Source organism: Thermobia domestica, chromosome 18, assembly GCF_964235325.1.
Source record: "Thermobia domestica chromosome 18, izTheDome1.hap1.1, whole genome shotgun sequence".
NCBI classification, from domain to species: domain Eukaryota; kingdom Metazoa; phylum Arthropoda; class Insecta; order Zygentoma; family Lepismatidae; genus Thermobia; species Thermobia domestica.
Window position 1 is genome coordinate 165659786 of NC_137471.1, and position 72089 is coordinate 165731874.

General features: G+C 36.1%; 3 protein-coding genes across 3 annotated transcripts; 1 reads left to right on the plus strand and 2 right to left on the minus strand.

The window, feature by feature from the left end:
• Positions 1–14459: 14459 nt before the first annotated feature.
• On the plus strand, positions 14460–21593 carry LOC145675360 (uncharacterized). Its single transcript, XM_081745761.1, has 2 exons — positions 14460–14924; positions 21513–21593. Exons 1-2 carry the CDS (start codon positions 14460–14462, stop codon positions 21591–21593), a joined length of 546 nt encoding a protein of 181 aa, XP_081601887.1.
• Positions 21594–22781: 1188 nt separating this feature from the next.
• On the minus strand, positions 22782–32158 carry LOC145674865 (uncharacterized). Its single transcript, XM_081745102.1, has 2 exons — positions 29456–32158; positions 22782–23210 (listed from the first exon to the last, which is right to left on the minus strand). The coding sequence occupies exons 1-2, from the start codon at positions 29686–29688 to the stop codon at positions 22895–22897; spliced, it is 549 nt and encodes a 182-aa protein (XP_081601228.1). The 5' UTR covers positions 29689–32158; the 3' UTR covers positions 22782–22894.
• A 14866-nt stretch (positions 32159–47024) lies between these two features.
• LOC145675984 (uncharacterized) lies at positions 47025–58061 on the minus strand. The gene is made up of 2 exons (XM_081746813.1): positions 57306–58061; positions 47025–48635 (listed from the first exon to the last, which is right to left on the minus strand). The coding sequence occupies exons 1-2, from the start codon at positions 57668–57670 to the stop codon at positions 48155–48157; spliced, it is 846 nt and encodes a 281-aa protein (XP_081602939.1). The 5' UTR covers positions 57671–58061; the 3' UTR covers positions 47025–48154.
• Positions 58062–72089: the final 14028 nt, after the last annotated feature.

A 72089-nucleotide genomic window follows, 5' to 3' on the forward strand; every position in this document is an offset into this window, starting at 1 on the left:
ATAGAAACTTCTTCTATTTCCTCCAAGTGAGGATCCAAATAAAAACAGCAGAAAATTTCAACATGACCTAAGGGCAAGTTACCTCTCACACGATCGTTAAGTAAGGTCGTGAGTTTTTGATCGTGAAATGCAGATTTACTTCAGTCCCGTCTGAGACAGGCATTAGGTTTTCTTTTCTCGACGTCATTACAGTCATAATCAATGCACTTTATATTTAGTGTTGGCTCATCGTTGTACTTTTTAAACTTTTGATGCGCTAAGCATTGTAATTGAGTGCATTACGTATGTAACATAGTTCACTATATGTAACTAGTATGTAACACTGTTGTTCGTCTAAGTCTTTGATTTAGACACTGCGTGGTTACATGCTATTATCACGCCAGAAACAATCGTCAGACTGACTTGTTTTTTCCCCTCCTCTCCGTGCTTCTACCCAACGGAGAGGCTCAGAATGAAACTTGATGGTTAAAGCGACGTTCACCTGAACGATTCGTTTATAAGTGGCGTGTCCTTAACGGTGACGGAACTGTTGAAAACAAATGTCGGTCTAACAGCAAAATGTCTTTCTTTTTGATCCCAAACACTTAATTTACTTTTGCCGATATTAGCGCCATATTATGCATTGACGGAAAAGTGTTGATGAAACCTTACATAACTTGGGCCGCAGAATCCAAATCTGCAATCAAAAATTGGGGTTTCTATTTGAATTTCAAAGTTGACCCCACCCCAGCTCCCAGGGGATGGGTCTAGAGGGGCGAGTTTGGTTTCTTCAGATTTTTTCTAAATATTACTAAACGAGTGTTTTTTTTTGTTTTGCGATTCGAGGTTAAGTTCTCGAGTTATTCCAACGTTTCTAGACTTTTGATTCACTCTGTATATATATATATACACTAACAGCGTTTTAAGTTGAAGTACTCTGAAAATAACAAATAAAACACAGTTCTGACTAAAGCAGAATGAAATTATTAAAAACTATACTTACAATGTGTTACAGTTTCAAGGACCTAACGTCCTCTTCATCAGGCATCTTCTTCTGTATCTGATGAAGAGGACGTTAGGTCCTTGAAACTGTAGCACATTGTAAGTATAGTTTTTAATATATTTCAGTCTGCTTTGGTCAGAACTGTGTTTTATTTGTTACTCTACTTATCCAGAGCCATGCAGTTTTTTATTACTCTGAAAATATTGAATTATTTTAGGCACTACCCCAATTGTCTCGTTCCTGTAGACTCTAGAGAGGAATGGGACAGACTGAAATGATATTCAGAAATAAAGCAAAGTGGCGAGAAATACAGTATATTATATTGTTATACTGAAAGTGATTAAACAACATTGTGCACTACGCTATCATCCTTCTAAATATTTCAGTTTGAGAATAAGAATAATAGTTCTGCCAATAGAGGTAAGCAGGCATCTTACCACTTTCCTGTGTGACAATAATTTTGCTTTTTTTTATTAAATCCAAAAATAGGGTTAAAGCCGATAATTAGAATTAAAAAGAAAAGAAAATACGCCAACAAAGCAGTGCACACGTTATTGTAGTCGAGTTCGACTTTTCTGGGACAGTATACAGCGAATATGAAAATAAATTGAATTACAACAAGACACGAATCTCTATTCTAGAGATTACTGTTTAATGGATGTTATATGCAGAGAGGTTAAGCCAAAACGAATACGAAGACTGCACACGTACTGTTACCTTACCCATGACAGGATAGGTTAATTTCAGAACTATATTTTGAAGCTCAACCGAACTAGTATCTTGCTGTTTACGAGAAACAAATTTAGAACATCCGACTTTCTTACGCATTTTTTTCACTTCGCATCCACTGCTCTAAACATTTTAGACAATTCCTACATAATACACTACACACTTTTTGATGTAAAATTCAAGAAATATAATATTACAGTTTTCAACATTCACATTAATGTTTTCCCATCCTATTTCGTTCATTGATAGATCTACATCACTAACAAAATTACTAAAGGATATATCAACACAGTGTTCTCGAGAGAAAATACTGTCTTCGATTGAGGACTCTGAATTTGTATCAACCTTCCTATTACTTGTTGTAAATGAATTCTAATACCGACATCTCTTTCGCTTTAGCTTTGCAAAGCCTTCTTGTTTGGTTTCATCTTTTCTGCAGTTGCAGTTAGTATTCTTGTTCGACCACTACTATTTATCCCACGGTTGGTTTTATTAAGGGGGGTAGGCAGCCTTCGGATAAGGACGGATATTCTGAGTGGTTACTAACGTAGTGGAAGATATTGCTCCAAAATATAACAAATGTAGTTTCTTGGATAGCTAATGTAAGCGAGCTTTGAGGCAGAAGCTCTGATGAACCATGGTCCATATCCTTAGATGTGCCAGCAACATTCCGTGCGGTAAGGTTGTCTATAACTTTCGTTTGTGAGACGGTGCGTTTCTGTGCAACGACGGATTTGAACGGTCATTTACTGAAGATATCAGGTATTAGTCTTGTGTAAAAGGAACACTATTGAAAGGGTATTTTGCAGCCTTTTTAAATTCAGATACGATATTCTATTGTGTCGTAGCACAGGGGTATACCCGTCCTATAAACTCATCAATAGAACGGGGAGAAATAGTTTTTTCCTGGATTATTAATCAGCCAGTCATTGCACACCCAATTGTAATGGGTCTTCAGAGGTCCACAAACCGAAACTGCCAACAGTTGCAGTTTGTGACTGCAATTCGGAGAAAATGTTCATAACACGCCATTTTGTTAAGCATTCTCTTCTTCAACGATCTTCACGTGGTTTTGTGATGTTCGAGGAGCAGTATGATTGGATTTTCTTTCGAATATTTTGAAATTTGGTTAAAGTGTTCTAAACAAACACCAAATATCTCAGCAACCATCCATCCAGTAATCCTTGCTATGAGGTGGTATTTTCTTCAGGAAGAAATCCTTGTACCCTACTCTCGAATATAGAAAAACTGGAGGAATGCTATTCCTAACGGCATTGAAGGTACATAGGGCTGTCACTTGTACAGCACGTTTCGCTCAAGCTATCACACGTGGCGTTATGTGTACGGTACTAAATCCAGTTTGATCACAGTTAAAAGTACACTTCAGAGTGAAGTTACATTTCTTATATGCTAACTTCAAATTGTTCAAAAAGTCGTCCACGTTCTGCTTATTGAAACTGGTACTTTTTGATAAACTTTTGATTCCAGAGATCGCAGTGATAACTGAGGGGGGTGCTCCATAAAACCATTAAACCAGCCATATTCGCACTTTTGTGCACAGTTTAAGATTCCGGCATATTCTTCTTCAAGGCATTTTCGTATGCGTAAGTGAAAGTTCGTCCGCCCCTCGTTATAAGCACATAGTTCATCTTACTTGCACTAAGGAGAGTTTCCCACAAAATAGATTTTCTTGAAATATTACAGAATCTCTATTTGTGTCTTCCTTGTACTTTTTAATATGTCTAGCAAAGGCTGATTTCGATATGTTGTGTTCTCTTGCTACCACTTGTATACTTTTCTTTTTCTCTATTACTATCTTTACATCTTGCAGAATATCACTGTTTGGTGATTGTATTTAGTCTAGGTTTATCTTCTTCCACTTGCGTGGCGTTTTTCTGAAACAGATGTGAAAAATACTAAATAAATATAACGTTAGCCAAGCGGAAACACAGGAATTAAATTAAAGCTACCTAATGTTTTCACACTTGTGAGTAGAAAGGAGTGGAACAGTATCCCAATCCTCCTCAATTCATCATGCCATAATCCTCCCTGTATACCCACTTTTACTACCGTCACTATAAAGCCACGAACTCGGCTATTAGAATGATACAAAAATGTTCTAAATATACTTTCAATACCTACCTCTCTACTCTTATATTAAATTCTCTACTACCTCTTCATATTGTCAAATATTTTTATAATATACATCTCACATAATAGTTATCAGCGGTGAATGAAAATTTGTCTTTGCTTCTAAAACCTTGTGCACGTTCAGAACCTGGTAGCAATGCTCTTTAAATTTTGCCACCAGATCTGCTAGCAACCACTATGACTTAACACAAATCACCAGAGAGATATATCACTGTCCCACATCTCCAACTTTCCCAAACCTCACACTTTTCCATTATATTTTTGTTGGCTCCCTGATACGGAATTTCATAAAAATTTGATTATTTGAAAGTGCCAACAGGGTACATATTTGAGCAAAATTTTACTTCCGGCGTTGATTGAATCGGAAAGGAGTGGATGATGAGGACTGAGCATTCCAGACGTATTTGAGGCGAAGTTTTTCTACATGGAACCAAATGTATGGAAAAGTCACGCGAGCATAGAGCTCTGGAGCAGAGCTCGGGAGTTTGATGTGGTATAGAATTCTGAGTGTGTGATGTTCGAGAACCTTAAGTTTTTGATAAAAGCGGGTAGCTGCCGAAACCTAACGGTATGGCCGTAACTAAGCACAGGTCGAAGAATGACTATATAAGTGCTTAAGAGTAGCTTTGCAGAAATACTCAAGGTTCTGCGAGTAAGTCGTTTTAATAGATCTAGTCGATTATATGCCTTTTTGTTGATGTCCTGGACATAGTCTTCCATCTGAGGTATCTATCTATGGTGAGTCCAACGAAATGTATTAACTGTTTTGGAGATTCTAAGACGGTTGTCGTTAAAAGTGATGGAAGTAAGTGTGAATTATTGTGAAATCTGGAGAGTTTCTTAGGAGGCAGAAATACTGTAGTTTTGGTTTTAGCAGCATTGGATTTCAGTCGCCGTTCATTACACCACAGAACAAAAGTGTGTATTATTGGTTGTAAAGCGTTGTTTATTTAGTGAATAATACGGCAAATTGCAAGAAAAGTTGTATCATCAGCGTATGGAAATTACTGAATATTTTGTGGAGGAAGAGGCATATCAACAACATAAAGTAGATATAAAAAGGGTGAAAGTAAAGAGCCTTAGATATGCCTGAGTGCATAAATATGATTTGATATGACTGTTGATTAATGTATTCGTAAGTACGGTGGCCAAATAAGATATTGTAAATATAACGGATATATGCGATAAGAAGGCGAAAATGTAGCAGTTTTGAAAGCAAACCCTAAGGCTAGTTTTAGACGGAAGCATTTATCGTAGCATTTCTCGTAGCAAAAATCCTATCATCGACATCCTACCGTGTAAAGTAGCAATTGCTATAGCATTTCCCATGCCATGGCATATCCTATGGCATTTCCTGTCGATAGAACGTGCTCTATTTTGTAGCATTTTCGCCAGCATTTCTGCTCCGATTGCAGCGCCGTGGTGTGTTAAAAGGAAGCGATATATTTTTGATTTTATGTCAAATATCCATGCTTTTTGTTTTGTGTGGGAAATTGAATTGTACCGGTTGTAACGAAAAATGAGTTGGAGTAGGGATACTATTATTATGTTGATTAAAAAATATGAGGAACATCCTATTTTGTTCAAAGTTAAAAGCGTGCAGTTGCACTTTACGGATCCACACAGAAATTCATTAAAAAAACTTTATCGTTTCATTTATTGTACCTTCAGCAATCATTTCTGAGGTGTGCTCTTGCATTCTCCGGTGCAGGTTCACTTTAACAGGTGGCAACGTGTAGTTTTACTATACGGATCCATAGTATAAGTAGTAGTAGTGGTAGTAGTAGTAGGAGGAGGAGGAGTAAGTAGTAGTAGGTGTATTAGTAGTTGCTGGAGTAAGTAATAGTAGTAGTAGTAGTAGTGGTGGTGGGACGGGTTAGAAGCCCCGAAGGGGTTTGTTGGGTTCTGTTCTCGATACAAAATGGGGAAATTACAGACTTTCCAAAATTTTATATCAGCTTATTGAAGATTACGTGCATTTCAGGTTCGAATTTAATTTCTATATTTCCATATAAATACGCATCTCAGATGTAAATGCACACCATATTTCCATTACTTATACACTACTCTATTAAAATATTAGAAATTTCTTCTGTAAAGTTTAAAATCTATGGATCTGTATAGTATAACTGCACCGTTAAAAGTCCTTTGTATCACAATAAGCATATGCGAAAAAGGGCTTTAGAAGACATAGTGACTGAAATATCTGTTTTTAGTTTTGGAGCCATAATTGCGCTGTTCTCCAGTGATTTGTTTGCTACGTCACAACAAAATGCTTTTCAAAATGCTACCGTGTAAAACCACAATATACTTTTGATGCCATAGAACATTATACGAGATTTTTGGCAGCACATCTGCTACGAGAAATGCTACGATAAATGCTTTCGTCTAAAACTGGCCTAACGCTACACGTCAATAAATGCCTTCTCTAAATTAAAGATTACCAGACAAAATGGTTTGGTGGTATTATACTGCCTATGGATGCACTTGAGGAGACGCAGAAGCTGATCGTTGATGCTAATTTGTGGGCGGGAGCCTGCTTGATGGTGTGGTAAAGATGGTAATGAGAAAGATAAATATGAAGTCATTTGAGGATATTTTTTTCCTAGGATTTTGGTTAAGATTCAGTTGAGCTGTATCGGACGGTATTCTTGATTTTAAAAAACAAGAGAAATTTGGATGATTTCTAAGATTGAGCAGTATTGGTATACTTTGTCTTACGTATCGATAGATGTTATTGATTTCAGGGTCATTATAACATTTATGATAGATGACATTAGTGATTTGCGTGGTAGAAATGAAGGTAGTGAGTGCTTTGTGAGTAGATATGTTGGGTTGAAGATGAATATGTGGTGAATTGAAGTTGAAATGGTCTACAGCATGATAATAAAAATGCTAAGTGAATGATAGAGGTGTGAAAATCTCCTATAATTAGGAAGCAAAGGTTTTAGCTTCTTCTTGGTCTCTGTGCAATTCCTGATCGTGATGTAAGAGAGGACAAGAGGTTTGGGTAAATTTACCAGCTAATGCGTTGAAACGCATCTAATATTGCGAAGGGTGTGATATGGCAGAAATTGTGTATCAAATTTTAATCCATTGTCGTAATTTATATACTTTAAGATAATTAAACACTGTTCGGTGGAGGGCTGTATGATGCTAAAGAGCTTCGCGGTTGCCAGTGCAAACATATTCTGTATAGATTTGACGTGAGTGTTTAACTAGACGAAAGTAGCGTGGAGGAATTTTAGGATGGTGAGGTGATATATATGCGGTTTGAGAGATGAACTGCTCAATTGCGAGTTGAATGATTGGTGGTAAAGATAAGAGTGGATTAACCCTTAGAATACCAAGCTTACAATGTTAGGTAAAGTGAGTTATTTTGACCCATTCCTGCTTCTTGTAAATAATATCAAGTTTCATTCAGGGAGTTAAAATTTCTACCGTACAATGAAAAGGGCAATGTACCTGATCGTTCTTTATATTACAGTACACTTTATACACTGTATACACTGTCAGTGGCGGCTGGTGATTCTTTCAAAGAATACTTGAATTATAGTACGGTAACATTAGAAATTTATACGTAGAAATACGCTGTCTTTGTTAGGAATAAATTCTGTCACACATTGTATTTTGATTACACCTGACAGTCCTTGCCAGTGTTGGGCAAATTTCAATTGAATTAACAATTAACAATTAATCTGTAAATTAATTGTTAATTGCAATTGACAATTGAAGTAAGTAGGTCTAATGGTTAGTTGTTAATTGCAGTTGGCCATTAATAATAGAGAATCAATTGCAATTAATCAATTGATTGAAAGTAATTGCAGTGAAAAGTAATTGCAATTGAATTCAGTCATTCAATTGCAATTGAAATCAATTGGCAATTAATTCAATTGCAATTGATTTCCACAGCAATTACTTTCAATTGATTGATCAATTGCAATTGATTTTCACTGATTAATTTTCAACACAGTAGTTCAGAGAGGGCGTGGGACAATGAAAACTTTGGCCACGACCAATTGACTCACCATCCATCGTGACCCATGACCCATCGTGACCCACTCTGACCCACCACCCACCATGAACCACTCTCACTCACTGTGACCCACAGACCCACCAAAACCTATTGTCATCAACTCTGACCAATGATTCACGCCCTCTTCTCTACTGACTAAAGAGTTTAAACTTGTAATAAAACAAGCCTATGAAATTATCACTCATCAGAGTTTGAATTTCAACAATCAATCGCTCAAGTACCGCTCTATTACAATAACGGCGGATCTGACCTTTCTAATATAAATAAAATAATGAGTTTGTTTGCGTCTATCTTTGTGTGGCCTGTGGACCAGATGAGTGGACCGAATCTTTTCAAAATTTGGTCACGGGTAGCTTGGTCTAGGCCCCAGATCAAGACGGAGAGTTTTTTTTTTAATTTCGAACTAAGGGGGTCTCAGGGGACGTTTTCCGGGAACGGCCTAGGGACCAGACAAGTTGACCGAGAGTAACCAAATTTTGGTCACGGGTACTTTGGCCCAGGTCCCACACCAAGGAAAAGCGTTTTTGACAAAATTCGAACCAGGGGGTATCAGGGGGGCGTTTAGAGAGACATGTAAAAGTAGTAGAAAATGACCGATATTAGTGTCGATTTTATAGTTTTCGCAGTCGCTGAAATCAATGGTGAAACTCCGATCGCATTAACTTCCAAATTCACCCTATTCGGCTGCGGGCCGGGGGTCAACGGGGAGGGGGGAGGGATACCGAAACGTAAAAGTAATCCGAAATGACCGATATTAGTGTCAAATCCATAGTTTTCACGGTCGCTGAGATCAATGGTGACACTACTATTAGCGATGACTTTCAAATTCTTCCACCGTTGTATGCGGGCCTTGGGTTACCAGAGGGGGGAATTCCGAGACATGTAAAAATAATCGAAAATGACCGATATTAATGTCAAATTCATAGTTTTCGGGGTCGCTGAGCTCAATGGTGAAACTCAAGACCACGTTTACTTTCACATTTAGCTCCCATTAGCTAAGAAACGGAAGTATTATAAAGGGGATCAAGAGACATGTAAAAATAACCCTTAATGACTGATGTGATATTAGTGTCAAATCCGTAGTTTTCGTGGTCGTTGAGATCAATGGTGATACTTTCATTTGCGATGATTTTCAAATTTAGCCACCATTGTATGCTGGCCGGGAGTCACCGGGGGTGGAGAATTGCGAGACATGTAAAAACAATTGGAAAATGACCGATATTAGTGTCAAATCCATAGTTTTCACTGTCGCTGAGATGAATGGTGATACTTCCACAGGCATTGACTTCTAAATGCAGCCCCATCGGCTGCGGGCCAAAGGCGTTGTTTTTTGAAAATTGGAACCAGAGGATCATAGGGGCTTTTACCGGGATATGTAAAAAGTAGTAGAAAATGACAGATGTTAGTATCACATTCATAGTTTTCGCGGTATCGGCTGGGGGCCAAAGGAGATTTTTTTCACAATTTGAACCAAGGGGTCTGAGGGGGCGCTCACCAGGACATGTAAAAGTTGTAGAAAATGACCAATATTTGTGTCGAATACATATTTATCGGGGTTGCTCAGATGTATAGTGATACCCTCGATAGTGTTTACGTTCAAATTCAGCCTCCATCGGCCTTCCCAATGAAAACACATGTACGTTGGTGGATATATATTCACACAAAATATATCCAATTTTAGAAAAGTTTCTTAATTGTTCTCCCGTTGTTCAGTTTGTTTGCATTGATATTTTATCTGATCCGTGCGAAGAACGGGCATAACAGCTAGTGCGAAATGGTAAAGTGTTTGTCATGGACCAAATTACAATGAATTCAATTATATAGCTAATTATTATAATTATCATTGATAATTATTTCCTTGCTACCGTTGTCTAAGCCTATTTCCACGTTTTGTGAATCAATGGTAGTGGGTCAAAATGGGCATTCAATGTGGGAAGAAAAATGACCCACTATTCCACCAGTATCCCACAGTCGTTTTTTTCGCATTGTTTAGTGCATGTTTTGTACCGTTTCTGCGCATATTTTCACGTTTTGTAGGCCACCGAAAGTGGGTCAAAGAGGACCTGCAAATATGGCAGAAAAAAATACATATTCATCCCACATTCAAGGACCATTTTGATCCAGTTCCATTGATGCACAATGCAACACAAATCATGCATAAAAAATGTGAAGGAAACGACATCGACATTCGATGGTGACGGAACAGCATTAAGTTATTCCGCTATACTTGTAGGCCATTTTGACCCATTTTTCTTGTCGCACTAAAGTGGAAATAGGAGCACAAAACGGCACAAAACAGGCACTGTACGATGCGAAAGAAACGACCTTTAAATTCGATAGTGACGGAACAATGGCTCTTTTTCCTCACACTTTGATGGACCATTTTGACGCATTTCTGGTGATGCTCAAAACATGGAAGTAGGCGAACAGAGCGGTACAAAATACACACTAAACGATGTGAAGGAATCCTCCTCCAAATTCGTTGGTGGCAGAACAGCATTAACCTGTTTCGTTATATTCATAGATCCATTTTGACCCACTTCCGGTGACACACAAAACGTACAAAACAGGCACTAAACGATGCGAAAGAAACGACCCCGAAATTCGATAGTGGCGGAACAGTGAGCCATTTAACTCCCACTTTAAAGGCCCGTTTAACTCACCTCAGGTGATGCAGAAGACGAGAAACAGATGCAGATTTTTTTAAAAAAAAAAAAAGATACTAAGCGATGCGAAAGAAACGATCTAGAAATTCGATAGTGTCGGAACAGTAGGTCATTTTCGTCACACCTTCGAGGCTAATCTTGACACACATCTGGTGACGCACAAAACGTGTAAATCGGGCACAAAATGGCACAAAACAGGCTTTAGTCAATGCGAAAGAAGGACCTCAAAATTCGGTAGTGGTGGAGCAGTGAGTCATTTAACTCCCACTTTGAAGGCCCGTTTAACTCACTTCCAGTGACTCACAAGACGAGGAAGTAGACACAGAAAACTTTTTAAAAAATAGTCACTAAACGATGCGAAAGAAACGACCTAGAAATTCGGTAGTGGCGGAAAAGTGGGTTATTTTCGTCCCACCTTCGAGGCCCATTTTGACCCTCTTCCAGTGAAGCACAAAACTTCGAAATAGGCGCACAAAAGAGTAAGCGATGTTGAAATTAACGACCTCGAAATTCGATAGTGGCGGAACTCTTAGTCATTTTCATCCCATCTTGGAAGCCCATTTTGACCCTCTTCCGGTGACGCACAAAACGTGGAAATAGGGGCACGAAACGGCACGAAAATTCACTAGTCGATGAGAAAGGAAGGACTTCGAAATTCGGTAGTGGCGATGCAGTGGTCATTTTCATCCCACCTTCGAGGTCCATTTCGACCCTCTTCAAGTGACGCACAAAACGTCGAAATAGGCGCACAAAAGGGTACGCGATGTGAAATTAACTACCTCGAAATTCAATAGTAACGGAACTCTCGGTCATTTTCGTCCCACCTTGGGGACCCATTATAACCCACTTCCCATTACGCATAAAACGTTGAAGTAGACACACAAAACGGCACAAAACGATGTGAAGGCAACGACCTGGAAATTCATTGGTGGCGGAACAGCAATAACTTGTTCCGCCATATTGATAGGCCAATTTTGACCCACTTCCGGTGACGCACAAAATGTAGGAATAGGCTCACAAAGCGACACAAACACGCACAAAAGATGTAAAACAAAATACCTCGAAATTCGTTGGTGGCGGAACAAGTTAATTACGCCGTGAGCACCAATATAAGTATACCATCAAGGCTGAGAACTGCACGGTCTAATTTTTTTTAGCCAAAGTAGAAGCCCAACCGGGATAGTGATGTCCGGCTCGACTCGGTTCAACTAAGCGAACAGCTTGAGCTGGCTTGGTTGAGATGACCCATCGACTGGGCTCTATTGAGCCAATGGCTTGAGCCGGCTCGGTAGGGACGAGTCATCGACTCTGCTCGATTGGAGCCAATGGCTCGAACCAGCTCCGTTGAAACGAGTCCATAGACTGGGTTCGAATCAGCTCAACTGAGCCGATGGCCCGAACCGGCTCGGTTGGGGTAAGCAATCAGGTCGGTTCGGTTCAGCTCGTGTGAGCAACCGGCTCGAGCTGGCTCGGTTGGATGAGCTGTTGGTTCGGCTCACTTCTCTGTTTGGCTCAATAAGTTAATGAGCTGTGAGAGAGCCGCTTGAGTCGTTAACAGCCGTAAACCCGGGTCGAGCAGTTTTGAACATGCTTGCCTGGAGTCCTATAACTTTTAACAATTTTTGGCTCGAGCCCGAGTACTTGCTCCTCCTGAACTCAAACCTAGAACCTCGTGACCGATGTAATTGCCTCCTGAAGATTTCTTGACGACCGAGATCGACAGTCAACTAATTATTATATTCAGTTACAAACCGTCTATATTCCATGTTCATACACGGTGTTATAATAATAATTAGTTATAGTAGTAGTAGTAGTATCATGAATAATTATATTGTCTATGTAGGATACTTGAAGAGAGTAGTACTTGGAACTACACAAAGGATTTAGCTCGAATTGGCTCGTTTTGGCTCGACTCGACTGGAAACTCGATCCGAATTGAGTCGAGTTGGGGGAAATTTTTCGAGCCGAGTTCTCGAGTCGAGCTCAAAGATGTCTGCTTCGAGTCGAGTCGAGTTTTAAACAAAACTCGCTCGAACTCGCTTGTGCTCATCCCTATTGTATACATGACGGACATATAGAGTTCTTTCGAGGGTGATAGAATCATAAACATAATATATTTAAAAAATGCTTAGTTTTACGGCTTTCTTCCCAGGAGGGACGAAGGGATGGTAGTTATCCAGAATTTCTTATAAGTACCTTTTTTTAAATATATGTAAAACAATAACAAGTGGACAACACAATATACACATATCTTCTTATATTCAGTTTTAATTGCTGATTTCAATTGCAATTAACAATTACAATTAACAATTACAAGTTTCAATTGTCAATTGCAATTAACAATTAAATGTTTCAATTGCACTCTTTCCGATTGACAATTAACAATTAAAAGTTTCAATTGCCTGGTGACCAATTAACAATTAACAATTGACAAAAAATTAATTGCAAATTTTATCATTGAATTCAATTGAAATTGAAATTAATTGTCAATTACAAATTGAAATCAATTGCAATTGAAATCAATTGCAATTGATTTTCAGAGCAATTACTTTCAATTGATAGATCAATTGCAATTGATTTCAATTGATTTTGCCCAACACTGGTCCTTGCAGAGCTGTTTGCTGGTGCAGTGCGCTTTGAAAGCTAGCATGTAACAGATTACATGCCTTTGAGGAGTAAAGAATCACGTGGCTTGCGGAATGGTTAATGGAGGAATACCTAAAACATTAGCCCACTACCTCTCTTTGATATTGTAGCATTTCTTTATAAAACATCATCTGTTTCAAATTGATCCAGTCTTGGTATTCGAAGGGTTAAATTCATTTTCAGTAAAAGGAGGATAGGTCGCTGACATTGTATGAGTTTAGTAAGTTTAGTAGCGATCTATATTCCAGAGGATCTAGAATGTAGATGAAAATACTGTGCACGAGAGATCATGTGATCACTATGTCAGGAGTAGTGTTAGATCAGGAACGGATTGGTTTTGGTAATGGGTGAATGAAGCCTGTAGTGGAGGCAGTGATACAATTGTTAAAAGCAATTTCTGTCTGAGCGGCTATGGATGTTAATATTGGAAGAGATCAGGTAATGTCGGAAATTATTAGAAATATATTGGAATGGGAGGGGAATAGGACGACCTGGTAGGACATACATGAATGTCATTGTGACACATAAAGATTTGTAATAAATAGTTATGATTAGATGTTCTGGAATATTAGATCGAGAGTCAATACTATACCATGTGTATACCAGTTAAAAAGTGACATTAGTGATAGTTTGTTGATATTTACTAGGGATATAGTTATGAAGAGACTCGAAGTGTGGGAAGAGAAATTTAATATGAAAGTGAAGAAAAGATTAATTGAAAAGGGAAGGCGGTTAGGGTGGAAGTCAAATCAGGAGGAGGACATTGACAAAAGTGGTAGTAATAGGTGATGTGACGTTGTCGGATGATGAGAAGAAAGTGTTAAGTTTAGGCTATAAGTTTAAAGTGAAAGAACAAAGATTGGACGCAGAAGAGGTTATATACTCGGTAGAGCAAGCCATTGTTCAAGTTCAGGACAAGGAGATAAGGGATAAGATAAGGAGAAACGCTAAGGTGATTGTGGAAAGGAACATAAAGAAGCCAAAGGGGCACCTTTCAAAACACGAGTACAGTGTGTTGAAGGATATAAAGAAACGAAAAGACATATGTGTGCAACAAGCGGACAAAGGTGGTGCCAATGTGGTGATGGAAAAACAATGATACAAAGAAACATTGAATGATATCTGTGATGATACTTACGAGGTGATAGGTGAAAGATCTGTGTGTGAGGAAATTAAAGAAAAAGTTTTAGTATCACTAACAAAAGCAGGTTTTGAAAGAGGTCTTAATAAAGAAAGTAGGATACCGGTAATGAAAGGTTTTCCAAAAGTTCATAAGGAGGATGTAAAACTGAGACCAGTATTAGATTGCCGAGGAAATATATTTGAACCATTGGAGGAGGAGTTAAAGAAGGTTGTGGAAATGTTAAGGAGCCAACAAGACAATAGCAGTGTGAAAAACTCGGTTGAGTTAAGAAGAAGGTTGCAGGAAGTAGGACAGAGCAAAGCTGAAAATATCATTTTCAGTGTCGATGTGAAGGCTATGTTTTCAAGTCTAAGAAGAAACAACATTGTTAAAGTCATCACTGAATTGATGAAGGATAGGAAGATCAATGGTTGGAGTGGAGAAGGACTGAAGGAGGCCCTGAAGACTATATGGAATAACAGTTATTGTGTTATAGGTGATAATTTATTGAAAATCAAGGAAGGACTAAGCATAGGTTCCAGGTTGAGTCCAGTGCTAGCAGAAATTACTATGAACGACTGGGAGAAGAAAGTAAGGATGAAAGGAAGTGACAGATTAGTGTTTTTTTCCTAGATATGTTGACGATTGCTTGGGGATTTGGAAAGGAACTGTAAGGCAATTGGAAAAGTTTGTAAAGAAATTGAGGATATAGAGAAAGGCATACAACTGGAGCTAGAAGTAGATAAGGAAGAGGCTATAGTTTTCCTGGATATGAGAATAAGGTGGAAACAAGGAGTGATATACACAGAATGGTATCAAAAAAAGTTGCGCGTCGGGAAACTATTGCCACGCCCGAAGTGATGTAGATTACTCGACCAAGAGGAATTTCATCATTAACATGGAGAATAGAATTAAGCAAATAACCAGTGAAGGAGACAAGGCGGAACAGAGTATACAGTCATTCCATAAGCAGGTGGAGAATTATGGATACGATAGAAAGAGGCTAAAATACAGAAGGAGATGGGAGAAGATAAACGAAGAAAGAGAAATAAGCCGAGAAGGAGAGCAAAGTGAAGGAGGAATGGAAGAAAGAAGAAAAATGTGGTGGGGGATAGAAAGTTTGGGAGAAGAAACAGAAATCATTAAAAGAATGCTTAAGAAGTTGGGGACATCTCAACTTACAGAAAAGGGAGTAAGAGGCTTCTGGATGTAATAAGGGAAAAAAGAAGGAAGAAGACAGAAGAAGAACAAGGGGTAATGATGGAGAAAAAAAGGACTGATTTTTAAAATTCAGTGCGGCGAGTGTGATATGTGTTATATTGGGGAAACTGGAAAGAGACTAAGAGAGCGAATAAGACAACATAAGGATGACGTTAGGCTAGAAAGGAACAAAAATGCGGTCTACAAACACGTAAGGGCACGGGACATTCAGTTAATTGGAATGAAGTAAAATTTTAGGCCAAGAAGAAAGAAGCATAGTTAGGAAATGGAAGGAGGCACGGTTTATAGAAATGGAGGGTAATAAAGCTACGAACTGGAACTCAGGACTGATCATCGACCAACAGTGTAATAGGTTGTTGAAAAAACTTAAAGTATAAGATATGAATACATATATCTATTATAATGTGGTATATATATTGATTGTCTCACACGTGTTTATGTATTTATTAGTCCATATTAGTTATCTCTATATACGTGTGTGTATATATATATGTATGTTATAGTATATATATTTATATATAGATACATATGTGGTTATATAGTATACGAGTATATACTAGGGAAAGGCAAAACCGATTTTTATAAAAACCGGAAACCGGCTTCTAAAAAAAACAGAAATTCGAAAAACCGACATTTCGGTTTTTCACCGGAACCGGTTTCGGTTTTTTTCCAAAACCGACATTTCGGTTTTTCACCGAAACCGGTTCCGGTTTTTCTCCAAAACCGGTTCGTTTTTTCGCCGAAACAAGTTTCGGTTTTCTTTAAAAACTCGGTTAGGTTTTCACCGGAACCGGTTCGTTTTTTGCCAAAACCGGTTCGGTGTTTTGCCGAAACCGGTTTCGTTTTTTTCGGGAATCTTTTTCGTTTTTTCCCAAAAACCGGTTCGGTCTGTTTCTCCAAGCCCGGTTTCTGTTTTCTCCAAAAGCGGTTCGGATTTCTAAAGAAAAACGGTTCGGATTTAAGCGAAACTGGTCTCAAGTTTCTTCAAACCCAGTTTCGTTTCTCACCAGAGTGGAGTTTCGTTGTTCACCGTGAACCGGATCCGTTTACAACAAAAGCAGTTTTTTTTAAAGATATTGGTTTTAAAGCTTTTTCTGTGTTCTTCAAGTTATGTTAAAAGGCCATGCTTTAAAAAGGCATGAAGTTTGAAATCAGTGTTACTACGAATATAATCCAACCCGCGGATAGAGATAGACGTTATGTATGCTAGCTTTAGCCTTCAGTTCACTGATCAGGAATATTAATTGCACTACCTAAAATAAATATACACTTAATATTCTATATATATATATATATATATATATATATATATATATATATATATATATATATATATATATATATATATATATTTATTTATTAGACAGTATATACATGAATATGTTACTTCAAGTTATCGGGTAAAGAGAAAGATAAAATGCAGTATATGTTGGTTTGAGTTGGCTTCCGCCAAGTAATTCATTTAAAAAAAAAAAATATATAAGAATGTTTTCAACTAAGAGTTGAAATGACGGAGGCAAGTACAGTTTGAAGGAAGTTTGACAGAGATATTTCCTTTCACCAACTTCTACAGGGTTTTCAAACCGACACCGACAACGTTTGGGAGATGAGACGAATAGTAGACCAACCTGGGTGCACAAATGCTTCCTTTCGGAGTTATAGGCTGCCGAAAACATGAAAAAATGAACTTTAGAGGTCCATAGCTCCTAAGCTATGGGACGTCCTGTAGTGGGGTCAAGACTTCACTTAGGAACTAATATGTAGCCTATCAAAATATCCATGTTTCAGAATCCTGGGGCATTTCCGCAACAATTTTTATAGAGGTAAATGGTGAGTACTTGAACTTATATGCTTGTAGCCAAACTCCCTCTATAAAAAATATTGGTTGAGTACCTTAGGATTCTGAAACGTGCATTTCTGCATAGGGCACATATTAGTGCCTAAGTAAAGTCTTGACCCGACAACGGTAAGTCCCATAGTTTAGGACCTATGGACCTTTAAAGTTCATTTTTTCATGTTTTCGGTAGCCTATAACTCCGAAAGGAAGCATTTGTGCACCCAGGTTGATCTATACTTTTCGTCTCATCTTTGTGTCAGGAATCACCTCCCAAACGTTATCGATGTTGTTTTGAAACACCCTATATATTTAGAAGAAACACCAAAAAAGTATTTCACCAAAGATGACATTTTAGTAGTAGCTAGTAGGCAGGAAAATTAATTATATTCGCTTTGCAGATGCCATGGCAAATAAAGTAGTGATGGTACCGAGACCAAGACTTTTATATACCGAGACGAGACAGAGACCGAGATAGGCCTCTATAAATCGAGACGAGACTTAGGTCAGTCTCGGAAAATCGGTCTCGTCTCGAATATTGATAGCTATTAAAATTGCTTTTACTTAAAATTTGTTTCGTTGCTGCTAGATAATATGGGAACAGTTGACTCATGTACAGTAGCGTATTTAGGAGTGGTTACCGGACTCAACCCCCTCCCGAAAAAAATTTGTGATAATTTCTTCGCATTACACTTACAACACAAATATTTTTACCCGTTCCTCAAGCCTCTCTCGAAACAAAATCCACTGCTGATGTAAATAGAATATTTTTTCTCTCTCTCTCTCTCTCTCTCTCTCTCTCTCTCTCTCTCTCTCTCTCTCTATATATATATATATATATATATATATATATATATATATATATATATTCTTTCCTAATGCAAGCGTTGCTTGCATTGTTTGTCAACAACATTTTGGCAAGTACATCGCTTTTTCTTGGAAATTTTTTGCCCAAGACTGACGCATGGTTGAGTGCTGGGAGAGGGATGAATTCTTGCCTTTCGCTGTTGTTCTATCAACACTAAAAAGGAGATTTCACTCACAGAGCTTATGAATAAATGGAGGGAGAGGAGGGAAGATCACCTATGAGATGATCAGTAATACTAGAGTTTTTGGACTGTGTTTGTTGTTCGTCTGGCAAGTCGGCAGCTGTACATTCAGAAAAGTTCGCTTTCTCCTAAGGAGACACCTATTTCTTGAATTCTGCCCCAGGCGACACATTTGCGCTTGTTCGTTGCACAGCACCATCTGGAAGGCAGAATTGAGGGGGGAAGGGGTTGTTTCGTTATTTCCCAGTTCTTTCAAAGTGATCTTTTATCATTAACATATAGATATTTGAAATTAAGTTAGCAAGTTTTCCATCCTTATGTTCTTCTTTCATGTAGTGGCGGATCGCGGACATAACCTCACCGAACATAAGTTCACCTATATTAATGCAAAAGCGGACAAAAGTTAACCGGACATAAGCTCACTGTAAATATTCCGGTACATCATCTCTATATTGATTTTAGAAAGGCTTACGACCCGGTTAGAAGAGAAGCATTGTACGACATTCTTACATAATTTGAAATACCGAAGAAGCTAATTAGATTAATTAAGATATGTTTAAATGAATAACAAAGTAAAGTCCGGGTAGGAAAATTTATATCCATGAGCTTTCACGTCGAGAATGGCCTGAAACAAGGAGATGCGTTGTCGCCATTATTATTCAACTTTGCAATATAGCAACCAGAGCATAGAGTTAAATGGAATTCACTAGGTTATGCCGTGTGATGATGTAAATTTAATAGGGGATGATAGGAAAACAGTAGAAGGAAATGCAGAGGTCCTATTAAACGCTTACAGGGTCATAAGTTTAGAAGTAAATGCAGAGAAAACTAAATACATGGAAGTTGGTCAGGATCGTAATACTGCAACATATGGATGCGTAAAAATATGGAGTAATACTTTTGATAAAGTGAATACTTTCAAATATCTGGGATCAATATTAACAGACGAAAACCATATTCACGAATAAATTAAATGTCGATTAAAAGCAGGGAATTCGTGTTATTATTCAAATCAATATATCTTGTCGTCGCGAATTCTGTATATATTACTTTGGGTAATGGGCAAATAGAGGCGCGAAAATTGAATTTGGAATAAACCTTATCGTTTACGGGAAAAGTACGCAAATATGCAAAAATTTACTTAAAAAAAACACTATGTGTGAGTTTTTATTATATTTTTCAATAGTATTTAGTAAGACCTTTAGAAGAAGCCTATACTCGCCTTGTGGAAATATACTATAAGCGAACTACGGGTAATCAAATTTGGACCAAGTTGATATTTTAAATATAAAAGCCTAATAAGAGGCTGCTTATCACATAAGACAGATGATCGAGTGGTAAACGCAGTTGTACTGCATGCCAAAGGTCTTGGGATCGAACTCTATTCCCCCCTTACGAATTGCTTGTAAAGATAAAAAAAAACCAATCGTTTAGAGGTTCTAGTAAAAGTGAAAACTTGACTAGACAATCACGACAGCTCGTCAAACTGAACGAAACGCAGTCTTGAGAATCTGTACTGTTAAGTCCAAACGATGTGAAGCGCTTAGATGGGAATTACAAGCTACTACTAGCAAAGTCCTACTACGTTGAACATCGGTTCAATGGAAAATACGAATTCTTCATTGCTCAAGAAACCAACGATGCAAATTATGGTGATTATAACCAGAAAATAAAACAGATGTGGGTTTATTTGCAAACAAAAACTTAAAATATTGTATTGTGCAAGTTCCGTCAACGATTCAGGTAAACCTCACCAAAAAATAAATAAATAAATAAATAAATACGGTGAATTTCGCTAAATGTGAGGTAAACTTTTAAGGTTACACACATGTAATTTGAACCTCTCATTTAAAATAAACGAATACGTATTTCAGCGTTCTTTAATTTTAGCTACGTAGAAGGGATCAAAAAAAATTCAGAATGGTTCGCTAAGATATCCTCCATACGTGGTGTCGTGGAGCCATTTGCTAGTACCTTAATCCTTCTTTATGCGTTTAAATTTGCTGCTCATATTATCTCTTAACCTACATGCTCTTAAACAAGTAGAAAGAAAGTACGAAATAAATTACAAAACTATTTAGAAGCTTCAAAACCGGTTTTATTTGTCTGCAAATTGTAGAGTTTTGTGTTGAAAAATACAAGAGTTGCATTATTTTGTTTTTAAATGTTTATATATACTGTTGGCACACTTTAGAAGTTTATTAGGAAGATACATACATAATAGATATATACTTCAATTCAAACTTTCTAGATCTAGAATCAAAGCAAGATAAAAGAACCTCTCAAACGTTGACATTTACAAAATTTGTGAATTCGAAATACATAAAGTTTCTAGAACTCGAAATAAATCAAGTTTCTTCATTACAAAGAAATGAAGTTGGTATTTCATTTTATGAAAAAGTTTCTTTCTAAATATTAATGCTGTACTATGTAATTACTTATTTTATTTTCAAAAATACTTGATAATTATACACTAGTAGTGTCCAGCAACCAGCTTTCTTAATAAATTTTACAATCACTCACGAAGATACAATATGAAGCTCTGAAAGTCATTTTTAGACAACTGAGCTTTTGTCCTAAAAATGCACTAATAATGAAAACAAGAACTGCTTCTTTACATATACAAATGTTTTTGTTTGCATGCAAATTTATGATCACAAGCCTGGGAATGTCATTATTTGAAATAATGTATAAATTACATAAACTTGCCAAAATACACCAAAAGAGAAAACTGAAATACATCTCACAGATTCATGGATATATCATACCTCTATTCTTCTTAACGACATTATATCAAAAATAGCAAAAGCGCCTCTCCTCTGTTACAAGTTTCAGTAAGAATGCAACAATAATAATATTACTCTTATCTTACTTCATAATCCACTAACGTACCGTATATGCGGAGAAATAATAAAGCTCTATGCAAATATTTCAATGCATCACATACATCAATAGAACCAATTACTACACTTGTGTTTACTTACGCAACGAAAAAAAAAGATGCTGCTGTTCTCCCCCTGAGCTTAAACCAAAGTTTGAGATATAAGCTCCCTAAACTTATATTAATATCTGCAGGTGAAGCAGTTGCCATCCACCAATACTAGTCAAACAAAAAAAGATTCGACTGAAGTTCCTGGAATCACCATGAATTTTTAAGCAAGTCATGGTAATTTTTGAAGCCGATGTTCGTTAAGTTTCCACCATTCAAGGCTGTTGCCACTTTGCGAAAGACACTGATCTGATTTAGAAAGACTAAGCTCATCTCTTACATTAGGACTTTTTGAAATATTCCAAGCAAATAGTCTAATGCTGATGACCCACCGGACGATTGCTGTGATAAATCATCTTCTGATCCTTCAGATTCTACGAGCATATCATGAACCAATCTATGGATCTTTGTTTGCATTTTAAAATTCAGAAATGGTAATGATTTGTACTTGGGGTCCAAGAATGTTGCTAAGAGGTAACATTTCAGAACACTATTTGACAAAAAATCTGATGATTCAGAATCGGGTAATGCATCGAGCTGAAGACGCTTTCCTAAGTCAACTGATATTGAAGATTTCAAGTTCTTAACAATTTCAGAATCTGAAGGACATTCCTTCAGGTGGTTAGAAATAAGACCATAGCCTAATGGTAAAGCAAAAGAAATGGAACACTTTTGATCACACATAACTGTTGTAGTCATTTGTAGTGGCTTCAGTACTCGAACGATATCTTCCATGATTTGCCATGTCTTCAGTTATTTGTAAATTCCTTGCATCCATAGTTTTAGTGACATTTCTATCAGAGAACACTGCAATTATTGCTTCTCTTTGTTCCAGCAACCGTTCGATCATCGAATATACACTGTTCCAGCGAGTCTTTGTATATTGAAGGCGATGCTTTGGTAACTTCAGAATTTCTTGTTTTTTTTTTTTTTTTTTTTTTTTTTTTTTTAAGCGCGACTGAAGCAGTGGTGCTATGTTTGAAGTGCCCTACCACTTTGCTACAGATTGAAATTATATTTGTTACCTTGCTTTTCTCTAAACTGGTCAGTATGGATCGCTGGAATGTATGTGCCAAACATGATACATTGTAAACCGGCAACAAACGTCCAGCATTAATCATATTCGATGCATTGTCGTAAACTAATGCAACTACTTTGTCTTTGATGCACCATTCCTCCATACACAGTTTAATAGCATTAGCTACATTTTCAGCTGTATGTCGTTCTTCTAGTTCAATTGTCTTGAGAACAAAATCTTCTGTACAGAAGTTCTTATACAGAGCATGACATGTCACTGTAATGTAAGAATCTGTTGCTCGAGACGTCCATATATCTTTCGTTAAAGCAATTACTTCTGCTTTTTGTAGCCTCTGTTGTACTTGCTCTTTCAGTTCAGAATAAAAAAGCTGCAAGCGTCTCCATAGTGTCCGCCTAGACGGTACGCTATAATTTGGTTCAAGAAAGGACATTAACTCCCGAAACCCTTTCCTGGGAGTAGATCTGTTACTATCATGTTTGCAATCCTTTTCGCAATCTGTTCTTCATGTTCTGGTGTGCACGGCCGGCTATTTTTAAGATACTTTACTATTGATCTTTGTTCATACGTTCGCTTTTTATTGTGTGTTTGAGGAACTCTAATTACATCATCACGCGTTTCGTCATTGGTGACAGTTTCACAGGAAACTTTCACAGTAGTATCTTCTGACATATTTGTGGCCTCAACACAGTCTGATGGTCCAGGAGAATCTTCAGAACTATCCGAATAGGAAGCTTCCACAAAGGTACTGTTAAAAAAGAAAATGACACAATATTATGTTTAAGAAAAATCACAATGTAATTTTATGAACAAATTAAATATAAACTTATTTTAAAGACAAAAGCAAAGAAATTATGAACTTGTTTCAGTGTATTACTATTTGACTCATTAAGCCAATAAGTGGGTATGCATGCAACAGTTGTTCTGACAAATATGCCTCAGGAGACTTGTTCGTACTTCCGCTGTCTTGAAATTATGGTGGTGGGAAACTGGATGGCGTTCTGGTAACCAGCATCCTTGTAGTAAGTTATCAGAGAAGGAAAAATATCTTCCATAGAAAAAGAGATTCCATTCCATCTCGCCTAACGATTTATCAGTCACTGATATCTTCAAGAGAAGAATGTCAGCTATTTTAGGTGAGATGGGAATTCACATCTTGCCTAATCCCTTCTCGCCTAAAATGGCGGTAAGATACAAGGAGGGAATTTCTGCACTAAAGAGAGAATTCCTCTACTAGCATTTTAACCAGATATTTTAATCAATATTTTCAATTTCTGTCAACTACAGTATAAATATTTAATAAGTACTATACAACAAAAAAGCATGGGGGGGGGACGATGAAGTGGGTGTAGTTCACTTTTGGTTGGTTTTGGGAAAACTAGAAGGTGCTTAGCAGACAGGAACTAATCAGAAACAGGATAGAAATATACAGGATAGAAATATACAGAAATATACAGTGTTTCAAAACAACACTGACAACGTTTGGGTGCAGATTCCTGACACCAAGATAAGACAAAAAGTATAGACCAACCTGGCTTTACAAATACTTCCTTTCGGTACTATGACCAGCCAAAAATCTGTCGGAAGATGAAAAAAAAGCCATAAATCGAGAACAAAATGTCGGATCGAAGTTGGGAGAAAGGGAATGTTTATTATTTTTAGCCGTAGTTTCCATTAATACACAACCCGATATGGTACAGGGCGGGGACAAGGGTCACCCCAAAGAAATTGAAGAAATCCTGGGATATTTTATTTAACGTTGAGTATAATGACATACGATGAAACTAACTGAAACTTAAGACGATGTTTCAACTAACAAAAGTCTTAGAACGTGGTCCAAGTTACAAGAACCTCGTTAGAATTCGAAAAAGGAAAGATAAGTATACTTGATTGATCTACTTTGTCTCAGTACAGAATTAGCTATCGAGGAAGAACTGAAATTATATGAAATCCAAAACTTTTAAATATCATGTCTTCTAGACTAATGAAGACAGAGAAATCACTCACGGCTATGTGGGTAGCATACGGGACTTTGGCATAGGAGACCCAGCTCCGATTCCCGGCAGGAACGCACGGTTTGAATCTCACGTTAATTCGTAGCTCCATAGCTCATATAACTTTGCTACCGAAGGAATTCTAAACTCAAATCCGATCCAATAATACAGACAAGTAATAGATGGAAGCTAATTATTGGAAAATAATTCGTGAAATGAGAATGTAAGTGAAAACAGATAATCCCGAGAAAACTCACTGGTATGATGGTATCCACCACGAACTTTTATAACCTGGGATCGAATGAGATCCATCTCGCACCAGAAGTAAGCGCTCTATCACTAAGCCATCGTGACCCTACTTTGGAGAAAGCACTATGATTCTGACCGAAGTGTCGGTCTAGAAAATATTGTGCGTGATAAACCAATATAACTTACTAGAAATACAAACAGTCAGAATGGGGAACTTCTTTCGTTCGGGTCGAATGATTTTCGATAAGTACCTCGCATATGATAAATAATACAAAATAGCAGCAACGTGAGAACAGCAGCCAACAGTTCTGTTCACGAAAACCGAAATTGTTCCAATATTGGACGGAAACAGTGATGAGGATTAATTTCTTTCTATTCATTCTTTATTTGATCATATTAAACACACATATACAGTAATACCATCGAAACAAACTAAACACATGAATAGCTATTAACAACAGGCATATTATTAACCAACTGTTACCCCCCCCCAAAAAAAACAAGAACAATTACTAAAGAAAGATCTATATGTATCACAGAATTGCAGATAAAGCTATTGTCCAAATGTTAATAATTTCTTTACACGTGCTCTTACTAATACTATATTAATATTTTCTTCAATACTTCATTCTTGTTTAGTGCTATTCTGATTATACTTATGGAGATTTGTTTATATGGAGAGATATGGAGAAAAAAGATTTCATTTTCTCAAGAGATTAAAAAAACGAAATGTATATTGAGTGTAGGTGAAGTAGGAAGTGTCGAAGTAGGTGAAGTAATATGTCGATTGGTTATCGTGACAATAATATAGTGATTTTCTACTATATACTCTTTCAACTTGAATAAATAGGTTTAAAGTTAATCAAAACGTAAAAACTTTGACGTAAAAAATATTCTAAAATGTTTTATAGGATACGATTATCCTTATAAATCAATAATTAGGAATCGCGGTTAATATATACAGTGGCGTATTTACAATTTTGTTTCGGGGGGCTTTGCCTGAAAATGTGAAAATTCTGCAAGATATTACATATACTTTATTACAGCAAGTAAGATTTCGGGGCGGCGGCTTAAGCCTGGAAGTCCCCCTAAATACGCCACTGTATATATATATATATATATATATATCACTTTTCAAAATATTTGTATTTGTAAATAAACATGTTTACAATATGCTATAGCAACTACTAATAGTGCAACACAGACACTGTAAAACAAAATCCCACAACTTTTGGATCTAAATATCCAATATATTTCAATCAAAAATTTTCTTGTATGCCTTACATATAACTAACTAACTAACTCTATGGCGTATGGAACCCGGAGGTTCAATGCCGAGTACACAAAAGCTCTCCATTGACTTTTATCCTTAGCCAATTGAATCCAATTGAACCCAAACTATCTCTAAACTCAGTATGATGTGCTCATTCCGTAAAAAATACGAAAACTCAATTTAGAGGCCGTTCAAAAATTTTGTGATCCCTGATCTGAAAACTAATTATTAGCCAAGATCTCAAACTTTTGATCATTTTTTGGGATAATCCCTAAAAGTCATGTACGCGTAAACTGCAACGACTTTTAATTACTTAGTTTCATATATATATGCGTGCAACAGGAGTGCAATTGTGACAAAATGTGTGGGAAATGTGCAGAAACTTCCAAGGGTGCAAGTTGTGCACATTTCTCACACGTTTTGTACACGCTTCTCACTCCTTCTGTTGCAAAAATATATAAATGTAAAAGAAGTGATCAAAAGTTGCAGTTTACGCATACAATTTTTTTGCAGTGCAGTACAGCATTTCAATAATAGCGCATTGTTTATTGTTGCTATTAGCGTAGATATGTTTGATGGTTGCCATAATTAACGCTGATGAACAAGCCTAAACTGTCCGCATGAAGGGATATAGCAGCGCTACTATTATCAACCTACAGTCCTAAACATTTATTACGATCGGGAAAAATCAGAATGTGTAATAATAATAATAATAATAATAATAATAATAATAATAATAATAATAATAATAGTAGTAGTAGTAGTAGTAGTAGTATTAGTAGTTGTAGTAGGAAAAATTTAATGAAAAGAATGTTTTTTGTATATGATTATATTCAAAGTTCCGGACATAAATGTAACGCGTTACTTGTCTTGCTTTCGAAGTAGGGTAACAGTTACTTTTCTAGGGGAAGTAGCGTTCGCTTACTGTTAACGATATGCAGTAAGGGAAAGTAAAGTAACTTATAGCGCGTTACATTTTTACAAGTAATTTACCCAACACTACCTCAAAGCCTCAACAAGTCTTCGATGGGTACCTGAAACAAGCTTTCGGAAAACTGATTCCATGCTATTTTCCAAAAGTAGATGGGACAAATGCATTCACATGAGAGTGTTTCATGCATAGTGTAAATAAAATTTTGTGAGAATAGCATTCTATAATAAAATGAGCCTTGTAACTATTTGAATGACCCTCGTCTTTGTTCCCCTCACAACTGATTATATATATGCCCAAACACACACTCACACATACACATTGACGATTTCAGAAGAGTCTCCCCGGAGAAACTGAATAAGCAACGAGTGTAAGTAGTACAGTACTACTAAAATACTGGTTTTCCAGAGGTTAAGTCCAATCAGAGAAATGCCGACGGAAATTTCGTCGTTCTGGTGCAGTATCCTCAGGCCACACCATGAAATCACTGCTCACACAATATTAAACACCAGTAGTTTAAGCAGTAACGCCCGCTTGGTTTTTCCAGGGAGGGAGGCTGACATACAAGCAAAATTGCAAATACAAGCCCCTTGAAACACACAATAAGTTCTACTGCATGTAAAACAATTACTTACGCTCATGGCGTAAGTTTACTACAGTAATGTGTGTGAATAAGGAAATTTGTTTTGATATGTATTTTGAGGAATCGAACCAATTTTGATAATCCAGGGGGCAATGTCCTCCTTGACTCCCGTTGCAGGTGGGCATGAAAGTAAGGATATAATTTTTTGGTAAGGTATACGCGCAACTGTTTTCAAACATATAATGTTACCCATCATCCCCATATATGCTTCTTCTTTCGTAAAATTAAAATGGGTGAGTATTATGGTTACCAACTCTGAAAAAAAAATACCGGCACCCGCTCAAAATTTCCTGTGATATAGGCCTAATTGAAAAGTCTCTCTCTTCGAACCCATCCATGGGAAGGAAATGTACTGTCCTGGACAAAATGCATAAGGATTTAGATTTCTGGGCTATCGGCATTTAAGGCCATTTAGCTCTTCACGTTTTGAGGGATGACGTCCCTCGGCGAGCACACAATCCGGGAAAAGGGAAGGAAGAAAGGATTGGGAAAGGAAGGAAGTGGCCTGGGACTTAAAGTTAGGTACCACCCTGGCATTTGCCTGGTGTGAATGAGGAAAACCCAGGAAAACCTCATTCAGGATGGCTGGCATGAAAAAGCGTTTTACACTTTTTCGACCGAGTGTCCCCACCAGGAATCGAACCCGGGACTGCTCACACCGAAGGCGAAAGCGTTGACTTCACTACGCGGGGCCACCAAAATGCATTAGGACCCGTATTCTGCATATCCTTAATACATGCACTTATAAGCGTAATATATACCGGTACATTGTGTTCTGAAGTCGTATCGATCATTTTCTTCTATTTACCAGTAACTGCTACTTCTTTAAAATTATCGAGAGATGAAAAAAGTAGTATCTTAATCTGTACTTGTCAATTTTGGACAAATCCTCACGCTATATTTATGCCGCACAATTATGACAAATTAAACACTTCTGTATCCAGGGGCGGATTCAGGGAAGGGGCGATCGTTCCCCCAGAAGATAAAACTTCCTTATTTTATATATATAAATAAAACCCATCCCAAAGTTTGGAGCCTTTAAAAGTAGCAGTATGACAACCCACCGCCCCCCAGAAGTCGGTTCTGGATCCGCCACTGTCTGTATCTATTTTCGAAAACAATGTTTCACAATAAAATTTAATTATCAAATTTCTTGTTAAATAACTGAAAAGAACACTCATAAGCATCGCTGCTAAAACGGACGTTAAACTCAAAATGAAAATCATGAAAAGAACTGCCCTAGATTTAAAAAAAATCACCGAATGTATAATACAATGGAAATTTGTATTTGCAAATAAGACACTGTTCAAGAATTAGGATGTTTAATGTTTTATTCTAGATTATAAATTTCAAAATAGTGGTCATAAAGAGGCTGGTAAGAAGTTTATAGTGTGTACTGGTCACCAACCTTAATAAAAATAACCGCAATATATAATAACGGGCTGTTGGCAACCCTAGTTAATATGCACAGGGCTATAAGAAGCCTCAAACTTTTATGTACAGTAAGGAACACTTCTGAATAGTACACCCATATGGAAATTTACGGCAAAAGTGTACCATCCAGAAGTGTCCCTTACCCCTTAAAGCCTCTTTTGAGATAAAATAAAATAACGAAAGTTTTGGTTAGTTTCAGTTTACCGCCCCACGGTCATGCCATGATGACTAAAGGAGACTTGGACTTACTGATTATAACGGAATATGGACCACTTTTTCCGTTCAACTATATCCCACCGGGAACCGAATCCACGCGTGCCGTAGGCAAGCTTGTTAGCCACTAGACCAAACGGATGTCCAAAATAACGAAAGTTAAATATTAAATGAAATATTACATGATAAAACACACGACGGTATATATCCCTTGAATCAAATTACATAAGAAAGAAAAGTGTTTAAATCTTCTTACCTTAACGTGATCTGTTTTGTAGAACCAGATATTCCAGGATCGTCATCATCTTCTGATTGAGTGTTCCGTGCAATCACTTTATTAATACAAGACATGTGTTTAGTTCTCAAGTGCGATAATAAAGCACTTGTCGATCCTCCTTTGCATCTAAGTACTTTTTTACACAAGAAACATCTAGCTTCTTCTCTAGTCTTGGCACGTTCTAAGTATTTCCACACTTCACTCCGTGACATATTGTGCTTTGCTTCACCTTAATTGCTTAACACTTAATTGCTACTTTCACCCTTATCTTGCAGGTCACTTAAATGAATATTAAATGCTTGCGCAGTGCGTTTGCGCAATTGACCTTGACAATCGTTGCACTATATGCACCTGCAAATTTTTACTATCAAAGCTCAACACATTATAGGCTTAAGACTTTTAGGTTCCAAAACGTTCAAATTAGAACAAAGTACATTTAAGGACGTTATACGTTATCAAAAACGTTGTTTAGGATTTTGTTTTATATATTACAGAAAATGACATTTTCGTACATTTGATTACCAGTATATTTTAACAATGTTAGTTATTGTGCACATCGAAACATCTTTTAATACAAAAATATTTTAGTTTTAAGCTAACAGTTTTAAGCTAACATCTCTTAAACAAAATAAAATATTAATAGAACTTTCCTTACCTGGAGTTGTTATTCAAATCTGGTACAAGTAACATTGCCAAAGGGGGCCAAGGAGGCGGGCGCTACCCGTAGGCTATACCTGCACCCCAGACTGGTAGTATATATTAATATTGCGCAAATAATGTGAAATTAACCTTTTCAGTATAACCCCCTCAAATAAAATGTATCCACCATTCGATTGTGTCCCCAAGAAATTAAATCTGATACTGTAACTGGTGGTATAGCATATCATAGTCAGTTTAGAACTACAATGAACCTAATATTTTTATCTTACTTATTTATTATGTTTAACCCTTTGGGGATCCTATGGTACAATTTGTACCATATGCACTTTTCATGGTACATTGCGTTATTTCTCTTCTATTTGAGCTTTTTCGTCCGGTTTTTTTTTTTGTTTTCCAAGTCCAGAGGCCTTGTAGAAGACATTACGTATGGTTTCAGACCGTCCTGCTTCCAGACATAGGAGGTGATGACGTCATAAGTCAAAAATTTATTTTCTCATTTTCTAAGCCTATGTTCAATATTTTTTGGCGGGCTTATTTTTCTACGTAGAAGATTGAAATTTTGCACAAACATTCAGTTTGCCGAGTAGTATTTACCAGATTTTTTGTTCTGATGTCAGTGCCAAAACAGGGGGGAACCAGAGGGGAAAAGGGGTAAAAATAGGGATTTTTTTACCCCCAAAATCCCGTTTCTCGTCATTTTCCCGCCTCACATACAAGATAGGACCACGTGAGTCATACCGTCTGAAAGGCCGTTCTATTCTGAAGAGAATGACGGTCGAATTATTATTCTAGAGTAATTAGGGACGTCTCAGGGATTTTTTGAAAAATTTACTTCTATATAGGGAAATATGGGACATTGTCGGTATATATATTTTTTGACGGGCTTCTTTTTGAACGTAGAAGATTGAAATTTTGCACAAACATTCAGTCGACCGAGTACTATTTACCAGATTTTTTGTTCTGATGTCAGTGCTAAAACAGGGGGGGAACCAGAGGGGCAAAGGGGTAAAAAATAGGGATTTTTTACCCCAAAAATCCCGTTTTTCGTCATTTTCCCGCCAAAAAAACATGAAAGGATCACGTGAGTCATACCGTCTGAAAGGCCGTTCCATTCTGAAGAGAACGACGGTCGAATTATTATTCTAGGGTAATTAGGGCCGTCTCAGTGAATTTTTATCCAAATATACTTCTGTATAGGGTAAAAGTGGGGCAAAGTAGGGACATTTTCTCTGGCAGGCCTATTTTTTCACGTAGAAGATTGAAATTTTGCACAAACATTCAGTCCACCGAGTAGTATTTACCAGAAGTTTTTTTCCGATTTCTGCGTAAAAACAGGGGGGTCCAGAAGGAACAAAAGTTGAAAAAAGGGAAATTTTGCCCCCAAAAATCCCTTTTGTCAGAAATTTCCCGCCTTAGATACATGATGGAGACATATGAATGGTACCGCCTGAAAGACAGTTCTATTCTGAAGAGAATGATTGGCGGATTATAGTCCTAGGGTAATTAGGGATGTCTCAGAAATTTTTTTCCCTGAGATCATAGTGTTTTATGGTATTTTGGGGCACTGTGGGAATTTTTGATAAAAATTCTCCCGCCCTTACTATTCAAGATAGAAACTTGAAATTTGGCCCACACATTCAGTATACTAAGTACTATTTCTCAGATTTTTTTTAGATGGCTACGATCAAACAGGGGGGGTCCAGAGGGGGCCAAAGTTCGAGAAAAAATTTTTCCCTCCGAAATTTTCACTTTGACATTTTTTCCCCGCTTCTGGTATATGGTATGAGCACGCAAGTGGTATCATTTGAAAGCCAGCTCTATTCTGAAGAGAATGAGGTATGAACCATGATCCTAGGATAAATAGTGACGATACAGTAGCTGCTTGACTGAAAGTCTAAAAAAATAGCCCAAAAAGCCAGGATCCCCAAAGGGTTAATGTTCCTATTTTTAAAATCAAATGCACTTCACTTTCCTAGAATCACACTAAGGAAGAAAATAACACCTATATGAGGAAGAACACACCGCGTAGAGGGAGCCTTGTTATTCAATTGTTCAAAACAGTTTGACGATGAGAGGCTAAATCAATATTTCGTGCATTGATATAAATATATATATATATATATATATATATATATATATATATATATATATATATATATATATATATATATACAGTGGCGGATCCAAGGGGAGGGGTATAGGGACTATAGTCCCCCTTGACGCTCAGGTATACACAGGATAAAATGGGCTTCAATTCTCCTTTAAACAGGATAAAATGGAAAAATATGGTTTAGCCCCTCCGTTGAACACATCCTGGATCCGCCACTGTATATATATGTATATATATATATATATATATATATATATATATATATATATATATATATATATATATATATTTATATATATATTTATATAAATTTAAACGGCAACTTAGGGTATAGATTCTAAACGCGGGGGACTCCGTCCCCACTTCGAAAAAAACATGTAGGCGTCACCCAGTTCCTAAAAAAAATGCAATGGACAAAGATAGGAAGGGGGAACAAGCGTGACGTCATGCTGCTACCTACCGTCCTCCTACCTTTTCAGATCCACTTTTACCCGTTTTTATGACCCCCCAAATTAGAACATTTTAGATGGTTTAAAATTCTTGTATTTTTGATCATAGCAGTAGTAGTAATTGCGTGACCTGACCTAACTTTTGATTATCCAATTTTGGGGAGACCATGGACCATACTGAATGAATCAGCGATGCTTTGGACCGGGATTGCGTCACCTATTGAAATTTTGCTTATGCTTATTCAGGGGCCATGCACGTTGGTGTAAATGAGTCAGAGATACCTTGGCCCTGCTATGACGTCATTCAATTGGGAATATTGGAGCAGAGGTCATGATGATTCTTTAAAATTACTAAAAATATGGTCTTGATGATTCATTACGTTATGAAATAGTACCGGTTTACGAATGTTTTTTTTTTTATTCCCTTTTATGGCATAAAATTTGGAGATTGTTATATTTTTGATGCGATGGACTAACATGGGTGCAGATGAAATCTTTAGTTTTACGTCCCATGGTTAGGCTAAAGGAGACGATGACGATAAGAAATGAATGAAAGTGTGGGCGAAAATTGGAGTATCCCGAGCATATAGTTGTCCACCACAAAACTATTTTGCGGAGTTTGAACCACGGACCACATACAGCAGAGGTGAACGCTGCACCACTGAGCCACCGCAATTCTACTGGCATGAATGAAATAGAGGTAGTTGGTTCGAGCTAATATGTTCGATTGACGTCACTGAACTGGGATTTTTAGCTTGGAGCTTATGATGGTTTGTTTCGTTCCCTTTTTTGGGTATAAAATTACCAAAACAAGGTTTGATCTCTTTCTTGATGACCTATTATATTATTAACTATTAGTATTAATACGAAACTCGAAAACTTTGGAGTTCCTTTGTGGCTAACCGGTTAGCGTATGCGCCTTTCACGTGGGAGACCGGAGTTCGATTTCCGGAAGGAGCTCATGAGGTTCGGATTTCACGTTAATTAGTAGGTTCTATTTTCGCTGCTGAACTTTGGAAGGAATACTTGATTTTTGGTTGTTATCCTTTTGATGAAATGGACTAACACTGGTGCAAATGAAATCTTTAGTTTTACGTCCCACGGTTAGGCTAAAGGAGACGGTGACGATAAGAAATGAATGAAAGTATGGGAGAAAATTGGAGTATCCCGATCATAATGTTGTCCACCACAAAACTATTTTCGGGGGATTTGAACCAGGGACCCCATACAGCAGAGATGAACGCTCTAACACTGAGCCACCATGTCCCTTATTAGTGCCAATGAAGTAGAGGCATTTGGTTTGAGCTTATGTGTTTGTTTGACGTCGGGGTGACCCTATTTCACTTTCGGGACCCCCACATGAACCATAGCGAATGATTTAGAGATGCTTTGGCCCGGGATTGCATTACCTATTGAAATTTAGCTTATGTTTACTCAGGGATCAGGGATCACTCAGGACACATAAGATCACCTTGATTTACATCAGGAGTTTGGAGGGGGGTATAGGACATCCTTCCCTTTGATGAGTATAAAAATATCAATTTCAGAAGTTTTTTTTTTAAATTATCCTATTATTTTGATGAGACATTTTCGTTATATAATAGAGTACAATGGTTTATTTTTAAATTTGGAAGTCATCGTTCCCTTTGATGAGCATTGATTTTGGATCCTTATTACGTTGGAGGCGTATTTAAAATTATTCCCTTAAATTTGATAAGTATTTTGTGATCCATTTTGTTCCGCTTCAGGGGTAAACATGGATACCTTGCAATCGTCCCGAATTCGATTCTTGATGCTAGTTTAGGAAATGTTGAATTTAACGTCCCCGCGAAAACGATGGTGAGAAATGATAGGACGAAACAGGGGAAACATGAACTTACCTGACTGAGGATTGAAGCAGGGATCTCTCATATTAGAGACAAGCGTTGAGCCACCGTACACGTGTGTTGATTACTACGTTATAGACAATGCAATGGTCCCGAGTTTGATTCTTGATGCTAGTGTTAGGAAATTTAACGTCGCCCTTGAAACGATGGTGAGAAATGATGAAATGAGAAAACATCATAAACTTACTTGGCTGAGGATTGAAGCAGAGACCTCACACATCAGAAATAAGCGCTGAGCTTCCATGCCACCGACCACGTGTTAAGTTTTTGGTCGATTTTATCCCCTTTGATGAAGTGTTATTATCCTATCCATTCCATTCCCTTTCATAAGATATGGGTATATTCCCTTTCATAAGATATGAGTATATTTGTGCACCCGTTTAAAAATTTGGGAGGGGTACCTTGGCCCACCCCTTAAATTTTAGAAATTGCCCAATTTAAACATTTGGTATTATAGTACTGGACTCTAACATGTATTATGATAAATTTAGGTGGTCCACCTCGTTCGTTTTAGGGGTATAAAATTGCCAAAACATAAATATAAGCAATACGTTGTACCTCCTGTTTGTCCTTTGGCCCAATTTATTCTTTTGGATGAGGTCCTATTACATTATACGGTTATATGGTTATGTATAGGGGTCTATTTCCTATCATTATACATAGGTACATTTGTGCACCCCTTTACAAATTTGGGAGGGGTACCTTGGACCACCCCTTAAATTTTAGAAATTGCCCAACCACGTGTTTGGTCTTTTGGCCCAATTTATCCTCTTGGATGATGTCCTATTACCTTACATTGTTAAATGGTTATATATAGGGGTCTATTCCCTATCATAAGACATAGGTACATTTGTGCATCCCTTTAAAATTTGGGAGGGATACCTTGGCCCACCCATTAAAGTTTGGAAATCGCCCAATTTGAACATTTGGTATAATATAGAACCCTCATATAGATCACTATAATACCGCTATGCACTCCTCTTAAGCTTTTTTATAAGAGAGAACCACGATACTTTAAAGTTACCTTCTTGGTCTTGGTGTTAGTTCGTGTAATTTATATTTTAAATAACATTGACGGTTTAGTTAAAATCATCTCAAAATATTTTAGCCAAAATTTTGAGTGAGTGCAAAGAGGGAATTGTTTCACGGTTAACCGCCAAACGTTATCCGGTTTTTAACTATTCGATTAAAAATTATCAGTTTTTAACGATTCGAGTAACTATTAAAGGGTTTTCAACTATTCGATTAAATTTTGAGTCCACTAATTTCTAGTTATTACTAAAGTTCAAGTGAAAATTTGAAACTAAATTTTTCGAACTCAAATTTTTCAAATCAAGAATATTCATACTGAAATTTTCGAATTAAAATGAAGTTGCTTGAAATGAAGTTTAATCAAGCTTTATTTCATCAGACAGTACTAACTTACGATCCGATTTAGTGCATTTTTGTTTCAGATCAACGGCCAGCCATAATCGGACTATTTTTTCGTATCATCATGAAAGCACACAAAGCTTCTTAGAACGGTTACAGGCGTTACGCTACTAAAAACCCGAATCTCTACCACAGAACAAAACATAAACGCATATTTTTCAAGATCTTGAATCGAACCTGGGACCATTTTAAGAGAAGGTTACTTACCATAGCGATTCTTATCTGATGAGATCAATCGACCCAGCCAATCTCTTGAAACAATATTATACTGTAAACTGATCGACTTTCAATTTAAAGAAATCTTTATTTTGCACTTGAAATCACTCTGTTTCGTCACAGGTAGAGAATGCAGCATTTGCAGTTTTGTTTTGCGTCATCATTCAAAGCTCAGTTTTCTTCGTGTTCTGCAATAGGATTTCTTGAAAACGTGTTTGTGATGTTAGTTTGATTTCTTCCCTCATATACGATAGTTAGTTTGATTTTTTCCCTCAATGTTGTGCCGTTTGCGATAAGTGTCTACTATTATAGATCGCCGTTTCACAACAGTGCGTAAACCTTCATTCGTCAGTCTTTCCATGAAACGTTATCGTTTTCAAGGAAGCACAGCTGATGCTGACTCTTGCAGAAATCATCTTAACCGACCTTGCCACAGGAAATCGCATTTGATTTCATTACGAAATCCAACCATTCAACCTATCTTGAGTTGTACTTTGTTATTACAGGAGAGTGGTAAGTAACCTTCTCTTAAAATGGTCCCAGGTTCGATTCAAGGTCTTGAAAAATATGCGTTTATGTTTGTTCTGTGGTAGGGATTCGGGTTTTTACGTGGCGTAACGCCTGTAACCGTTCTAAGAAGCTTTGCGTGCTTTCATGATGATACGAAAACAAAAGTCCGATTATGGCTGGCCGTTGATCTGAAACAAAAATGCACTAAAACGGATCGTAAGTTAGTACTGTCTGATGAAATAAAGCTTGATTAAACTTCATTTCAAGCAATATCATTGTCTCGGTCTGGCTATGGCTTACCAAATGGTTCATCTCTCAAAACTTAGTCCAAATATTTCTTCAAGACAATTAAAATTTTAAAATCAGTAAACGGCTATGGTTAAATATTTTCAAGAAGTTTGTTTGAAAATTTCGAATTATTTCCTTTGTTCGAAACTTTAACTTTCAGTTCGACAATTTTGGTTTGAATCTTTAGGTCCAGAAATTTCATTTGAAAATTTCGTTATAAAAATTTTTAGTTCGAAAACAGGTTGAAACTTTTAGTTCGAAAATTTTAGTTTCCACTTTCTAGTTCTAAAATTTGGATTGAAATGTTTGGTTCGAAAATTTTAATCCCATTTTTCGAAAAATTTTAGCTTAATATTTCTAGTTCAAAAATTTTAGTGTGAAACTGTTTGGTTTCAAAAATTTGAAATCGAAAATTTTAGTTTCAACTTTCTAGTTAAAAAATTTGGACTGAAATGTTTTGGTTCGAAAATTTTGATTTCATTTTTCGAAAATTTTAATTTAAAATTTCTAGTTCAAAAATTTTAGTGTGAAATTGTGTGGTTTGAAAAATTTTTGAATTTGCTCAGTTTTATTTCAGTTTTTTTGTTCGAAAATTTTAGTTTCAACTTTCTATTTCTAAAAATTGGTTTGAAATGTTTTGATTCGAAAATTTTAGTTTAGAATTTCTAGTTTAAAATATTTCAGTGTGAAATTGTTTGGCTTGAAAAAGTTGAATTCGAAAAGTTTTATTTCAAATTTTTGTTCGAAAATTTTGGTTCGATGTTTATAATTCGAAAATTTCAGTTTGATTTATTTTGTTTGAAAATTTGAATTCGAAAATATTGATTTCAACTTGTTTGTTCGAAAAGTTTAGTTTTATGTTTTTAATTCGAAAATTTTAGGATGAATATTATTGATTTGAAAAATTTGAGTTCGAAAAATTTAGTTTCAAATTTTCACTTGAACTTTTCTAATAACTGAAAATTAGTGGACTACTCGAATAGTTAAAGACCTATAATTTTTAACCGAATAGTTAAAAACCGAATAACGTTTGGCGGTTAACCGTGAAACAACTCACTCACTCTTTGCACTCACTGAAAATTTTTGGCTAAAATATTTTGAGATGATTTTAAGTAAACCGTCAATGTTGTTTAAGATACAAATTACACGAACTAACACCAAGACCAAGAAGGTAATCTTAAAGTATCGTGATTCTCTCTTATCAAAAAGCTTAAGAGGAGTGCATAGGGGTATTATAGTGATCTATATGAGGGTTCTATACTATTATACCAGATGTTTAAATTGGGCGATTTCTAAAATTTAAGGGGTGGGCCAAGGTACCTCTCCCAAATTTTTAAAGGGGTGCACAAATGTACCTATGTCTAATGATAGGAAATAGACCCCTGTACATAACCATATAAGGTTTTAGGACCTCATCAAAAAAGGTAAATTGGGGCAAAAGACCAAACACGTGGTACAACGTATTGCTTATATTTATGTTTTGGCAATTTTATACCCCTGTAACGGAACGAGGTGGACCACCCAAATTTATCATAATACATGGTAGAGTCCAGTACTATAATACCAAATGTTTAAATTGGGCAATTTCTAAAATTTAAGGGGTGGGCCAAGGTACCCCTCCCAAATTTTAAAAAGGCGTGCACAAATATACCCATATCTTATGAAAGGGAATGGACCTATATACATGACCATATAACTATATAGGATAATAACACTTCATCAAAGGGGATAAAATCGACCAAAAACCAAACACGTGGTCGGTGGCATGGAAGCTCAGCGCTTATTTCTGATGTGTGAGGTCTCTGCTTCAATCCTCAGCCAAGTAAGTTTATGATGTTTTCTCATTTCATCATTTCTCATCATCGTTTCAAGGGCGAAGTTAAATTTCCTAACACTAGCACCAAGAATCAAACTCGGGACCATTGCATTGTCTATAACGTAGTAATCAACACACGTGTACGGTGGCTCAACGCTTGTCTCTAATATGTGAGATCCCTGCTTCAATCCTCAGTCAGGTAAGTTCATGTTTCCCCTGTTTCGTCCTATCATTTCTCACCATCGTTTTCGCGGGGACGTTAAATTCAACATTTCCTAAACTAGCATCAAGAATCGAATTCGGGACGATTGCAGGGTATCCATGTTTACCCCTGAAGCGGAAAAAAATGAATCACAAAATACTTATCAAATTTAAGGGAATAATTTTAAATACGCCTCCAACGTAATAAGGATCCAAAATCAATGCTCATCAAAGGGAACGATGACTTCCAAATTTAAAAATAAACCATTGTACTCTATTATATAACGAAAATGTGTCATCAAAATAGTAGGATAATTTTAAATAAATTCTGAAATTGATATTTTTATACTCATCAAAGGGAAGGATGTCCTATACCCCCCCAAACACCTGATGTAAATCAAGCTGATCTTACGTGTCCTGAGTGATCCCTGAGTAAACATAAGCAAAATTTCAATAGGTAATGCAATCCCGGGCCAAAGCATCTCTAAATCATTCGCTATGGTCCATGTGGGGGTCCCGAAAGTGAAATAGGGTCACCCCGACGTCAAACAAACACATAAGCTCAAACCAAATGCCTCTACTTCATTGGCACCAATAAGGGACATGGTGGCTCAGTGTTAGAGCGTTCATCTCTGCTGTATGGGGACCCTGGTTCAAATCCCCCGAAAATAGTTTTGTGGTGGGCAACATTATGATCGGGATACTCCAATTTTCTCCCATACTTTCATTCATTTCTTATCGTCACCGTCTCCTTTAGCCTAACCGTGGGACGTAAAACTAAAGATTTCATTTGCACCAGTGTTAGTCTATCTCATCAAAAGGATAACAACCAAAAATCAAGTAATCCTTCCAAAGTTCAGCAGCGAAAATAGAACCTACTAATTAACGTGAAATCCGAACATCATGAGCTCCTTCCGGAAATCGAACTCCGATCTCCCACGTGAAAGACGCATACGCTAACCGGTTAGCCACAAAGGAACTCAAAAGTTTTCGAGTTTCATATTAATACTAATACTAATTTATACTATTACTGGGGTCTACTAATTCATAATGTAATAGGTCATCAACCTTGGTTTGGTAATTTTATACCCATAAAAGGGAACGAAACAAACCATCATAAGCTCCAAGCTAAAAATCCCAGTTCAATGACGTCAAACGAACATATTAGCTCGAACCAACTACCTCTAATTCATTCATACCAGTAGAGGTGCGGTGGCTCAGTGGTAGAGCGTTCACCTCGGCTGTATGTGGTCCCTGGTTCAAACCCGCAAAATAGTTTTGTGGTGGACAACTATATGCTCGGGATACTCCAATTTTCTCCCACACTTTCATTCATTTCTTATCGTCACCGTCTCCTTTAGCCTAACTGTGGGACGTAAAACTAAAGATTTCATTTGTACCCATGTTAGTCCATCTCATCAAAGATATAACAATCTCCAAATTTTATGCCCTAAAATTGAATGAAAAAAAAGCTTTCGTAAACCGGTACTATTTCATAACGTAATGAATCATCAGGACCATATGTTTAGTAAATTTAAAGAATCATCATGACCTCTGCTCCAATACTCCCAATTGAATGACGTCATAGCATGGCCAAGGTACCTCTGACTCATTTACACCAGCGTGCATGGCCCCTGAATAAGCATAAGCAAAATTTCAATAGGTGACGCAATCCCGGGCCAAAGCATCCCTGATTCATTCACTATGGTCCATGGTGGCCCCAAAATTGGATAATCAAAAGTTAGGTCAGGTCACGCAATTACTACTATAGCAACTTGACCTTAAAGAAGACACAAAATTTCTCCATTAACTGCACAGGAATGAAATAGAATCATCCTTAGAAATCCGAAGCTTCGACAAAACACTCCATTTGTGATGTGTGTCACTGCATGAGACCACTGCGTGGTAGCGATTTGTGTTCATGCAAAGCAAAATGTGCGTACATCAGCACAATACAAAACTGAAAAAAGCTATTAATTAATGCTTATTTATTAATACTTTTCATTACCGCAAACTAAACGCAAATATTACGTTGTGTCGAGCTCAAAAACCGCTAGTGAATGAGGGCTCAGAGCTCTTGAAAAAATTGATTTTCACAATAATTTTGTACTCTGAGTCCAGGAAATGAACACCAATAGGCCTACATACATTTCAATTTCTTACTGGTAAATAGTTATCCGGACTTTCGGTATCCAGTTTTCAACCAAACCAAAAAGTTTGCTGTAGTAGATTAATTCAAAGAATGTACTAAGAAAGAGCTGTTTCAAAGAAACAATACACAGTAATTTTTGAAAAGGCGGTAGATGAGCCTCCATAGGAATGACTCCGTCTGTCTTTATTCGTGAAGACAATAAATCAAGCAATTTTTGTACTAGTATTACCATTTCTTCTATCTACTACATAATATTAAGCAACTCTATCATACAGGGCATAGTGTTTCATTTCAGTATTCTCCCCATTAAATTGATCACTTGTGACTATAAATATCTATATATATTAAAATGTTAGGTTTATATGTTTTGTGCAAAGAAAAGTTTATATGTTTGTCTCCAATCCTTTTGACAATGAGATCTCGAAAGCCACAAGTGCTAGAATCATGCCATTTTTGCTGGTCGATTCCAAATTTTGTGTAGATTGGCCCAGTTCCAATTGAATATTTAAAAAACATGGCCATTATTTCTTTAGTACATTTTTTAGGGTACACTGGAAGTGTTGACATTTTAAAACATAGCACATTCTATAAATTATACACTCCAACACAACATGTTTGTATACAATAGTTGTATATTTTTCAGGCGTTTGTTTCATGATCAATTGATAATGAAAATCGAAGAAAACTATTTCTCGAGTGATGGAGAATCTTTAATATTTAGAATCTTTTGCTAATGAACACCATATATCAGTGGCATTGTTATAAATTGTGTATGTAATGTATTTGCTTATTACATACTGCATGCAAGAAGAAAGAAAGCACTGATCATACATGAATTAGAAATTCCAACCAGAAGTAGGCTCAATCTGGCAAACGGTGCGTGATATTGAAAAAATAATCGAAAAAATCTCTCCTTTGTGGTACCCCTTGCAGATTTTTATCAAGACGTCTTTCATTTGTGTCTATAAGGGGACATGTACAGATGTACAGATGTTGTGAGGAATGACAAGGAGATTCATGCTCATATGTGAATGAATCGTTGTGTAGAGAGTGCAGGTTAAGCTAGTCTAATTAAAATAAATCCAGGTTCTGAAAATCTATTGATAATAAGGAAGGTAATTGTATTCGAAAGAACTAGAAATTTACAGAAGAGTGAATATTGAATCGATGGAAAAACATGTTTTTAAACGTAACTAATAATAATAATAATAATAAAGTACCGTTATAACAAAAATCCCAACTGGGTTTTGATGAAAGTTCAAACTGGATGTAACTAGAAGCTCAAAGGAAGTTCTTGATGAAAACGGAAGCCAATTTTGATTGAAAACTAAGCCAATTTGATCTAAAACACATGTAGATTCTCAAGGAACCAATACCGGATTCGGTAAACATCGCAATGGTTTTAGTAAAAACTAAAACTCAAAACTGTTCTGGAAAACACATAAAACTATCTGTGGACAGGAAATGGGTTCCGGAGAACAACGAAAAATATTCTGGTCAGAAATAGAACCAGTTTTGGAAAAACTGATACAGGTTTTGATGAAAACCTGAACCAGCTTTGAAGAAAACCGAAACCGGTTTCAGTACAAAAACCGTACCGGTTTTTGAAGAATACAAGAACCCGTTTTGGAGAAAACCGAAACCGGTTTCGATGAAAACCGAACCGAAAATGAAGAAAACCTAAACCGGTTTCGGTCAACCGAAACTGGTTTTTGAAGAAAACCGAAACCGGGTATAAAGAAAAACGACACCGCTTTTTTGAAAAACCAAAACCATTTTTTTGTGGAGAAAACCGTTTTCGGTGAAAACAGTTTTTTAAATTTTGAAAAACCGGTTTAGGTTTTTCTTGGATACCGGAAACCGAAAAACGGGTTTCTGCGCCTAACACTAGTATATACTATATTTGTGTTGTCTTTTTAAGCGTATGAGTAATTGTATGTTTATCTGTTTATTTATTTATTTATTTATTTACGTGTATTTATATATAGTTACAATATTATTTAATTATTTATGCCAATTATTTGTTAGTTTAGATTAGTTGTGCCAAAATTATCCTTTGGATGTGTGTGTGTAATTTACAACAGATAGGAAGCCTCGGTATAGGGAAATACGAATTAGAATACTTGAAGTGGATTGGCTGCTGCCAGGAGCCAATCAGAAGCAAGATATCTCAGCTCTTGTGTGTATATAAGACAGCACGTTTCTCATGTATCTCATAGTGTCTGATGATTCCAAAATGTTAGTTGGCGAAACTGTAACATGTATGTAATATTTTTATGTGAATATATTGTTTTGCTCAGCAAATATTTTGTTTGTGTTTAAGTATATATAAAGCAAAGCTTCTACTTATGGAAAATATTACATGGGTAAGAATAAAATAGTATTGTAACGCCGCTAGTTGCGCATCGAGCCGGAAGCTTCATATCGTGTGGAATGAGTTGATAGCCGGTAAATTTGCAATTAAGTTTCGGAGGGAGATGCGTTTTACTGATAAGTAATGTGTCAAATTGTTCCTCGTGTAATAGTTGTTAAAATATGAGTTTATGAGGTAAGTACAAGAGAAAATTGAGAAATAGAAATAAAAGTCATAGTCGAATAACTAGATACATGATCACTATGAAATTAAATAGTTGTTTCGGGTAGAGATACATGTAAGTGCACGTACGAACCACTGTAAGTGTCATGAAAATCGAAGCGAAGAATGTTCCGAGCTGCGTGCTGAACGTGTTTTAATATTAATGGTTGTGCAAAAGACGAACGTTTTGAAGAGTGTGGGTGACAAATGCTAATAGTTTATGCATATAAAGAAATTGATTAGTCTTTTGAAGTCTCACTTTTTTGATTTTGAACATAATGAGTGGTACTACAAGTTTCGGCCTGAGTTATTCTGGAGCAAGCCGAGACTTGCACCTGTAGCTGTATCTCGGAGGCGGGAATTGATACCAAGTGTTGCAGATTGGAACTTGTTGCAGATTCGGACAGTTTTCATAGGAAAAGGAAAAGTGTGCACCTCTTTGTAGGATAACAGGTTCATAGGTTGCACCTGTTAGTAGGATGTACTTTGTTTTCTTGACAGCGTTTACCTGGGAGAGGAATTGGTCGCAATGAGCAAGATTGTTCAAATCGGCATCTCTTCTTGAAAATTAAGATTTGTTTATGCAAAAGGTCGTTGATAGTATCCTGTGATGTTCTCAGAATTCGAACTATGTACGTTGGTCTCTGATTGTTGCGAATACGGATGCATTTTTAAAGGTGTATCCCATTTTAGGAAGTTTAGCCTATATATCAAGTGTTATAGATTGTGGGACCCCTCGTACTACTATTGACATGGTATATGGCTGAGGTTGCCAGTGTCGGATGTTGTTGAGAGAAGTTTAAAGTTGCAGTTTTCCTGAACATTTGGAAACTGGATGGTCACGAATTTTTTTGCGAAGTTAGCCGACTGTGATTTATTGATGAATCCATTTTTTTGTTTTTAACATTTGCGAAATATCTTTGCGTTGCCAATACTGGAAAAGTTAGAGAAGTAAAACCTTCGAACTAAAGTACTTTGGATTGTAGTTTTGTTGTAGCAAGCTATAGACAGGCTGCAGAGGAGGATAAGCTGGTTGGAGTCAGAGTCGGAGCTCGAGATGCTATGTGCATTTGTATGCATCTTAAATGGAAGTGAACTCGTTGATGATGCTTGGTGGTTGCCACTAATCGGAGAACGAGAACTCTGGGAACTTGGTTCAGTGTATGCTGAGCATGAATGAAATTGTGGAATGAAGAAAGTGGGAGGAAACTGGAGAACTCCGAGGAAAACCAAGCACACGGTGTTTGTCCACCACAAAGTTAACTTGGCGGGAGCAGGGTTTGGACCCGATACCCCATGCATCAGAGGTGAACGCTTTACAACTGAGCCACACCGGCAATTTTATCTTCAAAGGATGTATGAAAGACTTTCCATCGTCAATTATCATATGCGGTAAAGTAACCGAACTGAAACAGTATTCAAAACTATGTGATGAGAACAGGATAAGAGTGAAAATGATTATAATGATGATCAAAAATTATACTACTTGTGAACTCCAGCCAAACTACGCTGGGGAAAACTCAATTTCTTGCAACCTGTCGCCTGTTAATGAATTAGCATCACTGTGCGCCCACATGAGTGCAATAAATAGAGTTTAGACTTGGCAGCTACGCCTCACTACACGTGCGCCAGCTGAGAAAGTATGTAAATGCACTACGTTTTACCGGCAAATCAAAGTGACTATCAACCTATGAGAAGGTTACGCCCTCTGTAACGTGAGTGATGGAAAAGAATTTATTTACAAAGTGTAAGTAGAGATCTGTGCTCTATCGAAATTTTACAATTATACGGTATAAAAGCTAACAAAAAATCAAAAAGAAAAAGAAAAATGGGCGTATGGAACTTTGATCTTTGGCATTATAATGTAAGTAAACATATATAACACACAAATTAATATAGACAGATTGATTCAATATAAATACAATACAATTAGAGAAAGTAAAAAAATGTGTAAAGAGATAACGAGGACGGAGTATGAGCGGAGGTGCGAAGCACAAGTTAACACATGTGTATTGTTAATCAGACAAATAAATGTGTCTTTTGCGTAGGGTCATCTCTATGTGATGATGGGAACCGGAGAAGCCAAACTGAGCAGAAAGTGATTACTGTGGAGGATATGATGGATGAAAAAGTGGAAGATGCTAATGAATAACATAATCAGATGTAACCTTCAGCCCCAGATTATCCCCAATTCGTGACTTTTTTTAGTTATTTGTAAACAACTGCAACAACAGTTTTCTTAATTTGTATGTTAGCAACTTTGGGTGAGATACTTGTCGGAATCCGGAGAAGATGTAGATTTCGTACTTATATGCCTAAAATACCTCCAAAATGTGGAATTAAAATTTTTATTCTTGTTGGTGAAACATTATACTCCACAACAAATATAGAAGTGTATGTGAGGACACAACCAGAAGGCCCGTTCCAGATAGATAACAAACCTGAAGAAGTAGTGAAGAGATTGTGTCAACAGATTCATGGTTCATCTTGCAAAGATACCTTTTTACAATAATCGGTTTACAAGCTGCAATTTGGTTAAATAAATGGAATGAGACAGTAAGTTAATTATTATAGGGTCAATTCGTAAAAACAAGAGAGTTGCCCCCGCGTTTGTGAATGCCAAACGAAGGAAAGACTACAGTAGTGTATTTGGTTTTCATTAGAACTGCACCATTGGTTCGTATGCATCTAAGAAAAATCTGTGTTTAGTGCTGATCTCAAGTATGCAGAATCACGTCAAATTAGACGAGTGTACCAGAGATAACAGGAAGCCAGAGATCGTCACATTTTACAACGATACTAAAGGTGGGGTCGACATAGTTGACCAGATACCTACTGAATATGACGAAGAAAGAAATACTACACGATGGCAAATAACGTGATTTTATCACTTCTAAAATGTAGAACCGACTAATGGTAATGTTATACATTCAGCAAACACAGCAAGGTTTTGGGATTGACTCTAGAAGAAGATGCTTGTGTACCTCCTCACGTAGGAAAGCGAGAGCGATGTTACATGTATAAACGCAGTAAGGGCAGATATTTTGCCAAAAGTTCTGTAAGTGGATTTGCCTAAGTCACGCAAAAATGCTTCAGAATTGAAACCTGGATATACCGCTATTAGGAGAAATCCTGGTTTACTTCTTTCTAGTTAATTAATATTTTATTTTTAGTGCCGGTATATAAGCAATAAAAATAACAATTATTGAACTTAATTTTAACTAGAAAAATATAGCCTCAATAAAAATGTACAGTTTCGCTGTCTGGTGTTTGTATTCAATATTGTAAATATAATACAAATTTAAATCCAAGTTCACATCTTATCAGACAAAAATGTTCCTGGATCCAGGAGGCAAAATGTTACCATTCATAAAAAAATTTTTCACCTTACCACTATACGGTTAAGAACAATGAACCTGACGAGGGTAAAGTGTACTGACAGAGCGTAAACCTTAGGGACAAGGAGTATGCTGATAGCGATTTGGTGTGGGGTCTAAAGTGTGGTAGTATATATTGCATGAATAAAGGGTGCTGAGTTTGGAAGCGTTTGTTGATATAGGTGATATTTACATTTTCGATATATTACTGTAATATGGACAAGTTATGCATTGGTATAGCTCCAGAGTGGGACTACGCAATCGGACAATGAAAGGTATGTGAAAACTTTTGGTTAAGTCAACAGTTTTTTTTATAGATTTTGAATAATGAAGCTATCAACATCAACAATGAAGCTATCAGCTTAAGTAAATCTGTATGTTAAATTTGGCAGTAAGAAATCTTTGTATGTACTTAGGATCGTCTATGCATAAAATACAATGTGAACGAAGAGTAAATTCCTTACCACACTCTTGGCACGTGTGTGATTTTTCTCCCGTGTGGATTAACATGTGTCTAGCCAAATGTGAACGATGAGTAAATGCCTTACCACACTCTTGGCATGTGTGAGGTTTTTCTCCCGTGTGGATTAACATGTGTCTAGCCAAATGTGAACGATGAGTAAATGCCTTACCACACTCATGGCACAAGTGAGGTTTTTCTCCAGTGTGGATTAAGATGTGTGTAGCCAAATTTGAACGTCGATAAAATGCCTTACCACACTGTTGGCATGTGTAAACTTTTTCCCCTGTGTGCATTAACATGTGTGTAGTCAAAGTCGAATGATCATTAAATGCCTCACCACACTCATGGCACACGTGAGAATTTTCTCCTGTGTGGATTAACATGTGTTTAGCCAAAGTCGAACGATGAGTAAATGCCTCAGCACATTCTTGGCATGTGTGAGGTTTTTCTCCTGTGTGGATTAACATGTGTGTAGCCAAAGTCGAACGATCATTAAATGCCTTACCACACTCATGGCACAAGTAAGGTTTTTCTCCTCTGTGGATTAACATGTGTGTAGCCAAATTTGAACGTCGAGTAAATGCCTTACCACAGTCTTGGCACGTGTGAGGTTTTCTTCTGTGTGTATTAACATGTGTGTAGCCAAAGTTGAACGTTGATTAAATGCCTTGCCACACTCTTGGCACGTGTGTAGTTTTCTTCCTGTATGAATCACCATGTGAGTAGCCAAACTTGAACATCCTCTAAATTCCTTTCCACATACTAAACAAATGTGAGATTTTTCACCTGAATGCACTAACTCACCACTAGACATAGTTGAACTTTGACTAGAGCGTTTATCACTATTTTGGGACGCATGACGCTTTTCACTTTCCTGTGTCACCATATTTTTTGTCAAACGTGATCGATGAAATCCTTTGCCAAACTGCGTCGAAGTATCAGATTCCTCATGAGAATGAGAAATGGTTTTATTTAATATAGTAAACGTTATCCTTTCTCCGTGGTAAGCAAAGATATTATCGCGCCTGTAACAAATTCAACAAACAATGAAATATAACAGGAGATAATGATTAAGTAGCAAGAAAAATGTAATCATTCGCTATATTACATGTTTTATTACATTAAATATTGTAGAAATATGAAATGGAGTACCATATCACTATTGTTTCAAAATAAATTGCTGTAGTTTGTTTCACTATATCAAACTATCATTTATATCGTGGCGGATATAAGTCTATGACCAGGTATTGTCGGCTGTCTTGACACAAATGCACAGTATGAGAATTAAATCTGTCTTATGTGTAGCTTCGTGGGGAGAAAACAACCAACTTGCGATCCAAAGGTTTAAGAACAACTCAACGTATTAATAGAAACTGTACCGAAGATAATTCACTTATCATCAGAAAAACAAGAAAGGCGTTTTGAAACCAATTAAAAAATTACATACAACTTTCCAAGCTGAGACAGAGACACAGAGTAACAAGACTAAAGACGAATCATTTACAGCGTTGTGATCATGGTTCAGTGGTCTAGGGGCTTGACCAGTAATCTCGAGGTTCTTCGACTAAATACACGTCAAGCATTTTTTTTTTTACTTTAGGAATTTTGATGGAAATAGATCGGCGATAACACACGCTTCATTACATTCAAATATTTGAATACTCGTTTGTTTCAGCACTTGAACTATCAAATTTTCAGGAGTAATACTAATAATAATAACAATTATCTCGAAGAATATTTAAAAACTAAAAACTTATTATCGCTCAGGTCGTACCATTACAAGCAGAAACGTGATATTAGGCAGAAAAAAAAATTTGGTTTTTTGTAATGTTGCCCATCAAAAGACGAATTTCTCATCTCGATTCTAAAACAAACCAAACAAAATCTGGATGAAAAATTTTAATTCGAGACGGGACAAGGTTAACTCACACTATAGTCATGCTTTGGAGATGAGAATCGAGACGAGACCAAAACTATCGTATCTCATCTGATCTTGATTCTAGAAATAGTGTATGCCACTCCTTAAGCAACAATTGCTCTGTAGACTGAATCTTATACATCATTTTGATAAGATTTCAGAGCTCAATGAATTATGGCCTGTGTATATATTTTTGTACCAAAGCTTTTTTAATTAAATCTGCAAACTTCACAAGTTAGTTTATTACAAGCTTTAGTTTTCAATTATATTCAGTTCTTTTTTTTACAGTTTTTTTCCTGAAAACGTACAGTAGAATATATTCTACACGAAATATTAGCAGAAATCTTTCGTTTAAATTTGAGTAGCTGTAGAGGTGTCTCATGATGGTACGGAACCCCATTCCCGAAACCCCTTCGACATCTTCTTTAGCTTAGCCAGCATAACCATTACTAAAAGCAACTGTAATTACGGCTCTTCTGAGTTCAGAATCGCTACTTTCTACACCAAAATTACCTGGAAACTTTCCGTTATAACATTTAACTTTCCTTTATAACATTTAGCTAGTTGTAGGGAAACTTTCCGTTATAACATTTAGCTAGTTGTAGGAACGTATCGAGAGGGTATGTGCTGTTGGTCCTGACACTTCTCTCCAATCCCGACTATTTTGTAACATATGGCTTACGCTACGGGTTATTTTACAGGCTTTAATACAATGTGTCCTCATACGGAATTTGTTACCTATACTTATTACTGAATTATTATTATTATTACTGAATATTTGAGACCTCAATATTACGTCACACTGCCGTAGCAAAACTTGGATAAATGCAATAAACAAGTGACAAATGTTGGGAAAAAGACGAAAATCAATGTGAAGGTTACGATTATATTTACAAGAATCTAACAACTACCAAAAAACACGATTTCAACCACATGGCGACCGTTTTCAGGATTAAATTATAGCAATCTTCCTACAACTGCTTTTACAATACCATTAGTTATACAGATAACGTGTTAAGTTTGGATCTGATTAGCCTAGTGTCGACAGTCAATTTCTATCAGATCCTCGGCGAACAAAATTAATTAAAAATAAAGCAGAGTGATAGATAAAAACAAGAACTGAGTAATGTAGATTTTTCATGTAAGTAAATATGTTTTGACCTTGAGAGCAACAGAGAGATTAATGTAGCTCATAAAAATTTTTCTTGTTGATTTTTAATTCTATGTAGATGTGAGTGGATAGCAAACAACTGATTGAGTATACACACATACATACATGTTTTACACTATGCACCTTCATGTGCATTTATGAATAAGAGTAAATGTTTTAATACTAATACACAATAACACACTGAGCAAGGCTATGTGATAATATGTAAAAAGAAAACAGTATCACGTGACAGTTTCAACACAATAACTGTGCAAACAAAGAGAGACCATATAGAGAATGTTTCGAAAAGCAGGAATTAGGACGTACAAATGAAGAGGAAGCAGAATAATTGAACTAGTCAGAAGAAAAAAGAGAAAAGCAATAGCGAACAAAGATCAAGGGGGAGTAATATATAGAGTAGGATGCGAGGAGTGTAACAAAATTTACATAAGAGAAACAAAAAAAATGCAAAAAAAGGATTAAGCAGCACCAGGATGTTGTAAGATTGAAAATGGACAACAATGCGATATACAAGCATCAGAAAGAAAAAACCACAGGATAGGGTGGGAAGAAGCAGAGGTTATAAAGATAGAGAACAGGACTTTGGTGAGAAAATGGAAGGAAGCCAGAGATTATGAAAGCAGGACGCAAGGTGATGAACTGGAATGCAAGATTCTCGATAAATAAGGAGTGAGAGAAGATTCTGCTTAAAGAAAAGATTAAAAGGAAGAAGAAAGAAAGAGAAACAAAATAACAAGGTAAACAAGGATAATTAGAGGAAAGGACGCATCCAGCGGAAAAAAGTAAATCTTTAATATAACACGTGTGCAGCTAAAAAGTGAAAGTGAAAGCCAGACAAGTGTTACTTTTTAAAGAAGGGGCGGAACCTAATTAAAATTGATCTCCGGACAGTATATATAAGTGATGACAAACTCCCAGCAACCAGGAGTGGAAGTCTGATGAAGACACAGTTATTGTGTAGAAACTGTCACGTGATTCTGTTTTTCAAATATTATCACATGGCCTTGCTGAGTGTGTTATTGTGTATTAGTACAAAATGGAATCAAAGCCTGATAGAATAGTTATAGAAAATATTTTATATATGGTACTGGTTTACATCTGTGTTAGTTTTATATTGAAGCACTTCGCAAAGTGAAACCTGAGATGTAAACACAAGGATTGGTTGTTAATGGTCGTAATATAAAAATTCTTAGTGTTTCATGTTTTATGTGCATGTTTCTTATTTTCGTATTAAACTCAGACATTTAGTTTTTTGTACTTTGAATTAGTTGCTCGTAACTCATATCAATATGGAGGCTAGTGTTTTAGAACAATTTCAAGCAATGTTGACAGAGGAATTAGAGAAACAATTAGAAACCATTACTCAAAAATGGTAATGAATATTGGATGCCTAGGACAAAAAATACATGAATCAGTAGGTGAACTTCAAAAGCCTCTAACAGAAACGATCGGGGAGCGTAGGAAAGAGCGAATTGAATGTCAAAGCAGACAGCTTACGTAATAATATCAAAGTAGCCAATAACTCCTTAACTGAAGTACTCTCTGAATTAGTTAACGCGGTCAATCTTCTTGATTCAGTAACTGCTGAGTTTAAAAATAGTGTAGCGGAATGAAAGAAAGGTCTCACTCTGTTCTATGAATACATGCGAACGGCACAGGTTGAGTGTAGGCAAACCAACAAAATAAAAGTGTGCAAGGCGGAAAAGAAACCGTCTTGAATTCGAGCCAGCCCAAGTTGTGAAAGATATGTGCCAAATAAACCAGAAAGTCGATTACAGTCAGGAAAAGGAAGTATGCAGTGTAGAGATAGCAAAAAAGAACAATCGTTACGCGTACCTGTAACAAATTGTTTCTAATTTAATTGTTTTGCCGGCAAGGGATACCGATGTTTCACACATGATAAGCGGTAGCGTTCAGGTTGCGCGTATCCGCCCTCTCGAAAAAGCCAGGGAAGGCTTGAGAGTTGAATTGATGATTTTGTGTGATAACGAAGTTACAGTGTTGTCGGTTTTGTGTCGCAGGCAAATGGTTTTGCGCGAATTAACAAATTCAAATATGTCTTTGTAACAGTGTATGTCTAACGTAAGTTGCATTTGAGTGCTGCAAATCCATCCCGACTTTATCAGCTTTGAGTATTGTAGAAGGAAACGACTTCAAATTCACAATAGACCCGCCAAGCGAATTCTGCTTTACGTAGTGAAGGTCTCGTACATAATATATCGGTCGGAAATGTTTACCGTAAACAAGCGTAGAAGTAACACTTCCAATAAAGCACACGCAGTCGAAAGTATATTTCCGTTATAGAACCGAAATGTAACACCAAAGTTAAGAAGAAAAATAAGATGGCCAATGATACCCAGTTGAGTTTTCGTAATACATTATTAAGGTAAACTCGATTTCGAGGAGCATAATCAGAAGAATCAAAATGAGAAGACGTGATCATATCAGTACATCAGATGCAACAATTATTAATTTTCAGTTGCCGAAATATTTGAATTTTCAAGCTAGTACTTCAATATTGCGAAATTGTAAAAAGCGAAAGTTTAAGTGTAGTGTTACACAAAATGTAGACATGTTGATTGCTCATTATGAAAACAATGTGCGTCGACCTCCACGTACAGCGTATTCTCAGCACGCACAACCACACGTTAGGCGTGCAGAAGGAAATAAGTTGAGAATAAAAGGAAAGTTCCTTGGTAAGCGTAATTCGGAACGCACTAAACTCGGTCAAAGACGAACTACATGCAAATTAAAGTCGAGCTGTAGGCGAGGTTATTTCGAATCAAACATGAGGAAGAAGTATACATCGACTCCGAAGAGCACTAAAAAGCTTAAGCGAAAACACGTACGAACATTGTATAATAAACTACATGGCAAAATATAGTAATAGTAAGCGCAAACCTGAAAAGAAATTTATGGCAGGTATCGTAATGCAGCGTAAATCCAAACGTCGCAAAGGAAGGCGTGTCATTACGTGGAAGTTCAGTAAATACGCTGTAAAAAGGAGAAAAGTTCCGAAATTAAACAAACTAACTGGAAAAGTACACGTAACCGTGCTAAATTACATCTTGCAAGCGTAACCGGCACAGATGGAAAATTAAAATCTTAGCACAAAAAAAAACCGTGAACTTCACCCCAACTCGGGTTAAACCCCAAAAGAGATGAGAAATCAGAAATACCGAATTTGAACTTTTAAACTTTTAGATTATGAAAAAAGGATTATTGTTTATTTATTTGATTATTTCCCCGAATTTAGAAGGTTACTTTTCAGAATCAAAGTGTGTGCCCACCGCCACTGACGCACCAGTCCAAGAAACCATCAATATCGCCTAACAAGCAGGTACGTTTACTTAGATGTCATGTTTTATGGTTTCCTTACAGCATTTGGAGATGAAAGATGAATGTGGATGGGAGAGACAGCATTGGAAATTTTAAACAGGTAATTGATTCAGAACGCGATTTCCGACTTTGAAATTGTAATAATACCGCACCACTTTTGAAAAGTATGGCTATCCCGTTTTGGATGCGGACTTTCAGTATCGAATTCTTATTAGGATGTTTAAGTTTTGTATTTTATTTTAGGTCTTTCCAGTTTTGGGAACCATACTTCATAATAAAATTTTGTTATCAAATTTTGCTTGAGTTTTTAATCATTCTCCTTTATGTTTATATTAATATTAACTGTCCCCATACAATCAAGCATTTAGAGACTTGTTAGGCAATTAGATAAAATTACGAACATAATTAGAGAAGTACTAGTAATAACTACAATTAATCATAAAGTTAAAATTTTGGGTAATTAAAAAATGTGCTCTTCAGATAGTGAACTTTTTCATCTGATGTTGTGATTGTATAATGAGAAAATATGCAAAATTTGTAATGTAAGATCAAGTCGCCGTCAAAATACTGTAAGTTAAACACAATTTAGTATAATATTGAAAGTAATTGACAATAACCTTGAATTTGATAAAGTTGCTCGTTGTTCGATATATATATGCAGTCTACTATGAAAAGTCAATGTGCATTCAATGTGACTAATATTACCTGAAGTTAATTGACTTCAGAGAAAGCGATATTATAAGTTAAGAAGAGTTGAAGGTTAAAATATAGTTCATCCCCTAGGGACATCCCTACTTTCGTTATAAAATTAAAGTGATGAAACCAGTCGGACGCCTGGTTGGGACCCAGCTAATATGCAGATTCGGCAATTGACTAAAATTTCAAAATTTTGTTCTAATTTTTAATGTTTGGCATAATTAGAGAAAAGTAAAATAGTAATAAAATTGATGTTCGGATTTTAGATTTTGATATAATAATTAGTTTTGATTTGGATTTATAGAAAATAATTAAAGTTTTGATTTGCATTTGGAGAAAGTAAATTAAATGTTATTCTTTTTGATATTTGAAAATAACTCTTGTATTCTTGTGCCGGGAATCATAAACCGATCTCGAGAAAAAGAAAAAGGGAAGCCCGTTTACGATTCCACGTTACCATTTACTACGATAAACACCAGATACTATGATGTATCGATAGTACGGAGTGCTTACGTCAGTTAGGCAGTATATGGTAAAATTATGGTTTATGTTATGAGAACAAATTAAGATTGCTACGTACGAGTAGGCCCTGAACAACAATAATGTTTAATGAGCAAGTTAATATTACTGTTATCTTGTGTTTCACTATTGTGACAAATGCTCTTGGATGTGACTTTATTCTCGATAAAGATAAGTGCAATTGCTAGTAAGCCACACATAAGTATAAGCTAGCGCTCTTTAAAAGGTTACATTTGTAAACGTACCAATTTTGTAGGTACGAGCGGGCCTGAAGTAATACTAATGATTAAAAAATTGATGATTTGAAATGTGAGGCTGTTGCATTAAATCCCCTTCCAGGGTGTATTTCTTGTCGTCCTCTTCATTACATTTATTTTCTTAAAATGCCTCCTCAAGGCCTGAATGTTAACAGCCCAATTAGGGTTCGGAAATTAACCCTGAATTGTCATGACTTGAATACCGAAGGCATGCAACTAGGGTGGTATGTAAGGTCTTAGGGTAGAAGCGATTCATTCGAATCCTCAGGGACCTTGCAAGCTTCAACTGTAAGAGATTGTCAGCACCGTTTGTTTTAGGATCCAATTCATTAATCTGTATTTTTAATGAATGACTTACAACCTGTGTTGTCAAATAATTACGCACAGAATGGCGCTCCGTAGGGCTTAACCAACGTTTTACTAATTTATTTGTATTAAAATGTTCAAACGGTTATTAGTTACGTTGTATAATGCAAGTTACAATGTATAATATAACGAAACTGACTTAACATTGACGGAAATTCTTTTAAAATTTGGCGGTCCTTACAGTGACTGTTTTCCACGCCACTACAACAACAAAGGCTCCCTCTAATTAGAACTGATGCTGACCCCAACATTAACACAAAAATAAAGTTACATGTTCTATCGTAGAGGGTAGTTGAAACTTCGTGTATACAGTTCATGGTTTTACCGACGGAGGACTGTGAAACTCTCTTCATATTTTGGCGAAGTAATGCCCGATGTGCAAAGTAACCCCTTGTCAAGGTAGCTAGTAACCACTGTAAGCGAAATGAAGTATCAAAATTTAGTGTGGCAAATCATAACACGGAACTATGAAAATGTTTGGGAATGAAGGGATCCATATAATTAAGAAGTTACGTCCCTAATGTATTGTGTTACTTTGGAACACAAATATACAAGCAAGAACACATTCAACACGTAAGACGTGTAAGTCATCCTAAATACAGAATTTTGCGCTATCCTTGTTTACCCACATTCTGCGTAATGCCCTAATCTGCACAGCAATCTTATTTTTACCGGCCATCTAGCACATGCTGATTAGCGTTGTTTTAACAATAATTCATAAATAATGTACGTACATCAAGCCCCTAAAGTGATCCCATATTGAAAAATGTAGGTCCATACCCTAAAAAAAATTTGCTAAGAATGTAAAAAGTTGACTTTCTTGAAAAAATGAGTGCAGCTATGAAATGAACTGTTGTATGGACCACTACAAATAATGAACATCCATTGTTGGTTAAAATGTTCTTTATCTTGTATTTTACTTGTCTTTCGAAGCCCGACGGAAAAATCAAGCTAGACCCATTTGACCTAAATCAAAATAAAATCACAAACGTCCATAGTTTATGTTCGAATATAATACATTACAGGTTTACATTTGTAAAATTTTAGGATAATTACCATTCTCATTATTTGTTATTTTACATAAGTCTCCATATAAATAAAACAATATCGTCGAGCACCCATATTTTAAGTATGTGAAACAATTAGTACGAAATGTGTAACCAATAATAAAGAAATAATTATTTTATCAACATATGAACTACATAAGAATTGTATGGATCGTATCAATTTTTTATTACTTTTATTTGGTATACAGCTTGTCTACGTATGCCATGTCATTTCCAAATTGTAGGCTACTAACTTACGTTCATGATATCTCCCATACCTAAATATTTCTCGTGAAGTATTGCTTTTAACCAACAAAATTTCCGAAACCATGTAACCGTATTATCAATCTGAAGCAATTAGTTAATGAAAAATTGAACATTACCTTTGTGGCCGAACTGAATTTAAACTTTTTGTTATTAATTGTTGGGAGTCATTAGAATACGACGCGCAAGTCTCCTGAACCACAATCTTTATTAGCGTTTCTATATTACTTTCAAATTCAGGATCTTCTTCTAGTGCTAATTCTGGTTTCACCCTATCAACGTTTCGTTTCACATCCAAGGAGCACATAGCTGTATCCTTGCCCGCTGATACCTCTCCTTCCGTTGTAGATAATATTAACTCTTTGTTGTCATTCATTAGTTCGTATGTCCACCCTCTCCCTTCGAGCGGATCATCACTAGGTAAGTCATAAGCAATTTCTTCTTTGCATATCAATTCCAACTTAACAGACGCCTTACCAGCCATTGTGAATTGAAATATAATAAGAATTTAACACTGTTCTTATACTCCCCTTATATTTTACGTTGCCAGTGTTAATGAAATGATTTACAAGTACGTTCACAAAAGCAACTTTATATTTCCACTCTTCTTCTTCTTCCTCTTATTCTTCTTCATCAACCACAATTCCTCTCTCGGCTATTGATTGTTTGCTTGTAGTAAGCATTACAAAAGTTTGCTTAGTATCATTATCACTGTATTGAACAAGAATATCGGCAATTTAGAAAGGTAATTAAACATGTAAAATGTAAAGATTAGAATAGCTGAAAAATGATAACGGAACGAGGGTCATTGTGCAACTAGCTAGTACGCGTCGAGACATGCTCCCGCTTTATTGCGAGAATTTTAGTGGTAATATTATTCTAAGAAGAACTTACTCTACACTATTTTATCTGTGAATTATGTAGTGGTAAGAAGAACATCGAAAATGTACTTTCGTAGTGATAGAAACTGAGATATGAATAATTTGTGAAACGTAAACAAAACTTGTATTTGTGTTTCCACTAGAAGTATTATTTTAGTATTTAAATGCGAGGTAGCCATCTGGAGTAAAAGAAATGTAGAATCCAGTCTCCAATGGATAAAAGTGTAAAGCTGTGCCAAAACAATAATAGCTGTGTAGATTTCATTTTATTAGTTCGTAGTGGATTCTCAGAATTTTGAAAAATATATTACAATAAATTGGCGGCCATTTGCAATCTCATAGCTGCAATCTCTATGAAAGTCAGCGTTGCCAGCTTACCCTGTTTTAAATTTACGGTTTACGCTGAAATTATGGTTTCAGAAAAATCGCATTGATGTTGAAAATTATAGCTTCTTTGTGTTAGAATTTTGTTTATGTTATACAATGGAGGGTTCATTTTGTATTAATTGTGAAAAACTGCAAAGAGAACTGAATGCAAAACTAGAAGAAATTCTATCGAAACAATTAATAATAGACATATTATCTAAAGACATTCTGCAAAATAATGGACAGATCGCTCAAAACGAAAATACAAGTGCATTCTGGAGTGAAATTGTAAAACGCAATATTAATGTACACCCCAACTCGCAAGAAAGCAGCACTCTTGAACAGGTGAAAAGAAACAATGTCCCTAATTCAGTGCATAATAGTGTCAACCAACCAATAGCTAAAAACTCATCGAAATTTGTTGGAAATGTTCGGCAGAGGAAAAACAATGTAAATGTAATATACAACAGTAAATACGAAACGCAGTTATTGGAGGACAAAGAAAAGGCCGAAACAAATAAAAGTAAACCGCGATACAATCTGAAGTCGCAAACTATGCGTAATGTAAAAACCACACAATATCAACAGGTAGGTTCACCAGAAGGCATTAGAACTCAGAATAGATTTGTAGTGCTTGAAGGTGAAATGGTCAAAGAACATTTTAAAAGTAGTACGTCGCAGGACAGGAAAAGTATTCCGAAATTCTTTGAAGATGGTGAAACCCATAACAAGCTGAGAACAAAATTAGACGTAAATGTGACTCGACAAAACAACAGAAGAAATAGGAATGCTGAAGGGAGTAATAGACAGGAAAGTGACCTGAAGAAAGTAGTTATATTATCAGATAGCCAAGGTCGTGGGTTAGGTACACTTATGAGCAACAAACTAAACAAGGTAAGAACAGTTAACTTTGTTAAGCCAGGAGCTCGATCTGAGCAAGTGTTGAAGGACTGCGTACAAGAAACAGAAAAACTCACAAAAGAGGATTATGTGTTAATAATCACTGGAACTAATGATGTATCTAAAAACGAAGCAAATAGTGTAATAGCTGCTTATGAAAGTGTATTAAGTAAATTAGGTAATACCAATGTTCTGGCTTGTACAGTCCCTAACCGGTAGGACTTAATTGATAAATCTTGTGTCAATTTAGAAGTGAGGAAAACCAATCAGGAAATTATGTAACAAGTATACTAATGTACATATTGTCGATCTTGCGTCTCTCGACCGAACACACCATACTCAGCATGGTCTACATTTAAACCGCAGAGGTAAGCTTTTCATTGTAGACAAGGTAAATCAATTAATAAGTAATAAGTCCAGTGCAAAATCATATAGTATAGTACAGTACAGAAATGGGCAAACAAAATCTTTAGCCTGCAAACAGGTTACTAATAATACAAAGGTAACGTCTAAATGTACAGTTGTAAAAGATGCCTCTAGAGCTTTGAACACATTTCAGTTCTCCAACGTAAGTTTTAGTTTAGCTATGGGGAATGGATTGCTTGAAATGCACAGTGAGGATAGCCAAATGTTGTTTGTAGCAAAAGAGATGCTTCACAATTTGGGGCGTACATCAGTGACACTAGTAAATCTTAATAGTGAAAAGACAGTACATAACCAAACATGTAACTTTAAAAAAAGGAGTACAGATACATTTACTGAGAGTTCGCAATCCATGGCTTTCTTTAATGGTAACGCAGAAGGCAATGAAAACGTTTCGGAACACAACAAAAGAAACGCAAAAGTTATCCTCCCAATTTCTCAATGCATGACACCACAAAAGATACATACACATTCAACAATAGGCGCCCCAAGTAGTAGTACGCGTGTGACCAATCGACAAAGGCGATTACCCGAAAAACTCAGGAATAATGATTTTTTTTTTGCGACGAGACAATAATATCACTTCTAAAGTAGTTAATGGGGAAAATGTATCTAAGTTTGATGACAATCTAAGCATCAAAGAGATAACAAATGCTCCACTCATCGACACAGATACTTCTTCTAGGTCAGTATGCTATCAATCAAACCATTATAATACAGTTGAACTAAAGGTACTACATCAGAATATACAATCCATTAGAAATAAAATAGATGAACTAGACATACTAATCAGAAACGACACTGAACTGATGAACCCAGATGTAATTTGTATTACCGAACACTGGTTGAGGGAAGATGAAATAGAGTATACAGTCCTACCAAATTATATATGGGTTGGTGGATTTTGCCGGACATTCAGTGGGTGCGGTGGTGCTTTAATGTTTGTGAGAAAAATATTAAAGTATAAGGTAAAAAACAACAGCATGTATCTGAATGAGGAACAGACATTTGAGCATGCAGTAATAGAAATCGAAAAGTCAGGACATAGCTTCATTATAATAGTCATGTATAGAACACCTGACAGCTCCTTTCCCCGTTTTATTGAAAAATTAGAACAACTGTTAACTCTAGTTAAGAAAGAAAGTAAACCAATCGTATTATGTGGCGACCTAAACATTGATTTCCTGACACCATCAAATCACCTAACATTATTATCAAACACTTTGCAATCCTTCGGCCTACAACACACTATAAACACTCCAACCCGCGTTACAGAAAACTCAGAATCTTGTATAGATCAAATTGTAATAGATAATGAAACTACTTCCTTTAAAGCAAGTAATCTTAACACATCACTCTCCGACCATAATGCAGTTCAAATAAACATAACACTTCAACCCCAAGATCGGAAAATTGATAGAAAAGAATGTAAGTGGGCAAGAAACTTTCATGAAACGAACGTGGAGTACTTTCAATATCTTCTTAGCAAGGAAGACTGGAAGGACACACTACTAGAAAATGACGTAAACAATAAATACAGACAGTTCATTAATACAGTTAGGCACTATTTCGAAATAGCCTTTCCACTTAAAAAGATAAAGGTATATTCTCACAAAAGTAGATGCAACTGGATAACACGAGGCATAATTAATTCCTGCATGAGAAAGAAACAACTACATACAATTGTGAAAAAAACGAATAATAGGAAACTAAAAGATTATTTTAATAAATATAGGAGTATTCTTAAAGGTGTAATAAAAGAAGCAAAGAAAATGGACACATCAAATAGGATATCTAAATCTGATAACAAGAACAAAACACTATGGCAAGTAGTAAATGAACAATCAACCGCATTAAAAACGCAAAAAATAGAAATAAAAAAAAATAATACAGCATGGCCGAGAAATAGCAAATAAACAACATATTGCAAACCTACTTAATGATTTTTTTGCCAACGTTGCGAAAACATACTCAAATTCTGAGTCTGAAAAGACAAACAACATAAAATTATCTAGTAATTCTGTATCTATATACTTAATACCTACCACAGAGTTAGAAATAAGATCGATTATTAAAAAAATGAAGACGAAAAAATCTTCTGGGCCTGACGATATTCCTTATTACTTGCTTAAAATGTGTGCCGAATATTTTCTTATACCGTTGACTGATATATGCAATTCCTCTCTTGAAACGGGAACATTTCCAGAAGATCTTAAACTTGCAAAAATAAGACCTATACACAAAAAAGGATCAACTACTGACCCAGGAAATTATCGTCCTATCCTTATTCTATCTGTTTTCTCCAAAATTTTAGAAAAAGTTATGTATAACAGATTGGTGCCCTTTTTGGAAAAGAATAATATCTTCACGAAGAGCCAATTCGGGTTTAGGAAGTGCAAATCAATTAACAATGCTGTAGTTGCTTTTCTAAGTGATATATATAAAGCGAGAGAGAGAAGAAATAAAATATATGGAATTTTTCTGGATCTCACAGAAGCCTTTGACCTTGTTAATCACAAAATTTTATTGAATAAATTGCGTAGTTATGGTATTAGAGGTCATGCTAATTTATGGTTCCACTCCTATTTGACTAACCGCATGCAATATGTAGAAATAGGTCCAACCAAGTCAGAGGTAAGACACATTAGGCACGGAGTTCCACAAGGATCAATATTAGGTCCTATAGTTTTCCTTATCTACATTAACGATCTTCCTGATTATATAGTTCCAAACAAAAGCGTACTTTTTGCGGATGATACAAATATTTTAGTTGAAATTCCAAATAACATTTGCTCCGAGGAAATCATATTTAAGAACACGACAGATAAAATTACAGAATGGATAAAAGCAAACCAACTTAACTTAAATGCAGCATAAACAACTATAATGAGTTTCAATGAAGGAAAACTAAACTCTCTAAATATACATCAAATACGTATAGACGGGGAACTCATACAGGTATCTGACTCTTGTAAATTTTTAGGGATAAAATTAGACTCTAAGTTAACATGGGACGATCACGTGAATGATTTGTTGAGGAAACTAAGCGCGAAAATATATCTTATAGGTAAAGTTAGCAAGATTCTAACTACAGAAACATTGACAACAATTTATTTCGGATTGATCCAGTCAATTCTATCGTATGGAATCATTTTCTGGGGTAATACCTGTTATGCAAAAAAAGTGTTTACTGTGCAGAAGAAAATGTTACGAATAATGTTATCAGTCCCGTTTCACACACCAAGTAGACCACTGTTTCAGAAACTTAAAATATTAGCATTGCCGTGTATGTACATTCTAGAAACAACATCATTTATACATATGAATAAAAGAAACTTTCAACTCAACTCGGACCTACACGAATACAACACAAGAACAACCAATCATATTCATATCCAAAATTTCCGTCTAACAAGAACTCAAAATTCGTTACACCACATAGGAATAAAACTTTATAATAAATTACCAGATCGTGTCAAACGAATGCCAAACTTGCAGTTTAAAAGACACCTCAAGTTACTGTTACTCAAACATCTTTTCTATGGTTTAGATGAATATCTTCACTGTGATCTTTCTTTATAATGTAAAAATCAAAATTTATTTGAATTTTAAAATATATAAAACAAGGTAAATTTATATTTTCTCTAAAAGTATACTTAGTTTGTTTTATTGTTACGTATATATTTTATATTATTACTTTATATATTGTATTATTATATATTATTTTTTTAATAATTTTAATACTAATTGTAGCGTATCTCTTGCAATTATTATTATTATAACTTGTAATAGTAACTGTATCTCTTGACGAAGCCATGAACGCTAAGTTCTTACGGCGGAAAATGAAATAAATAAATTAAAAAAAAGTAACAAGATGTGTACAAAGTCATAAAACAGATAGAAAGTAGTAAGTATGATAAAGCGAAAATACGTGAAAAAAGAAGTGTCGCAATCGGGAGAAAGCCAAATTTCAGGTTCAGGTTCAGGTTCAAGGTATTTTCCTTCCTTCTCTTCGGAAGTTTGGTTCCTTTAAAAAAGAAAAAAAGAGAAAGTAAGTACGGTACTGCTCTTTTTTCATCTAAAGTTTTCCATTTTCTTTTTGCACCAAAATTCAAGAAGTTCTTTGTTTTTTTTCTATTTCTTTATCACTTAGTTCCCTTCCATTTACATTAAAGCCTAGCCTCCAAGCTAATTTAACCAATTTTCCTTCCTTTTTTCATTTCATCGATCCATGTCCACTTTTAATTGATTTTTAGGGTTTCTACACATTTTAACAATAAGTGTTCTAATGTTTCGTCTTCTTTAAAACATAATTGACATTTTTCGTTCATTTCTTTAAATTTTTTCAATCTTACCCCTGTTCAAGGCTCCCTGACCTGGCTTTGAAAATAAAAATGCTTCGCAAATCATTGTTCATATAATATATTTTCTCATAACGCCTTTTGTATGTGTATATTCCTTTCAAACTGCTCTTTTTGACACCTTCTTCATACCACTTTTCCTGCGCTTTCTCTTTATTTGTTTCTTCTGTGATTTTTTGGAGAGAAGTATGGTACAATAGGAAAATATCAGAATAAGGAGAGAATTTCGAACAGATAAAGGGGGCTGAAGACCAAGTTCAACAGAACAAGAGGTAGAGAAAATTGAGGAGTGTAAAATGAATGCTAGAAAGTGTAGAAAAAGGAGGGAATGTATGAACGTGTAAAGGAAAGAAAAAGTGTGTAAGTTCAGCAAATATGTATAGAAAACCCCACACAACTCTCGGCATCACAGGACACACAAAGCACGATGCACTCGCCATAACGGCTACTCTACTCGATATTTCATGGATACTCTCCCGGCAATTATAGACGGTACTTGCAATCAATTATACGATCAGGTTTTAATATGATACAGAATAATTGCTTATTGAAAAAATTAGTTCTTCTTCTTCTTCTTCTTCACAAATATAAAGCCCGACCTGACAAAGACCATTGGAAATTTATAATGTGTTTAAAGCCACTGTTGTATACATGTTGAAGGCATGAGCTACCACTGACTTTATATTATTATTATTATTATTATTATTAATAATAATAATAATAATAATAATAATAATATGAAAAACAATAAACGAAAAGTGGTTGGTGTGTTTTCTTTGTACTTTTGTTTTGATATCATTATTGTTTTCCACCGTAAATTAAATTGCACTAGTTATTTTTTTCGTTTATTCGATTTGTAAAATGTTAACATTTACCAATTTCAACTCATTCAAGAATAGTGATAGGCAGTGGGAATATTTACGGTGGAAAGGAAAATAAAAAACGGGAATATTCCCGGGTTGTTCTCTTGCATATCAATATCCGGGAGGGAATTTATTTCCATTTCTTTATTTTATTTTCTAAATTATAAGAAAAGTATGACAAATTACTTTATTTTCATTTATTATGATATACTTCTAGGTTTTAAACAATTTGGAGGTTACAAAAATTCAAATTCTTTGACTGTATTTTATATAACTAGTCATATGATTTTTTCTAACAAGGGACATGTTTCGGTTAGAACGTGATGATCGGTATAAAACTTGGTATACATATACAGGACTAAGTACTGAACACTGTATGATAAGTCATTCCCGTGTAAAACTCGTTTTCCGCCGACAACTCCAACTATCCTTCGAAACACTAGCAGTTAAATTCCTCGTTATAGGTGCTGAGTGATGATCAGTCTGGCGGGCCAGTGTGTCGTAGTAAGCTCGAATTAGTGTTAGGTCAGTGTGGAAAAAATGGGGCGGGCTGCTGGCGTTAACCTCCTTCATGTAAGTGAATTGTCAAAAGACAAACTAAGGCGCAGATTTAAGAATCAAATATCAGTTGGAGCAGGAGATGAGTGATTTGCAACACTTTGATGCAATTTAATTATCAATGAGTACGAAAGTGAATTAGAAATGATCATACTCGTCAGAGATGATAAAGAAAACTGGACCATATTTTAACGGTATGGACTGGATGAATTTTTAAATCAACCCTCGTATTTCCCCAGCGTCAATTCTTAGGAATGAAACGCAACCAGTTAACACTTGGAGAAGAACAATGCTCAGGAATTTCTCACCCAAAAGGTGCCTAACTTTTCCAGACAGTCTCGCTTCCTCCCGTCAGCCCATATTTGGAGGAGGAAATTTGCTACTCTCGAGATCAACGCCCACGCACCAAACTTTCATGACGATGACAGATTTTTGCGTGACAATATAAAATCTATCAATAATCGTCAGTTCCATAACTTATTGGAACAATCAGTGTTTTTAATGTGATTTCTATTAATCTATGAGCCATTCATTATATATAATTAGCAACATTATGAAGCAAAAACTTAATGTTTTCTACGAAATATATTTTATTTTTCTAGTGTATTCTTGCGCTGCTAACTGGCAACTATGTGACGCAGGAAGAGAAGTGTGTGTGTCTTGTTAGCCACCATGTGAAGTGAACGTACTAAGTTTCTGTCTTCACGAAAACCATTGAAGTATGTAAAGTTTTAGTGTTTAACTTCCAAAAGTAATATAAAATGATTTTAGCACGTAATACTAAAACTTAGGTGGACAGACCATGAAAACCACAAGATAAAACGATGGAAAATAATCAATGGCAACCCCTTGCAACTTAATGGAAGTGAAGTGTCTGTAGTGAATTGCATAGTCGCGATCCGATTCATCATATTCGTTCGGTCGAAACTTCGCGTATTATTTCGGTATCGTATCGGTTCGTATACCACAATTATTGGGCCATCTTTTTGCTAAGTGAAATCTTGTGTCTTGTGTTCTCACACGTTTGTAAATGTTTTATATTCATCGAAGTTAAAAGTTAAATATAAGTGTTTTGCAAATATTTCTTTTTTTAATATGCAATGAAAAATAATATTTCATAATTTCAAAGTGTGTGATCTACATTGTTTCTTTCTCAGTGAAAGGAGGATATTACCTTCTAATAGTGTATATGACCTAGAGTAGAATTAAACAGGTAAGGTATTTGTGGAACAGTGAAGGGCAAACGTTACTTTCGTCTCCCACTACTCGTCTGGCGTAAATCATGCATTGCTGTCCCACCTTGTATTCTTTTACAGGTATTGACCGGTGTATCTTGGAGCTGACGCAACAGCGACGGTGGGTATACGGCTTATGCCTCTGATATATATAACGCCCGATTCCGAGGACCGTGGAAGTGGTGTTATTTGTTTCGCTACCAGTTTCTTATTTCAATGTACTGATTTGTGCAAATGAATGATGTTCTTAGGAAGACTCCTAAAGAGATCCAAGATTCGGATCCCGATAGCATTATTCGTTGGTCTTCTCAAACTGGAACAAACGAATACGAACCCCAACTCCCATTATAATATGCAGAGTCCTTCTGGCTTGTGATTAGTACCATACTAAACCGTTCAACTTATATATGCTTCCTTCAGATGTCGGGCGTTTAACATGACGCTAATCATTTGTCAAAACGACTTTCCATAAGGCGGATTAAATTTCTAAATGTTATAAACAAATTAGTTTGGGTAACTGCCAGAACACACATACCCCACCATTTTGTCAACATTTGCGCTTAAGTATGTATTTGCGCTTAAATATGTGTTCACAATATTTGCATGTGTTTCCTTTTTTTTAAATTTTGCATGTAACATTGCCACACACGACTTTTCTTCCTGCCTATTTCTCGAAATTCCATGCGTGAATTCACATGTAAGTTAAAGTACCTCTTCAGAAAGTCGAGTCAGAGAGAGGAGACAAACTGACGTCTATTAAAAACGGCAAAATTTGATGCAAATATCTTATATATATTACTAGCGTGCTATTCACCAACTCGTGTGTGTCCATAGAGAAGAGGCACGTTAGCTGTGGTGGGTATACGCGTGCAAGATGTCGAAAAATACTAATTTGTTAAAGGTGGCCACTACAAGCTAGTTTTGATTACAATTAGAAGCAGTGAACCATTTCTATGGTTACAAGTGACCTATATAATTTCTCTTAATATTGCTGTTCCTTTCTAGCTTGACACGTTTCAGGTTGTAAGCCTGTAACAGCACCTCCGAAAAGAATGAAAAACACTTCATCCTTGACAGTCCACAATTGCTCCTTCTGTGAAGATTACTTTGTACATAGTGTTCGTATTTGCTGTGTCAGTTCTTCACTATTACTTTTCAGCTGTGTCGCTTGAGGGAAGTAACTATTCTGCATACTCTTTTGTTGTGACGTGACTGATTTCACCTGGAAATGTCCAAATACTGGACCCCTTCTTCATTATAAGCATGTGTCATCTGATATCGTAAAAACGGTTTTATGCAGTGCGATTCATTTCTACGCGATTGTGACTCAAAAATACTTGTTGGGACCACCTAGCACAGGGTATGGGTGTGTTTCTCAAACTCTTGTTATTTTCCACATAAACCTATCATTGTCATCTCGCCTACTCCTAGGATAACACCCGAGCTCAGTTCCTCAAATTCCCTTTGCTTTAAATTGAACTAGATATAATAATAATAAAAAAAAGTTCTGGGCATCTTGCAGTCGTGAGCGTGATTTTCCCTCTTGACGTATTCATGCTATATAGCTAAGTGTATAAGCATGCATATTATACATTTGCACACAATAGATGCACAATACTCAAAAAAATAAGAGAGCAGAATATATCAGAAGATAATCAGTGAACTTTCTGGTACCATCATTTAACCTTTGTTATAGACATGCGCTAACCAAAAATAAACATTATGACAATAGTTCGTGAACAAATAAATTTATTGGTTTTGGTGATATCTTACGAATATCATGAGGCTTTCAGAGCATAACGGAATCAAGTCTTCAGAAAGCTGAGAAAGTGAGAAACCTGTTTGTAGGTACTTTTATATATATTATGTGTCAGGAAAGTAAATGTACACCTATTTTTCGAGTCTGGCATTCCTGCGCTCCATCCGTGGAGAGTATGAGAATTAAATCAATCAAATGTTTACTGAGGGGCAAAAAGAAAAGTTCAATCTGAATAAGACACTGCAGAAGGGCACAAGCTGTGAATACGAATAGTGCATATTGTAAATAAAGGACGACACCAAAAGAGAAAGCCAGAAACAGATGTTAAATTCAGAAAAAAAGAGTAAAAATTGTCGAAGTGGGAACATAAAACATAAATACAACAAATACGCCGACAACTAAACGTTCACCACGCCGTGATCTTGGTGTAGTGGTTAAGTTGCTGGCTTACAAATGCAAAGGTCGCCAGTTGGAATCTTCGGGAGGACGTTTTTAAAAAATTTTGTTAATAATACATGCAGCTTGTGAGAGATGGTAAAAGAGGTCGTATTTAGTTTTCGTAGCAATTATTATTGGTAATGTTTAGTACTCATAATACTTTTTGTCTTTGCGTATTGCTTTTATTCTTGTCTTAATTTTGAAAGAGAAGAAAATCTGAACAAATCCCACCAAAATTCCTCATATTTTGAATGTAAACGCCATTTGCAATTAGTAAAGAATGAAATTAGAACGTTCCAATGTAGCTGCAAAAAGTAAAAAGAAAAACATGGAAGTGGAGTGTTCGAATCCATACTCATGGTTATTAAATTACAATTTCTACATGTCTTACACCTCCCGACTACGTTTCTACGTTAGCAAGTAAGAGGTTTCTGTTTAGATTAGGCTGCTCAATAAGTTTTGCAAAGGGGCCCGGTTTAGCTCTGACGCACCACAAGTGCGAGAAGGGAGTAAAACACTTTTTCTCTCTTTCTATGTGGGTCTATTTATCTATCTATCTGTATATATATAACGCTATCTGTGAATGCATTAACCACCCTAATTTTCAGCGGATTGAGACGAAACTTGGCACAAAGGTTAATTGTTGAAAATTGGCATATGTTCACTAATTTTCAAAAATCAATTATATCTTGAAACTATGTTCACTCCCCAAACCTTTTAGAATAATTACACAACACTATAAGTGATGAACAATTTCTTTGCAAATTTTCATTGCATTCGGTTTGCCTAGTCGTTCGTTGAGTTCATGATGTCTTCCTAATGCCGTCTTTCGTGCCATCAACCACAATGTTCATTTTCCTACGCTTGTTCATAATAGTGCGTAGCATTACAATATTGTTGGATGACATTCGCTCATAGTTAATATGTGTATTATGGAGTTTTATACCTACTTGCCGTAAAAATAGAACAATTAAAATACTAAAAATATTAGAAATGAACATCGATGACATTAAATATCGTCGTACTAGTTTTTTAAAGTATTACAGCCACTTGTTTTAAAGTATCACAGCTCCTTGTCTTCTGAGCACGTAATGCAAGTCACCACTGCACAGCGTTGCCATCACGTTGAAAATGATAGAACCATAACATAAGGTTTGCGTCAACGTATTGTGCAGAGAGCCTTATTCCACTCCAGATGAAGCTGAACGGGAATTTAAACGAATGGAATGGGAGTGAGAGAGGACACACGCTCACAATTTACGTCTAAACGTTACTCCTCCTTTGTGAATTATCATTTTCAAAATTGGTCTCGTACTTTTAATCTGCGCTCCCATTTCTACCTAAATTAATTTAGCTCGATTACAGATTTTACAAGTGATATTTCTTTTTTTACCTTTGATATTATCTATAGGCATAGATTTACCTCTTAATTGATATATTTTATATTCGACAGGTTACTGTAGTCATTTTTACAAACATATCTTCTCCTTAAAGTTTACACATACTTAACTGCCGAATCCAGGGAAAAATTAGAAACAATATGATACCAAACTTATTTTGATTAATAAACAGTAATATCTGTTTAACATTGAACGTAAGTTTCTGCATTCACAATATTGTAAATATTAATATATTATAGCCTATATGAAGAAAATAACCATAACACTTGTAACAATATGGATAGACATGAACTTTTAAATCAACCCTCGTATTTTCCAACGTCAATTTTTAGAAGTAAAACGAAACCAGGTAGCATTTGGAGGAGAACGAAGCTCAGGAATTTTGTCACCCAAAAGGTACTTCACTTTTCCAGACAGTCCTGCTTCCTCCCGTCAGACCAAATTAGGCGAGGAATTTCGCTACTCTCATGCTCAACGCCCACACAGTATAAACTCGTGCAGTGATGACAGATTTTACGTGATAACGTAAAATTTACCTATAATCATTAATTTCATGTTTTATTGGGATTACAGGGTCTTTAATGTGGTTTCAATTGACACATGGATCATCCATTATATAACATCAGTGACACTGTGAAGTGAAAATTAAGTGCTTTCTATGAACTATATTTTAGTTTGGTAGTGTGTTCCTACGCTGCTTAACTGGCAACTATGTGACGCATCAAGAAGCGCGTCAGAGTGTATACATCTTTCATTTGAGTTAGGTGTATTAAGGTGACACTCTCCACGTAAACCATTGAAGTGCATAGGATTCTAGTGTTTAAATTATTAAACAGAATCCAAAATGGTTTCTAGCATCGTAATGTTACATTGCAACTAAAGAAATCGTAACAATTTCATATATCAGTAAATGATGAAAACAGAAGACAATATAATAAAAATTCACAATACGCAGTTCCTGACAGTTTATAGACCAAACCATACTTTTCACGCATCCTAATGGAAGTGAAATATCTGCAGTGAACTTTTATCATCGTTCGAATCACCGCATCCGCCGATCGCGAATATCCCTTGATCGCATCATTTATGGGCCAATTTGGTTTTGACTGAAATATAATCAATAATTTGAAAATATTATTGTGTTGTTTTAAAGTCATATGTGATTTGTTCAGTGAAAGTGAATATTAATACAAATTTTACCTACAAAATCATATCCAATCATATGTGTATTTGATAATCTTGTGCTTTTTTCTTAGTGGCTGAAAGATACCTACCTAAATGAATACTTAATTTGATCCAGGATTTGAGTAAGGTATAGTATCTCCGAAGTGGATCAAACCAAACATTTATTTGTATTCCGCTGCTCATCTGGTGTTAAATTAGCGTATGGATCCCGTGTTATATATTTTCTTAAAGGTTTTAATGATGTTGTCCGCAGCTTAACATGGCAGTGATGGTGGACACACGGCAAATACCTAGTTTATTATTACGCCCGGATCCTGAGACCGTGGGAAAGAATTCCTGTTATGTTTTCAGCATTTCAATTCGTTAATTTTATATTGTGATCCCACTCGACCGTGGAACTGAATAATATCTTGAAGTTGTTTTCTCAATTTAAAGGTCCTAGCTTCGTACCGTATTCTTATATCTGGCTTTCCCAACCTGGGCCCATGTCTTTTTCGAACCCAGAACCGTTATATCTGAGATATACAGGATTCC

Bases quoted from the DNA above. Each gene is read 5' to 3' on its own strand.
- LOC145675360 (XM_081745761.1), top strand. From the start codon at position 14,460: ATGAAAGGTTTTCCAAAAGTTCATAAGGAGGATGTAAAACTGAGACCA. The intron at 14,925-21,512 runs GTAAGGATGAAA...TAATATCTGCAG, and splicing joins TGAACGACTGGGAGAAGAAA to GTGAAGCAGTTGCCATCCAC.
- LOC145674865 (XM_081745102.1), bottom strand. From the start codon at position 29,688: ATGTCACGGAGTGAAGTGTGGAAATACTTAGAACGTGCCAAGACTAGA. The intron at 23,211-29,455 runs GTAAGAAGATTT...CTTTTTTAACAG, and splicing joins ACAAAACAGATCACGTTAAG to TACCTTTGTGGAAGCTTCCT.
- LOC145675984 (XM_081746813.1), bottom strand. From the start codon at position 57,670: ATGGCTGGTAAGGCGTCTGTTAAGTTGGAATTGATATGCAAAGAAGAA. The intron at 48,636-57,305 runs GTAATGTTCAAT...AATTTGTTACAG, and splicing joins AATTCAGTTCGGCCACAAAG to GCGCGATAATATCTTTGCTT.